The following is a 60,294-nucleotide window of genomic DNA, read 5'->3' as shown; positions in this document are numbered from 1 at the left end:
TTATCACCCAAATCCAAGAAACCCAGAGAGTCCCAAACAGGATAAACCCAAGGTGAAACACCCCAAGACACATATTAACCAAATTAACAAAGATCGAACACAAATAACAAATATTAAAAGCAGCAAGAGAAAAACAACAAATAACACACAAGCGCATTTCCTGTACGGATAACAGCTGATCTTTCAATAGAAACTCTTCAGGCCAGGAGGGAATGGCAAGACATACTTAAAGTGATGAAAGAAAATAACCCACAGCCCAGATTATTGTACCCAGCAAGGATCCACACACCTATGTACACCTTATCTTTGACAAAGGAGGCAAGAATATACAATGGAGAAAAGACAATCTCTTTAACAGTGGTGCTGGGAAAACTGGTCAACCACTTGTAAAAGAATGAAACTAGAACACTTTATAACACCATACACAAAAATAAACTCAAAATGGATTAAAGATCTAAACGTAAGACCAGAAACTATAAAACTCCTAGAGGAGAACATAGGCAAAACACTCTCTGACATAAATCACAGCAGGATCCTTTATGACCCACCTCCCAAAATATTGGAAATAAAAGCAAAAATAAACAAATGGGACCTAATTAAAATTAAAAGCTTCTGCACAACAAAGGAAACTCTAAGCAAGGTGAAAAGACAGCTTTCAGAATGGGAAAAAATAATAGCAAATGAAGCAACTGACAAAGAATTAATCTCAAAAATATACAAGCAACTTATGCAGCTCAATTCCAGAAAAAGAAACAACCCAATCAAAAAAATGGACCAAAGAACTAAACAGACATTTCTCCAAAGAAGACATACAGATGGCTAACAAACACATGAAAAGATGCTCAACATCACTCATTATCAGAGAAATGCAAATCAAAACCACAATGAGGTACCATCTCACGCCGGTCAGAATGGCTGCTATCCAAAAGTCTACAAGCAATAAATGCTGGAAAGGGTGCGGAGAAAAGGGAACCCTCTTACACTGTTGGTGGGAATGCAAACTAGTTCAGCCACTATGGAGAACAGTGTGGATATTCCTTAAAAAACTGGAAATAGAACTGCCATACAACCCAGCAATCCCATTTCTAAGCATACACACCGAGGAAACCATAATTGAAAGAGACACGTCTACTCCAATGTTCATCACAGCACTGTTTATGATAGCCAGGACATGGAAGCAACCTAGATGTCCATCAGCAGACGAATGGATAAGAAAGCTGTGGTACATATACACAATGGAGTATTCAGTTCAGTTCAGTTCAGTTCAGTCGCTCAGTCATGTCCGACTCTTTGCGACCCCATGAATTGCAGCACGCCAGGCCTCCCTGTCCATTACCAACTCCCGGAGTTCATTCAGACTCACGTCCATCGAGTCCATGATGCCATCCAGCCATCTCATCCTCGGTCATCCCCTTCTCCTCCTGCCCCCAATCCCTCCCAACATCAGAGTCTTTTCCAATGAGTCAACTCTTTGCATGAGGTGGCCAAAGTACTGGAGTTTCAGCTTTAGCATCATTCCTTCCAAAGAAATCCCAGGGCTGATCTCCTTCAGAATGGACTGGTTGGATCTCCTTGCAGTCCAAGGGACTCTCAAGAGTCTTCTCCAACACCACAGTTAATGCCAAAAATTGCAAATTTTTTTAAAAAGTGTGAAGCCTCAAAGAACTTTTGAGCTTGAGATGGGCAGCTGCAGTCTTAGGATGAGCAGCAGAGTAGCAGAATCAAGAACAGAGGGTTGGGGTTTGAGAGAGGAGGGTTTTAAGTCCCAGGCTCTGCCGCTTATTAGCTACATGTCCTTGGGCAAGTCATTTAACTTTTCCTAGCTTCTGTTTCCTCAGCAATTAAGTGATGACAATAAATAGCCTTCCTCAGAGTTGCAAGACTCAGTAAGCCAGTTAGGGGACTTCCCTGGTGGTCCAGTGGCTAAAATTCTGTCCTCCCAGTGCAGGGGGCCCAGGTTTGATCCCTGGTCAGGGAACTAGATCCCATATGGTGCAACTCAGCATCCCACGCAACAACTAAAGACCCCACATGCTGCGGCTAAGCCCCAATATAGCCAAATAAATAAATAAAAAAGCATGACAGAAGCTTAAATATGAAAGACAACATAAAGGGTACTGGTTATTGTTGCTGTGATTATAGCTATGCCTCCAGACTCTTGTCAGCTATTAAGGGTACTTTAGGGAGAAAAACTGGGATGCACCATCTCAGTGTGTCCCATCTCTACTCTGTGAACATGCCTGCCACAGCCACCTTCCTTTCCTGCTTCTGAGGCTGGCCAGCCCTTCTGATTGGTATGTTACACCCTTAAAAATGTTCTGAGTATCTCTAGGGCAGTTATGGCTAAATGTGGCTGGCCCAAGGTTCAGCTCTGTATACAGCTCTGTTCTTCCCTGCTTTGAGACCTCAGGAGACTACCGCATTTTCAGGTCCTCGGGCAGTATCTTGCTGTGGCCCAGGTGCACTGATTACACAGTATGTATATATGTCATGTTTGCATGTCATCTTGACCATTTTGACGGCTTAGCAATATTTGATGTTTCCTTGTTTTGTGATTGTATATGGCTACTGCTCAATAACTACTGATTAATGGATTGAAAGAAATAAAACTAAAATATATGCAGTGTTGTCACCACCTTCTATACGCTCACATCCGGCTCTTGTTATGTGAGAGAAGAGGAGGTAGGAGAAAGGTATATATACCTCCAAATCCCAAAGTCAAGAAGTAGTCCTTTCACTGTGGTGGCAAGCACTACAGTGTTTCTGTCCTGATTCTTTCCCAGCTAGTTAGGTAATGTGGGGGTTGGAAAGGTCAAGGTCTTTGGGATCAGGCTGACCTAGGGCAGTGACTCAGTTCACTCATTTGCTAGTGAGAGCACTGGAGTTTACTAGTAGGTGATCCCCTTCAACCTCTTTGAACTTTAATTTCCCAACCAACCCATCTCCCAGAATTGGCAAGGATTGAATGAGGCAAAAATCAAGAAGTTATTGGCCTGGATGGGACATGTTTAATAAATACTAGTTTCCTTTCCATGTAAAAATAATTTTGGTGCTGTGGAAAGGCAGATATTTGGCTCTGGGCTGGGCAATGTATTTTTGAATCTAAGGGAAATTTAGATTTTCCTTTTGTATTTTCTTCAGTTGTGGAACATGTAGAAAATAAAGTCTGGCTTGCAAGCTAGATAAGGAAAAGAGGAGAAAGAAAAAGGAAGTTAGTAATCATGGCCAGGTGATAAATCAGATTAAAACAGTAAACGTTTCTCTACATATATATGCATGCATGCATACATGCATATCTCTATTCTATTTCTATCATTCCCTCCTTTCTGTTCTCCTTTCCTTTATGTCATGTCATCTTTTTGGTTTTGTTCTACCAGCTTTATCTTCTATTTTATCTGTGGACTACATTATATATTCACATAGCTCAAAATTCAAAAGGTATAAAAGGGGATGCAATGAAAAGTCTCATTTCCACCCTGTTCTTCAGCCACCAATTTCTTCTCCTTAAAGGCAACCAATGTTACCAAATTCATGCATCTCTTCCTAAAATATTGTTTGCCCTCTTTTTATACCATTGATCTCATACTCTACTACTCTCTGAATCTTGCTTTTTCACTTAATCTTGAAGATTATCCCACATCTCACATCTATGCATGTAAAGCTCCCTTGCTCTCCCTTAATTTACTTTCAATGGCATTTTATTTTGTGTATGTACCATTGCTTATTTAATTAGTACCCTATTGAGGAACATTCAGGCTGTCTGTTTTTTGCTTTTAAGTAAACTCATTGGAAAAGACTCTGATGCTGGGAGGGATTGGGGGCAGGAGGAGAAGGGGACAACAGAGGATGAAATGGCTGGATGGCATCACGGACTCGATGGACGGAGTCTGAGTGAACTCTGGGAGTTGGTGATGGACAGGGAGGCCTGGCGTGCTGTGATACATGGGGTCGCAAAGAGTCAGACATGACTGAGCGACTGAACTGAACTGAATGTTGTAATAAATAATCTTGCGTATGTCATTTTACAGAAAGTATATCTGCAATTCCTGTAATTATAAATGTACCTAATTCAAATTCCCGAAATGGAATTTCTGGGTGAAAAAATAACATGCATCTGTAAATTAACTGATGCTGTCGAACTGCCCTTTGTAGAAGTTGTATGGATGCAAGCACTATGCTGCAGAGTATCAAAATCTGATTTTTCTGAAGTGCACATACAAAGAAACCAAAGAACATATACAGAAAGTAACAGAGACAACTTGCTACTGGGCTTTCCCGGTGGCTCAGTCAGTAAAGAATCTACCTGCAGTACTGGGTTAGATCCCTGGGCCAGAAAAATCCCCTGGAGAAGAAAATGACAACTCACTCCAGTATTCTTGCTTGGTAAAGCCCTTGGACAGAGAAGCCTGGCGGGCTACAGTCAGTGGGGTCCAAAGAATTGACGAGGACTCAGCAACTAAGCCACTGAAAGGTTGTTGTTGAATCACGCAAAGACTCCGGGATTCTTGGCCCCCAGAGGAGAAGAATTCAATCCGGGGCCAGATATGAGGCTTGATCACTCAGAGCTTTTGTGTAATAAAGTTTTATTAAAGTATAAAGGAGATAGAGAAAGCTTCTGACATAGGCATCAGAAGGGGGCAGAAAGAGTACCCCCCTGCTAGTCTTCAGCTGGATGTTATATAGTCACTAGCAGTCTGTTAATGAAAGAAAGGAATGTCTTAAAACTCAGCCTGGCACCAGGCCCCTCACCCATAAGATGCATTTTGGGATAATCTTGGCACCAAATGGTTCATCCTGGGCCATAAAATGATTAACTTGAATCTTGAAGAAGGGCAGATCACCATACAAACAGTTTCATTTATGTATATTAGAGGAACAATATCTGAGTATAACATACTGGTTTGTCAAGTAGCTTCTGAGCCAAGAGGCAGAACTGACTTGAAGACAGAGTTTGGGGTAAATGCACAGTATATTAGCATAGCTTAAGACAAACATTTCCATAAGAAAAATGCATTGGTTAACTTCAGGTGAAACCAGGTGTCATTATGGCAACACAATATTTTAAGAGAAACCTCCTTTTAAATTTGTATAGAGAAGGAAAAAATATCGCTGGTTTGTTTCCTCTTGCCGCTTAAGAGAGATAAATATGTCTGACACTTGCAGGCTATTTCCTCCATTTGGAGACCCCTGGCCTTCCTGCCTGTTACCCTCTCACCACCACCATCACTACCAATGACCATGGGCCAAAAAACTTTTGGTGCTGCACCCCTTTACTCTCTTAAACATCTCTGAGGACTCCAAAGAGCTTCTGGTTTATGTGGGAGATATATATATATATAAAACAATATTTAAAAGCAAAGCTAAAAAGTTTGAATTTATTTATTTAAAATAATTCCATTATATGTTAATATAAATAACATTTTGGCTTCCCTGATGGCTCAGTGGTAAAGAATCCATCTGCCAATGCAGGAGATATAGGTTAAGTCCTTGGGTTGGGAAGATCCCCTGGAGAAAGAAATGGCAACCCACTCCAGTATTTGTGCCTGGAAAATTCCATGGACAGCAGAGCATGGCGGGCTACAGTCCATGGGGTTGCAAAAGAGTTGAACATGACTTAGTGATTAAACAACAACATTCTTATGAAAAGTAACTATATTTTTAGTGATAAAAATAGCATGTTTCATATTTTTGCAAATCTGGCTCAATAGATGACAGCTAGCATAGCACCTAGTGGAACCCATTGGAACCTTTTCTTGTGGACTGGACTTCTATGGTATAACATTTTCTGCCTTACCTTGACAGCAAATATGTCTGCTCCTTACCCTCCTGCTATAAATCCTCCAATTTCCAGGAAATGATGGACAGTGCCAAGGTCCATGGGCTCTTTGTGAACTCATTTTCCAAGCCTGGTGATCAAATAGGCTAAAACTTGAATGGGTCTTTATGCATCACACAGGGTCCCTAATGGGGCATCTTGCAGAACTCTAAGTGAATACAGTAGCTGTATTAGATTTGATATAAGGGACCAAAGGATCATATAACAGTGTGCTTAGAGTAGTGCTCAGGCTGCCCAGCCTACACTGTAATTACCAAATCCCCATGTCCAGTACTGACCATGGTGCCATACACCTACACTGGAGGCCAGCATGTTATCAAAGAGATCTGGCTTTCTTCCCACTAAATTACCCTCAGTAGACTAATTATGCCTACTGGGTGAAAAGATAAGAGGCTAGAAGAGCCATGCTGAGTTTGACAAATACTGCATGTGAAACACACAGAAAATCAGGCTCAACAACACCCTTCCCAGCCCCAGTCAAAGCCAAGTGCAATATTCACAGAGCTAAAGTCAGAACTGGAAAGGTGGCAATACCTATGGGTAAGATTAAAAGGCTGGTGGCCCTTGGCAGCCCTTCCTGGGCATGTCACCAGGAAATTAGAGCTCTCCAACAGTAGAATTCTGCACCAGCAGGAGAGGACCAAATAAGGTTTGTGATCAAGAAGACTGTTCATACCATTCCTGGTGAGGCTGCTCAGCCTACACTATAATTACCAAATCCCATGTCCAGGACTGACCATGGTGCCATACACCTACACTGGAGGCCAGCATGTTATCAAAGAGATCTGGGCTAGGCATCATTTTGAATAGGAAGTGAATAGTCAACTCTGCTACAGTAACCACAGTTCAGTACTTCAGTGTTTTTGTCTTCCTTTGTGGCCTACATGGAAAGGGATGACACCACCCCCAGATCTTCAGACAGCTAATCCAGTGCTTCATCCACTCTTCCAAGATGGACGAGTATGAGTGGGAAAAGCTGGAGATGGTGGAAGAAACAATGGCTCAGGTGAGCCATTGGATGCTAAGAAGCTTTAGAAGGCAGAGAAAGCACGCAAAACACAGAGAAAGGAATCTCTTGGCAAATGTGGGAGTTGGTGGGGAGACTGACACGAGTATGGAATTTGTCTTGGGACATGGGAAATCAAGCTGGAGAAGTAGGAATAGGGTCAGATGAATAACTTGAATGTGATGTGATGTGTAAGAAAGCATTGTTATGCCTTGATGCAAACCAGAGTAACAGTGAAAGCAGGGCCTTAGGCAGATTAATCTGGCAGTGGAACAAGGATCTGAGTGGAATAAAGAATCTAGAAGCAGAGACCCAAGATACTGTTGTGGTAATTCAGGTGTGAGGTGATAAGTCTTTGACTAAGACAGCAGCAGTGCAAAGGATGAAGAATTCATGAGACAGTCAGAAGACAAGACACTCTAAGACTCAGTAACAGATTAGCTGTTGGAACAGAAACTGCTTCAAGATCTGAGGAGCTAGAACAATGAAAGCCTCACTGGAACATAAGATTATTTTTGAGACATTAGATTGGAAGTGACAGTATGAGAGAGAGAAATAGTTTGAAACTTGAGTCTAAATTACAACTGGCTAGAGGTCAGTCTCTTTAATAAATACATTTTGATGCACATGGATTAAAAAAAGAAACAAGTTATATTAACTAAGCATATGCTAGTCATTAAAACCAAAATATAGTTTTCTTTCATATTAATTTTATTAGTAATTATAAAATAGAAGCAGTTTATGAAAATAGTTTCCTTTTCAAGGTATAGGAATTGAAGCCTTTGCAAAATATACACACCCACAATTGTTACAATACATATCCTTGTATATAACTTGGACATTATAAAAGTGTTTAAGAATCACACCCTGTGAAAGTCAGGAGAAGAAACATTTTCTCCAACTTTGGTCATATATTGTGACATTCAAGCACTTAAACCACTTTGTTGAAATGTACAGGCCCAGAGGGATGTAACTTTCAAGGTCCCATAGGTTCTTTTATTGTGCAAGGTAGAGAACCAGGAGAGGCATCCCTGAGAGTTTATTAACCTTAGATATCTCAAGCAATGGTTTACTTTCCATACTTTACCTTGGAACTAAAGGAGGGATAAATAAGACCATGGAAACCCATCTTGGGCAGGTCCCCTCCCTAACCATGGAGTATGTCTCCTACAAGAAGATCTCTAACCTTTGAGCCCTAAAAAGCTCCAAGTCTATAATTATCTAACATACTTGCAAAATGATGGTTCTGCAACTCTAAACTTGAATACTGCCGAATAGGCTAAAGTTATAATAATAGTGTGACTCTCCTAAATAGACTTCATTTAGGATTTGTCTGGTGGGAAGCACTTGGGAAGATCACCAAGCCAAAAATTTCCTCTGGAAACTACTGGAAAAGATCGTTTCTCACCATGGCATAAACCTCGGAAGCCAAGTTCTTTCTTACTTTGGCAGATTTATGATGAAACAATGGGAAAGAGCCTGTAAGCATTCAAATCTGTAGGCTTAAGATAACAGATGCTAGGTCTGATACAGTAAGAGCTAAAGCCCCACCAATAAAAGGTTCACTGGGACAAAGAGCCATTAGTATGTACTCTCTATTTCCTGATTAACCTCTCAAGTTCTCCTAAATATTACATTCTCTCTTTAACTACAGAACACTGGCCTGATGAAATTCCAGACATAAAATGTGTTGTTTGAACTCATGAGGTTAGTATCATGGGTCAGCACTGACACTTAAGATCATACTGATATACTAGAATTTAATGGTGATTTTTTTTTCAAGAAATTACAAAAATCAGTTAATGTGGATTCACAGGTCTTTACATTTAATATATAACATGAAGCATTATTATATAAAATTCCATAAGGGAAAAAGACTATAAAAATAAGTTTACTAGGATTACTATATTTTAAAAAGTAATTTAAAAAATATACTCCAAAGTCCCTTAAGTATTTGGTTTAGAAGGTAAGAGAGGTATCTTAATAGGGTGAACCATAAGGAACTATGGTTTTTGTAAGTTGAAAAGGTAAAATCTCATCAGTTTCTTATGATTAAAGTGAATAAAACCCTGAGAAAATTTTATTTGGCATCACACCATAAATTCAAAGAAAATTTATAGAAAATCACATTTCTATTATAGGGAAAACACTTCAGAATGGAAATGTGCGTACTGGTCATGCCAAGATTTCTTTCTTATGATTTTTAAACACCCAAAATCTTTTAAGGTTAAGAAAAATTTAGGGGTGTTTTAAAAAAAAAAAACAACAGAGGACAATTAGAATTACAGAATGTAGCTACAGTTGCTAATGCCACTAAAACAGAAAACTATTAGCCAGATTTGGTGATGGGAAGATTTTTTTTTAAGTTTATACATAAAAGTTTTAGCATTAAAGTGAAAAGGCACAAATACGGGTTAAAAGAATGACAATTGTTTATAAAAGCCTTGAAAATAAGGCTAATTCATTTGTTTTATTAATACCATTAAGTAGGCACCGACTCCAAGTTTCAGCTTTGGCCTCCTAAATGGGATTACATTTCAAATGAATTCTCAGTATAACACTAACTATATAGCAGCATTATTATCAGTAAGTTTTTCAGCCTCTACACTGCTGAAAGAGAATCTAAAGTTTCCTCCCATCAATACCAAAAATACACTTCTAAAAATTACATAATTTATACTTGAGTCAAAAATTGTGCAGTTTTTCTCCAACGAATGATCTATCCTCTTACCAACACCTACCAATGCCACCCCAACAACAACAAAAAGCCAAAACCAAAAAATAACTGACCAAAAAAAATCACTGCTGCACCCAACTGACTGGCTTATTCTCAACTAATTAAAGATGATACTTTATGAAATATATTAAATATAATCAATGAAGTAAATGCAGATTTTCCAGGTGTGTGTGTGTCCACTGTGAGTCTGAACTGGGTGACCGTGTACTTTAAAAAAAAATACACAGTTCGGCAGTGATGCTTTATTTGGTACTCTGGCACCATTTACGAATGGCTGCTCCAGTGCTACTGGCTATTACGCATAGGGAGCCACCCACTGTCCACCATGATGGCATGTCATTAAAGAAAATAATCTGAAAGATAAAAGCAAAGACCACATCCATGGTCTTCATTAATGCTACTGGCCCTGCCTTTTCTATCTGAAGGGCTTTTGCCAGAAACATCTGACCTCCCAAACCAAACATCCCAATTAGTATGAGAAATAGCCTGTCCAACCCACAGTGCGGAAGACGCCATTCTCCTAAAATAGAAAGGACAATGACACACTCGATGAGGCCAACGATTACATAATACCAAATGCTCAACATGTAGTCCACAGATGTCCCTATTTTTCTGAGGATAACCAGAGTCATGGCAGCGAACACAGCGTGCGCAAGGGCCACCAAAGCGCCCTTCACGTGAACTGAATAGTCTTTATCCGTCTCCGCGACTTCGGAACCGAACAAAAATGGTGGCCTCACGATCAGTATCACTCCAGTGATGGTGAAGGCAGTGAAGAGGGCGTCCCAGGGGCTGTATTTTTCCTTGAGAAATACGCAAGCAATTATAGAGGTGAACACCGGGCAGCTAAAGGAGATAACTGTGGCATCTGCGAGAGACGTCAGCTGGTAGGCATAGTACAAAAGGATCATGGCGTTAGAACCAAGGACTCCTCTGAGGAGCAGGTAGATTCGTTGACCTTTGGGGCCTATAAACCCAGTTCTGTAAATTCAAAGGAACGAATGAATATTAAACGGATTTGGCATTTGTTTTCAAATTACATTCTTAAACATTATCTTAAAAGTCTTAACTTTCAAAAACAAGGAAATGGTATACTAATTATGTCTACAACTATTATAATATACCTTTTACAAAGTGTTTCCTAAGTATAACTAATGACATTAAAGTGTTCACAGTACAAGCAAAAATAAGACATAAATAGTATAATTATAATTCAGCAGATATAGTATTTTCCCTATGTATTGATATATGCTTGTAAAAAAAGACAAAAAGGAAAATATACTGAAATGTTCATGTGGCAATACCTTAAACAGGTAGACTCATAGGTAATTTTTCTTCTTTATATTTATTTTCTCCAAACTTTCTACAATGAAAAAGTGTTATTTTTATAATAGGTACAATTTCATGATTTAGCTGCCCTATATAAGAAAACTTGGGAATGCAAGTGTGCATTTGCGGTCTTAATGAGTTTTTTCTGTTAAAGCTGAAGCAATGCTAAAGTTTATTTTAGCTACTGAGTATGAGACAACTTTTCACTGTTCTCCTTAGGAAAAGAGTTGAAGTACACTGGAAAAGAAACTGTAGCATCTGGATAAGTATAGTAACTGCTGCTCAAATGCTTTTTAATTAAATATTTACAAAGCAGGGCACTGTGTAAGTTCCTGCCTAGGTGCGGCTCACTGGTCTGTTACAGAGCTGGCCTATTTAGAACAGCATCTAGGCTTGATATAGGGACCCCTGGGTCTCTGGAGTTAGAAATGGAAGTGTCATCACCTTCGGCCCATACTTTGAGAAGCTGAGTTTTTTTCCATGATAGTGAAACATAAAAGGGGTCAAAACAGATTAGTGCCAACAATGTAAGAAAATTTTTCCAAGTGCCTTCCTCCCAGTACTTTTATTCCAAAATGGAGAGAATGATTGTGTGCACATCAATGGTCTGTTGCCACCCTTCAACATTTCTTAAGTCGTACCCACCATCATTTCCTAAAATACAGTGACTTGTCCACATCGACACAGGAATTTCTGACAATATTTTTGCTCTTACTGGATTTTCACCTTTTTCACCAAAAACTTGGGATAAGGAGTGAAACAATTCTAAATAAATCTGTGCTGAGTTATAGATACAAGGAGACTTTGGTAGCAAGTGACTGAAGCTTTTAATTTGGAGTTGAAGCATCTTTACCCAAAGAGACAAAGAGCCACATTGCCACCAGGAACCCAACAGTCCCTCCTCCCAGGTGTCTAAGTACACAGGGGTGTGTAGAGGTTATACTGTGTGGGTGAGGCATAATTTTAACCTGGGGAGGGTGTGTGGATGGGGTCCACGTGGAAGGGGAAGAGAGGCTGGCCGGGGAGAAGACAGTAAGGATGCGGAATACAGTTTTCGTATAGGGTAGAGGACAAAGGGTATCACTCCCTCCAGTTTGCAGATGAGGACACTGAACAAGAAAGGAGTTAAAAAGGCCTTTCTCAAAGAGTCAGCTGATGTGGCAAACTTCACTTCTGTCTTACTTTAAGAAATTGCCACAGTCGCCTTAACCTTGAGCAACTACCACCCCGCACAGTCAGCAGTCATCAACATGAAGGAAGACCCTTCACTAGTGAAAAGATTAGGACTTGCTGAAGGCTCAGATGATGGTCAGCATTTTTTGGCAATAAAGTAATTATTTAAATTTTTTTACGAAAAGCCTTTCTTAAGCTCTCCTTACATCTTTCCCACGGCACCCTAGTGGGAAGATCGAAATATTATTACTGTTAAACTTTCTGCCTGCCCTGGTTGGAGAACAGCCTGTTATACTTAAAGAAACCTCTGACACCAGGAGACACTACTATTTCCTCTCGTTTACTTTTCTCTTCCAAATACTAGTTATGCCAAAGGAAAGAGGGAGGGTGGTACAAGATGGGGGGAATTGTACAAGGAAAGCGTTGTTCTCAAAATAGGGCCTGGTGAGTAACTGAATCTCTTTCCCCTCCTTTGTTGGGCATGTGGTTTGTGCTTAGGAGAGCAACTTCTATGGGTGGATCCTTGTGACTTTTCCTTAACCTGAGCCAAAGGGTGTAAGGACTAGTAAATCGATGAGAGAGATAAAGCAGATGCTGGAGAGTAGATGATTTAAGCAGGTCAAAAGATTTACAAACATTTATTAATACCTTCTACTTGGCAGGTAAGAAATACTTACTTTCTGTATATTAAGCAAGGGATAATGATTAGCATTTGGAACACACATCGGAATGCACTAATTTCCACAGCGTGGATGTCTTGCACTTTTTTAACAAATAAGGAGCCCACTGAGAAAAGGAACGCAGACAGTAACGTGTAAAACAAGCCAAGTCCAGGACAGGGTGCTTTCTTCTCAGCTTCTGAAAAAGATTAAATTCTGGTTAGTCCTTGCTTCCATGTTTTATCACTTTTACTTAGATACTGAGAAAAATGGAATGACATTGATGACTAACAGGGCACAAATACTACCTCCTAAATAATATCCATTCTCTGGGCCTGAACCATTTTCCCCACCAAGAATAGAGAACCACAGGCAAAGGGCAACAATTTAAGCCTACATTTTTAACTGCAGTTCACGCTATAAAATGGATTTCTCTGGCTCACTGAAGACTCTTCCCTCACTCGTAAGTCCAAAAAAATATTCTTATACAGCTTACCAAGATGGTGAAAGAAATCTTTAAGAAATGTTTATTAAGAAGGCGAGAGAAAAATGCTTCCAAGTGATATTTTATATCATCTCCTTGGTGAACTCAGCTTTAGACAGAATGTGTTCTTTTCTGGAAAATAGGTCTGAACTGTGTGATGTGGCTACTTGTTGATTATGTGGCTTCCCCCACAAGCCTGTGAGCTCCTCTAGGGCTGAGAGCTCAGCTGCGCTGTTCAGGCCTGGCCCCAGGAAGATGCTGAATAAATATTTGCTGAAGGAAATAATGTGAGAAAACCTGGTGGGTTTTTTAAATAATATAAGATGCACAGTCTAACACCACAGGCAAAAGCATAATCTGAGAAGGCTCTCTGTTTAGTTATTTTGAACAGCTGGCGCTAATGGTAAAGAATCTGCCTGCCAATGCAGGAGACATAAGAAACAAGAGTTCGATCCCTGGGTCAGGAAGATCTCTTGGAGGAGGGCATGGCAAGCCATTCCAGTACTGTTGCCTGGAGAATCCCATGGACAGAGGAGCCTGGTGGGCTCCAGTCCATAGGGTCATGGAGAGTCAGTCATGACTGAAGCGACTTAGCACACAGGCAAGCAGATATTTAAGTTTTCATGGTTTACAACTTATCTTCTATTTAGAACACAACTTTTTGATGGCAGGAGCTAGGTTATCTATCCCTCTGACCCCAAAGTGCTTAAAGTTTTAAAAAAAAAAAGAAGAAAAAGAACTGCCATCTAATTCTTGGCTTGATCTTAACCAGGAAAACTTCTGTTCTCTCTGGGGCATCAAGTATTCAATCCATTAATGAAGGTCCATAGGAGCAGCCACTGCCTCTGTCTTACACAGCTGTCTAAGAGAGGAGTAGAGTGTGCTTCCAATCTCATCCTGGTCATTCAGAGCAGAGCAAAATGCAACAGGGTAAGCAGAGAACTCCTTAAAAGATAGGCCACACACTGAATTATCATTTTTTAAAAAAACTAACACAAAAAAAACCAAGGAGAGAATAGGATGGAAATACAGTACAGCCCTTGTTAGTTATGAGCAAAGCAGAAGTGAAGGATGTGTAGGCACATGCAATTTGTAGTAAAGCAAGATGATCATTCCAATCTAGGAATTTACAGTGGGTTACTCAGCCATAAACCAGTATTGCACAATGTTTGTTTGTTTGTCTTAATGCCCTTTTCTGATAAACACAAACATCAGCTAATACATTTCAACATCCACATGTTAACTAGATACTTTTGCCCATAGTGATAAACAATTTGCAAAGTGGGACCAAGCTATGATGCTGCACAATCCGCCTGGGCGTACATTACAGGCTGACCTTTGTAGTAAAAGATGCCATTCTGGTCAGAGGCCTCCACCCTTTCCTGTTCAAGGTGTACAGCTGAAGGGAATGACCTGGGGCTAGCAGTCACCATGTAATAGGTTATCTGTTATAAGTACCAGAATCCTCCATTCTATTCTATATCTGTGTGCTCAGATACTGCAGGAACCAAACTGTACCTACCCACTCAGTCCATGAGAAGGAAGCTTTAGAAGGTTAAGCACCACAAAGTACATGTCTTGCTTGTGGTCAGCCTTACAGGTCAGCTTCTGAAATTTCAGAATTCAGGTCCAAACAAAATAGTTTTTCTTAGAAGAAACCTAATCCTTATGTAGAACCTATACCCTCAGACAGAACAGAACAGAGTAGGAAGATCAAGGACAGAAAACATCTTGGTCTGTATTTCAAGGATCTTCTCCAACCTAAACTTTTAAATTTTTCTCAAGAAATATTTTAACTTATGATATTTTAACTCTTTTAAAACTAAGTTTCAAGGTCTGGCTGAACTTGATTATTTGTTGTGAGGCTGAGGACTGGCAAATTTCAGTCTCTTACAGAACAATAATTTCAGTTCTGTCAAAGGAAATGAACAAGAGAGTAGCATAATCCAAAGAGGCATTTGCTTATGTATATGCTTCCACGATCATATTCCACGCAAGCATATCTAATAATCTGGTAACTCTAAATAATTCAACTTAAGTGGCAAGAGTGTAATTTCCTGAGTCAGAAGAAAACTGAAAAGTTGCTCAGTTTCTTTATCCTCTGCTTTAAACTGGTGATTCACTACCCAGCTGGGAATTAGAGTCAACTTAGGAACTTTTAAAACCTCCATCCCAGCCCTACCCTAGACCCACTGAAACAGGATCTTGGGCACTGTGAAAAGCTCTGCTGGTCTCAGAGCCACTGCTACCCTAAGGAACTCACTCCTTCCAGGAGAATGAGAGGCACAGACTTGAGACAACTTCTCCTTGCTTCAGTCTGAGACTCACACTGTCCCTCATGAAAATAAACAGATGTGTTAGGATAGCTATATGCTGTCTGTGAAGGTTATCCAAGAATGTAAAAAAAATGGGTAACAGTTTCAGCCTCAACTTGAAAATGAACTTTCTTGAGATAAGCAGTTGGGTTAAGAGGCAAAACGATACTGTCACAAAGTTCAGTGACCACATACGGAGGTTTAAAGTGTTTCTGTGGCACTCCCTTTTTTGGAATATTGCCTGGTTACCTTATAATAGGTATTTCTAAGTCTTATTATTAGCAACTTTCTTTGAAATTAAAAGACTCCCTCAAGATTCCTAGGTGCAATTGCTTACATAGGTTTTGCCACGTGCTGCCTGAAATATTCCTCTTTGATTCACAAACAGGGGAATCACTTAAAAGCTTGCAAGCACTAACTCAGCAGTCCATCAGAACACCATTCAGGCCTAACATTTTAAGGCAAGAATCTGACCTCTTCAAAGCTGCACCTCTGGTCCACTCAGCTGAAGGTAACCCCTACATAAATAATCAGACAGCTGATCGTTTCTCTTAGCATTTAGGATGAAAATGGAGTAAGAACCATCTCCCTGGGGTTTGTCTCTCCATAAAGTTTGTGAACTTTGTGACCCTTGAGAAAGTGCACATGGATAGGAGGGAACAGTGAGGCTGGCTAAGCAGCAGGGAGATCCCAGGTCACACTAGGGGGAGATGGCCTAGAGGATGAGGTGCTGCAGACTGTGTAACTTTGCCTGGAAAGGAGATTTGCCTGTTTCTCTTTTCTTGGAGGAAGCTGCTTCAGTTGGGTGGTGAAGTTCAAGGAGGAATGCGCCTGGGGCTGGGAGAAAGAGCCCTTGGCTGGGTCTCTAGCAAACTGGTATCCTATGCCTGGTGCTGCCCAGACCTGTGGAGTCTTTTCCAAACATGACAGATCTTCGGAGAAAAAAACAAACCAAACAAAATCTTGCCAAAGCCCTCACTTTCCAGGGCCTCAATTTCATCATTTGTGGAAGGAAGACATTGAACAAAGTGTCCCTGGCCTTGGAGGTGGGTCGTGAACCTCTTACCCATGTATGTGAGATTGTGCTTCTGTCTCATTTTGCCTCAGTTGCTAAAAATTCCTGGTAACTCAAAAAAGGTTAAGAACCAGTGGTCCCACTCAACTTTGCCTTCCCAAGAGTCTTAAGACTGAGACAAACATTTTTTCTAGACTCGATGCTTTTCAGCTTCCTCTTCGAGGAATACCGTTTACCATCGAGATCAGTTTTCTTGGTTAGCTTCCTCTCAACCTCAGCCCGCTTCGTGATGGCCTTTCTCACTGACCTCCAACCTCCGGCAGGGCGCACCGAACGGCAAACGGACTCCCCGATCCTGCCCGCAACACTTTAATTATAGGAACAGTTTCAGAACCCCAAATGGGTTCCAAACCAATCAGAAACTTTCTCCGGTCTTTCCGCTGACTGGGACGCAGGGGGCTTCTTCTTTCCAGCCCGCACCCCCCGCCCGCAGGTGACAGCGCGACGGTGTTTCGGAGCTTCCAGCAGGGTGGGAAGGAGAGGCGCGGTCCACCATGCGCAGCCCCCCGCCCGCGGCTGCGGGGATTCCCACCCACTGGCGCCCTCTTGGCTCCCCCACGGGCGAGACCCGAGCCAGGGTCCGCGCCCCGCACTCACCCTGCTGGGCACGCGAGCCGCACGGCGAGGAAGGGCACTGCCAGCACCCTCCGGGGCCGGGCGTCTCCACTACCTCTGCAGCCGCCGGCTCCTGCCTGGAGCCCGGGGACGGGATGTCCATCAGCGGCAGCCCGGACTCCTGCCGCTTAGCGGCCCCAGTGTCATCCAGGGGCCGCATCGCCGGCCGGCGCTCTCCCCGCGGCCACAGCGGCGTCTGGAGCCTGCCGCCGCGGCTCTGCTGTTCTGCTCTTCCGGCCCGCGGCAGTCCGGCTACTGCGCATGCGCGCGTGGGCCCCCACCCCGGAGCCGCGCTCGTCCTCCGCTGCCCTCTCACCTTCAGCTTCCCTTGCGCGAGGCCGGCCGCCTCCAGGTTAGGCTGCGGTGCCCGGGACAGAGCCGGGGGCGTCCACTCCTCTGCTGCGGTCCCGCTAGACTGGCCAGCGACTTGGAGTCATCCTTCCCACGGACGCTGGACCCCTTTCTGTCATTGCGAAGGGAGGCTAGGACCCCCGCGGGCCCTGTAACCTTCCCTTGGGGCGGCTGGTGGGGAGGTTAGAGCAGAGTGCATTTATTTTTCCGTGTGGCGCAGCATTCAGCATCTGCAGCACACCCTGAAGACCTTGCCAGGCACTGTGCCTGTCTTTGAAAGATCATGGGTTTTTCCTCTTTTGTGTATGGCTTTGCCACTTACCCAGGGAAAGTCGAATTTTACTGGATTGGGGTTTTAAAAAAAAATTAGCACGTAACTCTGGGGGAAATGTATCTGTAAGACTGGGGCAGAACCCATTTGTTTGTTGTTGGTTTTTGTAACTGTAGGCATTCATTGTTGATCTTCATTGTCTTTGTCTTTCCCTCTGTCCATTTCTCTTCCTTCTTCATTTCCTCCCTCCTCTCTCCTTTCTTTCCTTCCTATTGTTATTTGGTTAGGGGAAACAAATTCCAACAACCTGATGTAACTGCACCTGGTAAAATCAGAGATTTATGTCATTTGGCCCCAGGATTCACTAATAGCCTCTATATGTTTCCATAATTCTTTTTTCAACTCTTTGCTTGCTTCAGATGTGAAAAAGAGAGTCTCTGGGCAAGGATGGACCTGTCTAAACTGTTCTAGGTCCAAATGCAAGCAGGTTACTAAATAAGAGTATGAGGTTTGTCTTAGATGTTTGCACAAAGTGGTCCACAGCTGAACAATATTGGACTTGAAATCAGCAGGAGTCCTGATTCTGTCACTGAGTGTGTGACCTCGGACAGTCACTACTGTGCTACCTGGAGTCAGCCTCGGTTACTTCATTTAACAGAGATGAAATATTTCCCTTCCTACTTTACAGAGTTGTGCAACTGAAGTGCAGTGATGTGGGCAAGAGCACCCTGTCACCCGAAAAGCATTTTACTGGGAAAGCAAGGTGTATTTTTTAGTAAGGCAAACATATAATTTATCCTCCAAACTGGAACTTTTTTTTTTTTTTTTAGAGTAAAAACGGGAGCTCATTTAAAAATTTATGCAGGGCAGTAGGCGTAAACTGGTACTGCCCTAGGCAAACTGGGACAAATGACCATCTTAATTCTAAGTTAACATATACTTTTGCCCTGTTCTAAAGAATAACTCAGGACTGCTTACAACTGATTTATTGGTGGTGGTGGAAGATGCTTTGGTGGGGAAATTATAGGGAAGGGTGAGGAGAGTGGTAGCTCATGATTATGAAGGAAGAACCAAGAAGCTTCTCCAAATGTGCAGAAATCAAGCGCAGTGTCATAGTTGCGTTCTGAGATTTAAATGTGCAGAACATGTGACGAGCCCTTGAGATGTTGTGACTTAACGAGAAGTATGTATTTGGCCGCATTCAGATGACCAAAATGTATTTCTCACATATATATGATCTTCAACCTGAGTTCCTGGCTCATAGTTCTCAGAATCCTTGGAATTTCCTGAGCAGTAAGAGCCATAAAAGCATCTTTTTTATAGTTTTCGTTCGCTTGTCCTCACTTCTTAAAATGGCTTCTGTGCCTTCGAGGTGAAACAGATGCCTTGTTATTCAGAACAGGCTTCTTTCCACCACTACTGGGTTTGTGTTAATTTTTTTTTAAACGCACCTAAGGATGGGGGCTTGTTACCAAGGGAACCAACCCTGAGATTAAAGGATTGACACTTTTGGTCCTACCTCACCCTTCACTCTCCACCTCCAGGGAGGTGGGTAGGAAGTAGGGGCTGGAAATTGAGTTCAGTCATCGATGGCCAGTGATTTTCATCAATTAAGCCTATAATGAAGCCTTCATGAAAGCCCAAGAGGAGGGATTCAGAGAGCTTCTGGGTGGGTGAATAGGTGGAGATGCTGGGAGAGTGATGTGGCCAGAGAGGGCAAGGAAGCTCAGCATCCCTTCCCTGTACCTTGCCCTGCGCATCTGGTTGTTCCTAGTTAGATCTTTTTATAATAAACCGGTGATCCAGTAAGTAAAATGTTTCTCTTGGTTTTGTGAACTGCTCTAGCAAATTAATCAAACCTGAGAAGGGGGTCGTGGAAATCTCTGATTTATAGCCAGTTGGTCAGAGGAACAGGTAACAGTATGGACTTACAACTAGCATGTGAAGTCCAAGAAAGGGGGACTTTGGAACCTCTAGTTTATAGCAGGTTGGCCGGAAGCACAGGTGATCATGTGGGCTTGTGGTTGGCACCTGAAGGCATGGGGGCAGTCTTTTAGGACAATCTTTTACCTGTGAAATTACCCTGTGCTGCCTTCAGTTTTACAGTGTTGTGTTGTTGTTTTGTTGCTTCAGTTGTGTCTGACTCTACGACCCCACTGACTGCAGCCTGTCAGGCTCCTCTGTCCATAGGATTCTCCAGGCAAAACTACTGGAGTGGGCTGCCAATTCCTCCTCCAGGGGATCTTCCCAACCCAGGGATTAAACCCCTGTCTCTTGAGTCTCCTGCTTTGGCAGGTGGATTGTTTACCACGGAGCCAACTTAGAATTGAGTTAAATTCTAGGACACCCAGCTGGTGTCTAGAGAACTGTGAACCACTGTGGTGTTGGATCCAGGAGCCCATTTAGTCTTCCTCTGAAAATGGTGAAGATGGTGGTTAAGAAGTGGAAGGAAGAAAGAACTGGATGAGTTGAACAAGAAGTACCTTAACTACTTCACTTTGATCACCATCCTCACAAAGGGCGAAGAGAAAGGGCTTCCCTGGTGGTACAGTGGTTAAGAGTTCACCTGCCAATGCAGTGGATTCGATCCCTGGTCCAGGAAGATCTCAATGCCATGGGGCAACTAAACCCATGTACCACAACTACTGACCCCGTGCTCTAGAGCCCAGCAGCCACAGCTACTGAAGAGCTGTGAAGAGCCCTACAGCCTGGGCTCTGCAACAAGAGAAGCCACTGCAATGAGAAGCCGGTGCATTAGAAAAAAAAAAAAGAGTGAGGAGAAGAGAAAAAAAGAAAATACGTGCCACACCAGTGTTGACTAAGGTAACGAAAGGGTACTGGAATGATTTTGATCTTGACGTTTATTCATTTAACTTGCTTTCCTTCTGTTGCTGACCTTGATACATGTATGATATCAGTACAGTCATTCTTATTTGTTGAATAAACAAGAGCCATGCAAACTTAAAAAGCTACTGGTAAGAAAAGTATAGACCAGACTAGAAGTAAGAAGACATGGCTCTGTTGCAGTCCCACCCAACAGTGGCTTGGAGTGGTCAAGTTTTCTTTTGAACGTTGTTATTTCAAGGCTCTGTGACACTAATATTAAGCTGGGGAAAGATGGATTTCCTCTATAATGTGAAGGGTGGAGCAGAAATCCTGACTGTAGCGGAAACTAACTCAGCCCATAGCAGTGGTCTCGGTGAAATTTTTGACCTCAAAGCAGAGGAGGCAAGGAGGACGGATTGATTTTGAGTTAGCTAAAAGATGGAATGGACAGAATTAGTTGAACAGATGTGAAAGAGCATTGCTTCCGTTTGCAGAGTCATGTAGTGTTCCAACTGAAACTCCTCTGCTTCTGAAGAAATTCAGTCCTCTAGTGAAAACAGGAACTCTTGACGTGATACCAGCTAGCTAAAGTGACCGTGGCTCACATATAGTTCTGGTGTCAAGAAAAAGAAGGAAGATGAAAGCAGAAGAGAGCTGAGTTCTAGCTGTCCCATTATGAATAACAAGTTAGAATCCACAATCCTCATGATCCCAGTGGTGGCAAACAGAGACCTCCAGGGACTGCAGAAGATCAACTCCTGAATCCCACTATGTTTTACATGTCAGGGATGTTCTTAAGTGAGACATGTGTAAGTCAGGAGCTCTTTCCCGTATGTCTAGCTGATGTACACCAGACTGGTATCTTGGTACTGATTTGTATATACTCAGAAAAATTGAAAGCAAGGTATCGAACAGATGTTTGTACACCAGTGTTCATAACAGTATTATTCATAATAACCGAAGAGGGAAACAACCCACAGATCATCAGTGGATGAATGGATAAAGAAAAGGTGGTCTATACATAAAATGGAATATTATTCAGGCTTAAAAAAGGAAGGGAATTCTTTCCATGATACATGGATGAAACTTGAAAACATTATGCTAATTGAAATAAGTCAAACCTAAAAGGAAAACTACTGTATGATTCCACTTATATTCGGGACCTAGAACAGTCAAATTTATTGAGACATAAAATAGAATGGTAGTTGCCAGGAACTGAGGGGAGGAGGGAATGGGGAGTTGTGATTTAACGGGTACAGAGTATCAGTCTGAGATGATGAGAGTCCTGTGATGGATCACGGTCATTGTAGAGCAATGTGAGTTCACTTAATGCCACTGAACTGTATACTTAAAAATGGTTAAAATGATAAATTTTATATTATGTATATTTACCACTATTTTAGAAAGTTAAAAATATGACAGGAAAAACCCTTCTGAGGGTGTGCAGTAGACAGCTAAAAAAAAAACCAATGTAAATCCAAAGTTAAAGCGAATCTAGGTCTACCTACAAACTGAGGCATGCAAGATATTTTCCCCAACATGGCCATCCCCTCTCTTAAGTTCTGGCTCATAGTGATACAGAGGTAATAATGCATTTCAAAAAGGAAATCATAGGACTTCCCTGGTGGTCCAGTGGTTATCCACCTGCCAGTGCAGGGGACATCGGTCCCACCCCTGGTCTGGGCAGGTCCCCGCATGCTCGCTGAAGGGCAACTAAGCCCGTGCACCACAGCTGCTGAGGCGCCCGTGCTCTGCAGCGAGAAGCCGCCACAATGAGAAGTCTGTGCACGGCAACCAGAGAGTAGCCACAACTAGAGAAAGCCGGCACGTGGCAACGGAGACCCAGCATGGCCAAAAATAAGAAGTAAATAAATATTTTTTAAAGAAAGAAATAACAGGAGGAAGAGCAGCAGCACGCTATTGCATGTTCCAGGCTTCTGAAACTTTTCCATCTAAGCGTCCCTCACAGCTAAGAAGGGTGAGCTTTGAACTCTAATTTCTGGAGACAGAGTTTAAAGCCTTCATCAGAAATGGGAAGCTTAGTTTCTTTGAAGTTCGGCGTCCCAACTTCAAACTTTGTCAGTTTTCCATTCTATTCCCTAACATATTTATGTTGATGTTAGTATCATTCTGCCATGTAACTCATTCAGCTGATGCTGTTTGAGTGCATATGCCTGACCATTCACAATTCCTAGCAGGGGTAGAGTGGGGAACAAAAGAGATAAGGCTGCATCCTCATAGAAATGTGGTAGGGGATGGTGGAGAAAAAAAAAAAGGAGGCTAACATGACCTAGCATCATGCAAAACCTTTCCCAACCATGTGAGTTTTGTTTAGCTTCCTGCGCCTTCCCAGTTTGACACACTCGCCTGGGGGTTAGAACAGTGTTCTGTGTGGTTGTGCGAGTCTGAATGCATCCATTGGGTTCTCTTCATCTCCATTTCCTCAGCTCAGAAGTCACAGGACTGGGTCCCCAAGCAGTCATTGTTAGGCAGAGCAGAGCCCTGGGGGCCTTAGCATGGCTGGAACTTTCTCCAGCAACTCCTTGCTTTATTTTTTTTTTTAAAGAAAGAGCAATCTCCAGGCGTTTTTTGTTGTTTGACTAAGAAAACAAAACCAGGCAGAGAAGTCCCCGAGGAAAGTCATGCTTCATGACTGCTGTGTAGCCCTTCATCTTCTAAGTACTTACTGTATTTCATTTTAAAGATTTTAGACATTTATTTTGATCACAAATGCAATCCAAGTGTGAATAAATAAATGTATTATCTTTTAAGAACCGCTCCCCACCCCCCTCACCCCCCCGCCCCCCGGCCATGTTCCTTTAAACAGAAAAAGATTCTGAATGTTTCTTCATAGCCTATTTGGCCATAGTTATCCCACCTACAGTTCTGAAAACAGACTGAACTTGATCTTCTGAAATCCTTCCTAGAACTACAGCTCATTCAGTTGAAGAATTCCTGAGAGAGAAGTTCCCCTAGTATTGTCAATAGTCTCCAAAAGGTGAGGATGATAACTGGGCTGATGGCAACTAGAAGGGGTTTTCGGCGAAAGGAGAATCCTTGGGAGACTGGGCAGAGGCAAATCTTGTCAGCAAGATGCCAGTTCCTTGCATGAGAGCCCGGAGAACGCCACCATTGAGGCTTACCCAGCATGGCCTCTGGTCCCTTTCTTGCTCCCAGGCCGGCTCCTGTTAAGGCTTCACTCGTGATGGAGTTCTGGGTATCTTCTTTTGCTCTGGCTTGAACCATACTGCAGTCAGTCTCAGAAAATAGACCTCTTCAGGCTGCAAAGTTACCTCCCAACTGCGGAACCCTGGTTTTAATAGCTATCAAATTCCCTCGTTGTCTGTGGTTTACTCCTACCAGAGAATTGTGAAAACCTTTGATTACTTGAGACATCCCACTATTTGTGGTTCCCATCCTTAAGGCCCCCACCGCAGCCATCCATAATGCAGCAGGCGCAGGGCTGGCGTGCCTCCTGCCCCACCTGGACTCCGCTGCTTCTCGGTCAAGCCCTTGCTTTAGTACTCTCCTCTGTTCCCACTCAGCAACAGACAGCTCCTGTAAAAATGATTTCTGGTGCCCCCGGGAACCTATTTGCTCCTGTGGGAGCTTGCTTTCTGTTTGCAGATGATCTGAGAATGAGGATGTGTGAACTTTAGACTTGGCTTCATATGATAAAAGTACAGTGTAATCTACCTTACCCCCAAGTTTGTTATAATTTGGGATTTGGATTCTACCCAGCTCTCATTATAATAATTGCTCTTTATTAAATGCTCAAAATATGCCAAGTGCTATTAAATGCATCGTTTCATTTAATCCTCAGGTGAACTTTATCAGACAGTTTAGCATAATAGCTGAAAGCAGGGCTCTGGAGGCAGACTGCCTGGATACTCTCTTGTCTGCCTTACTTAACAGCTGTGTGACTTCAGACAAGTTACTTAGCCTCCCTCGGAGCCTCGGTTTACACGTCTATAGAAAGGGATAATAATAGTACCCAACTGCTGTGAGAATGACTTGAGTTAATAATATGTAGAACACCAGAGAGCAAGTTCTTTTTTAAAAAGATGTGCGTATTATTACCCTCATTTTCCAGATGAGAAAATTGAGACTTAGAGATGTTAAACAACTTGCCAGAGTCACACTGGTGGGGAGGACGGAGGTATGGTTAGAACCCAGTGCCGTCAGAAGCTGAAGTCCATGGTCCAGATGACTACTCGTCCAGAAGACTTAATTACCAGGATTGCTAGCTTCCAAAAAAACCTCATTAAAGAGGTTTCTTTCACTTTATATCCTGGCTTGCACCTTAAGGCTCTTACTCTGGCAGCATTCCACGACTACATTCTATACTACAATGATGCTGTGTGTCTTGTCTCTCTAGCTTATGGTGTCTCTGTAGCATCTTAACTTTCCCAATAATGAGATTTAATGGGCCAAGAGAAATAGATAAGATGAGCAAGAGAATGGAGGGAAAATAGTAGAGTGCCCAGACAAGCAGAGGATTCAGGAAGGGACTAAAATCAGATCTGTGTTCTTTGTGGGGATCTTTACATATTGCCTATGAACACCAGCTACTCCCTTCCTGAGGGTCCTAGCTAAGACCCCAGCTTTGGACAACAGAAGTAAGTTAGAAAGAAATCAGAGGTGTGGATACTGGAGTGTGATAATGAGGTTATCATTATAGAAGAGAAAATAGGCTGGCTTTAGTTAATATTATAAAAATTGCTTTTCTTTGCTTCTTAGCATTTTAATTTTTAATAGTATAAGTCCTAAAGGGAGGAAGAATTAGGCAAAGGGTTTAATCATAAAACATTATTTACTTTACAAACAGATGTATGGACACACACACAATTCTTGGCAACTACAATGTAACAGAGGCCAGCACTGGTTTTCTGGAGCAGCAGTAGTTTCCCCTTCCGTGGTGCAAAGATAGGACATTAAGAAGCTCCATTTTTACACAAATCCTGGTATATTTGTTTAACCTTTCTCCTTGCTCCATATGTACATTCTAAATTATAAAACTAGGTTTTGAAGTTTTATGCAGTATTTAATACAGGTTAAATTTTTAACAGTATAAAAGGATACTTTATGAAGAACAAAAACTTCTCTCTCTTCCCTCAATTGCACTTCTCAAAGGCAATCACTGTAAACACCTCTATTTCTAATTCATCTAGTGATCACCGTTATACTCATACATTCTTAGTTCCCTGTTACTGATTTATGAACTTTAGATGATTTCCTTTATCCTGCTTTGGAAGATGAAAATTTTCAGTGTATTTTACCACCTCCTACTTTCCCGTGTTCCATCATATCTTTTCGATCAACTGCTCTCTGACCAAGTTGGCATCTGGCACGGTGGGGATACTTTTGACTTTAGGATAATAATGGTTGCCCTTTGTCAAGTCTTTGTTCTTGCCAGGCAGGCAATATGCTAACAATTTATATATGGTAATTTAGTTAATCTTCGGACCCACACTATTCAAGAGGCAGTACCCACCTTTCACAGATAAGTAAATTTAGGTTTTGTCTTGTTACGTTTCTTGCTCAGAGTTCTATACTTACGACTGGTGGAGTTAGATTTGCCTTGACTCTCTAACACCCAAGTCCACTTAACCATTCAGTTCAGTTCAGTCGCGCAGTCGTGTCCGACTCTTTGCGACCCCATGAATCGCAGCATGCCAGGCCTCCCTGTCCATCACCAACTCCCGGAGTTCACCCAGATTCACGTCCATCGAGTGAGTGTTGCCATCCAGCCATCTCATCCTCAGTTGTCCCCTTCTCCTCCTGCCCCCAGTCCCTCCCAGCATCAAAGTCTTTTCCAATGAGTCAACTCTTCGCATGAGGTGGCCAAAGTACTGGAGTTTCAGCTTTAGCATCATTCCTTCCAAAGAAATCCCAGGGTTGATCTCCTTCAGAATGGACTGGTTGGATCTCCTTGCAGTCTAAGGGACTCTCAAGAGTCTTCTCCAACACCACAGTTCAAAAGCATCAATTCTTTGGTGCTCTGCCTTCTTCACAGTCCAACTCTGACATCTATGCATGACTACTGGAAAAACCATAGTCTTGACTAGACGGACCTTAGTTGGCAAAGTAATGTCTCTGCTTTTGAATATACTATGTAGGTTGGTCATAACTTTTCTTCCAAGGAGTAAGCGTCTTTTAATTTCATGGCTGCAGTCACCATCTGCAGTGATTTTGGAGCCCCCCAAAAAAAAAAGTCTGACACTGTTTCCACTGTTTCCCCATCTATTTCCCATGAAGTGATAGGACCAGATGCCATGATCTTCGTTTTCTGAATGTTGAGCTTTAAGCCAACTTTTTCACTCTCCTCTTTCACTTTCATCAAGAGGCTTTTGAGTTCCTCTTCACTTTCTGCCATAAGGGTGGTGTCATCTGCATATCTGACGTTATTGATATTTCTCCCGGCAATCTTGATTCCAGCTTGTGTTTCTTCCAGTCCAGCATTTCTCATGATGTACTCTGCATAGAAGTTAAATAAGCAAGGTAACAATATACAGCCTTGACATACTCCTTTTCCTATTTGGAACCAGTCTGTTGTTCCATGTCCAGTTCTAACTGTTGCTTCCTGACCTGTATACAGATGTCTCAAGAGGCAGGTCAGGTGGTCTGGTATTCTCATCTCTTTCAGAATTTTCCACAGTTTATTGCGATCCACACAGTCAAAGGCTTTGGCATAGTCAATAAAGCAGAAGTAGATGTTTTTCTGGAACTCTCTTGCTTTTTCGATGATCCAGCAAATGTTGGCAATTTGATCTCTGGTTCCTCTGCCTTTTCTAAAACCAGCTTGAACATCAGGGAGTTCAGTGTTCACGTATTGCTGAAGCCTGGCTTGTAGAATTTTGAACATTACTTTACCAGCATTACTGACCTAGAAAAACAAATGCTTTAAGGCTAGTCTAGTTCTGCCAAGCTGTATTCACCTTGTTCCTTTGTTCTGCAAGTTATATATGCATAAGTGTATGTGTGTGGGTGCATGTGTTCATGAGTATCCACATTTATAATGTAGAAATAAAATCTATGACATATATTTAAAAGGGTGGGGGAGGGAAAAATAGATGGTCATAAGTTTCTTCATATAGGGATACATTTATTATTATTTTGTGGGTGACAGTCAATTATCTTTCAAAGATAATAAAAGAAGGAAAAGATCTTTTATATATACTCAAATATTTACCATTTCTGACACCCTTCTTGCCTTTGTGATGATCTAAGTTTCTTTATGGTATCATTTTCCTTTAGCCTGAGGAGCTTTTAAAAAACATTTCTTGTGGAGAAGATTCTGGGAACAAGATAATAGAGTAGAAAGATCCAGAACTCACCTCCTATTGTGGGCACACCAAAATTACAACCACTTACGAGCAACTGTTGATGAGAAAGACTGGGATCGAACAGAAAAAGATTTTCTACAACTAAAGATATAGAGAAAGATATACCCGCATGAATGCAGAGTTCCAGAGAATAGCAAGGAGAGATGAGAAATCCTTCTTAAGTGAACAGTGAAAAGAAATAGAGGAAAGCAATAGAATGGGAAAGCCTAAAGATCTCTTCAAGAAAATTAAAGATACCAAGGGAAATTTTTCATGCAAAGATGGGCATGAAAAAGAACAGAAACCACAAAGACCCAACAGATGCAGAAGAGATTAGGAAGAGGGGGCAAGAATACACAGAACTGCATAAAAAAGGTCTTAATGACCTGGATAACCCAAATGATGTGGTCTCTCACCTAGAGCCAGACATCCTGGAGTGTGAAGTCAAGTGGGACTTAGGTGGTATTACTACAGGCAAAACCAGTGGAGGAGATGGAATTCCAGCTGAGCTGTTGCAAATCCTAAAAGATGATGCTGTTAAAGTGCTGCACTCAATATGTCAGCAAATTTGGGAAACTCTGAAGTGGCCACAGGACTGGAAAAGGCCAGTCAGTTTCCATTCCAATCTCAAAGAAAGGCAATGCTAAAGAATGTTCAAATTACCATACAATTGCACTCATTTCACATGCTAGCAAGATTATGCTCAAAATCCTTCAAGTTAGGCTTCAGCAGTATGTGAACAGAGAACTTTCAGATGTACAAAACTGGGTTTGGAAAAGGCAAAGGAACCAGAGATCAAATTGCCAACATCTGTTGGATCATGAAAAAGGAAGGGAGTTCCAAAAAATATATACTTCTGCTTCATTGACTTGACTAAAGCCTTTGACTGCGTGGATCACAACAAACTGTGGAAAATTCTTAAAGAGATGGGAATAGCAGACCACCTTACCTGTCTCCTCAGAAACCTGTATGCAGGACAACAAGCAACAGAACTAGACATGAAACAACTGACTTGTTCAAAACTGGAAAAAGTACATCAAGGTTGTATGTTGTTGAGAGAGTCATTTCCTAGGCAGGTTGATAAGAAGTCTAAGGGTCCCCAAGGAAAGAGGGGTCTGGAATTCTCAAGGAGGAGGAAAGGACAAACGTTTTTTCTCTACATTCCTTAGGATTATATAACAACAATGTATTCTGCCTGAGGATAGTCTCTGGATTAAACCTTCTGGCTAATTCCATTATCTTAAAATGTAAATTATGGGAGTAGGTCTGATGAGGTCTTTACAACCTCCAGACATTCTTTGGATTTATTGGAGAGTATATAACTCCATTGCTAACACTAGCAAGGGGGTACTCTTTTTGCCCCCTTCTGATGCCTATGTTAGAAACCTTCTCTATCTCCTTTATACTTTAATAAAACTTTATTATACAAAAGCTCTGCGCGATCAAGCCTCGTCTCTGGCCCCAGATTGAATTCTTCTCCTCCGGGGGCCAAGAATCATGGCGTCATGATTCAACAACAACCTTTCATCTTGGGGGCCCATCCGGGATCCTTCAGGACAAGGTAAGGATGCTTGGAGCTCTAGCTCTTTGTTCTCTTAGCGAACACGTTTTCTGCTGTGCTTTACTAACTCTAACGGTGTGCTTGTGTGAATGAATGACATGCCCTGCGTGAAGTAAGTAAGGAGCCCTGCTCTGCGATTCCACCGTGATCTTATACAGCTCATGGCAGAAACCTGTCAGGGGTTTATACCATTGTTGTGATTCAACAACAACCTTTCATTGTCACCCTGCTTATTTAACTTATATGCAGAGTACACCATGTGAAATGCTGGGCTGAATGACTCACAAGTTGGAATCAAGATTGCTGGGAGAAATATCAACAACTTCAGATAGGGAGATGATACCACTTTAATGGCAGAAAACAAAGAGGAACTAAAGAGCCTCTTGATGAAGGTGAAAGGGGAGAGTGAAAAAGCTGGCTTAAAACTCAACATTCAAAAAAAGAAGATCATGGCATCTGATCACAGCACTTCATGGCAAATAGATGGGGAAAAAGTAGAAACAGAGACAGATTTTCTTTTCTTGGGCTCCAAAATCACTGCAGATGGTGACTGCAGCCATGAAATTAAAAGATGCTTGCTCCTTGGGAAAAAAGCTATGACAAACATAAATAGCATATTAAAAAACAGAGACATCATTTTGTCCACAGAGGTCCATCTAGTCAAAGCTATGGTTTTTCCAGTAGTCATGTATGGATGTGAGTGTTGGCCCATAAAAGAAGGAAGAATGCTGAAGAATTGATGCTTTTGAACTATGGTGTTGGAGAAGACTCTTGAGAGTCACTTGGACAACAAGGAGATCAAACCAGTCAATCCTAAAGAAAATCAACCCTGAATATTCATTGGAAGAACTGATACTGAAGCTGAAGCTCCAATACTTTGACCACCTGATGTGAAGAGCTGACTCACTGGAAAAGACCCTGATGCTGGGAAAGATTGAGGGCAAGTGGCGAAGGGGGCGAAAGAGGATGAAATGTTGGATAGCACCACAGACTCAATGGACATGAGTTTGAACAAACTCTGGGAGATAGTGAAGAACAGGGAAGCCTCGCATGCTGGAGTCCATGGGGTTGCAAAGAATTGGACACGACTTAGGGACTGAACAACTGGACAACAACAAAAGATATAAAGAGGGAACCACAACAAACTGATAGGAGGGGCAAAGTCATCATATAGTCAAGACCCATACCCCAGGTGGCCACCCACACAGGGGAGGATAGTTACAGTTGCTTAGGGTCTCCTCAAGGATCAAGGGGTCTGAACCCCATGCTAGGTTCCTCAGCCCAGGGGTCTTATACTGGGAGGAAAAGCCCCTAGAAGGTTTGGCTTTGAAGACCAGCTAGGCTCACTTTTGGGAGACTCGGAGCGCTGTGGGAAGTAGACTCCACTCTTAAAGGGGGCACACAAAATCTCACATGCTCCAATATCTTGGACAGAAGTAGTAATTTGAAAGGAGCTGGGTGAGACCCACCTGTTGATCTCGGAGAGTCTCCCAGAGAGGCAGGAGGCAGCTGGAGCTCCCCCTGGGGACACAGACACTGGTGTCAGCAATTCTTGAGAACCCGTTCTACCGCTTGGACACTGGTGCTGATGGTAGCAAGAATAAACCTGCAAAAACCACAAATATGTGGAGGCTAAACAGTATACTACTAAACAACCAATGGATCACTGAAGAAATTACAGATGAAGTTTTAAAATACTTGGAGAAAATGAAAATGAAAACACAACAATCCAAAATCTGGGGGATGTTTTAAGAGGGAAGTTTGTAGTAATACAAGCCTACCTCAGGAAGAAAGAAAAATCTTAAACAACCTAACTTTACACCGAAAGGAACCAGAAAAAGAAAACAAACAAAACTCAGTTAGTAGAAGGAAATAATTCATAAAGATCAGAGCAGAAATAAATGAAATAGAGATTAAAAAGCAATAAAAAATGTCAATAAAACTAAAAACCAAAACATGATACCAAACCAGACAAATATATAACAAAAAAAGAAAACTACAAGTCAGTGTCACTGATGAACACAGATGCAAAAATCCTCAGCAAAATATTAGCAAATGGAATTCAAAAATGCATTAAAAGGATTATTCACCATAATCAAGTGGAATTTATCCCAAGGATTCCTGAATAGGTCAGTATGCCAGGAGAGGTCAATATCCACATGTTAATATCCACCCTGTCAACAAATTGAATAATAAAAATCATATGATCATGTTAATAAATACAGAAAAAAATCTTTTGACAAAATTCAACGTCTGTATATGATGTTGAATCAACGAAGTGGGTATGAAGGAAACATACTTCAGCATAATAGAGATCATATATGATAAGCCCACCCTCTTGGACATAAATCATAGCACTGTATTTTTGGATCTGTCTCCTAAGGCAATATAAATGAAAGCAAAAATATGGAGCCTAATTAAACTTAAATCTTTTGCACAGCAAAGGAAACCATCAACAAAACATGAAATAAAAATACCCTGCTGAATGGGAGAAAATATTTGCAAATGATGTGACCAGCAAGAGGTTAATATCCAAAGTACAAAACCAACTCATACAACTCAAAAACAAACAAACAAACAAAAAATGCAACCCAATTAAAAAATGGAGTGAACATCTGAATAGGCATTTCTCCAAAGAAGATGTAGAGATGGCCAACAGGCACATGACAAGATGTGCAGCATAGCTAATCATGAAAAATGCAAATCAGAACCACAATGAAGTATATCACCTCACACCTGTTGGAATGGCTGTCATCAAAAAGAACACGAATAACAAATGTTGGCAATATGTTTAGAAAAAGGAACCCTTGTACACTGTTGGTGGGAATGTCAATTGGTGCAGCCACTATGGAAAACAGTATGGAAGTTCCTGAAAAAACTAAAAACAGAGCTACTATACAATCTAACAATTCCATTCCTGGGTATCTATCAAAAGCAAATGAAAATACTAAGTCAAAGATATATATATATATATATATATATATACACACATACATACCCCAGTGTTCATAGTATTCTGATATATATATATAGTAATCCTATCTATCTATCTATCTATCTATGAAAGTGAAAAGTGAAAGTGAAGTCGCTCAGTCGTGTCCGACTCTTTGCGACCCCGTGGACTGTAGCCCACCAGGCTTCTCCATCCATGGGATTTTCCAGGCAAGAATACTGGAGTGGGTTGCCATTTCCTTCTCCAGAGGATCTTATATAGAGAGGTATAATACTCAGCCTTAAAAAAAAATGAAATTTTGCCATTTGCAACAACATAGATGGACATGAAGAGTATTGGAAATGATTGACATAATAGTGGATTGATTGAGTCAGACTTTATGAATCTCGTTGTTCAGTCACTCAGTTGTGTCTGACTCTTTGCAACCCCATGGACTACAGCACGCCAGGCTTTCCTGTCCTTCACTTACCCCCAGGAGTTTGTTCAAACTATGACCATTGAGTCGATGATGCCATCCAATGATCTCATCCTCTGTTGGTTAGTAAAATAAGTCAAGCAGAGAAGCATAAATATTGTATGATATCACTTATATGTGGAATTTTAAAAATAAAGCAAATGAAATGAATATAACAAAAGAGAAACAGACTCACAGATATAAAGAACTAGTGGTTACCAGTGGGGAGAGGGAAAGGGAAGGGGCAAGATAGAGGTAAATGATTAAGAGATACAGATTGCTAGCGTAGTGTAGTGTTAGTCTCCCAGTGGTGCCTGACTCTTTCTGACCCCATGGACTGTAGCTCGCTGGGCTCCTCTGTCCATGGAATTCTCCAGGCAGGAATACTGGAGTGGGTTGCCATTCCTTTCTCCAATATAAACTATTGTGTGTAAAATAAATAAGCTACAGCACAGAATATATATTTACAGCACAGAAATATAACCAAAGTTTTATAATAACCTTAAATGGAGTATAATCTATAATATTTTGAATCACTCTATTGTACACCTGAAACTAATATGATATTGTAAATCAACTATACTTCAATTTTTTAAAAATGAGCAACATATCTGCTGGCAACTAAGTCTCTTACTCTTTGTCTGAAACATGTCTTTTGAGGGATATTTTTGTTAAATATACAATTATATGTTGGCTGCTTTTTTTTCTCTTCACCCTTTAAAGATCTTATTCTATTCTCTTTTGGCTTGTATTTTCTTTGATGAGACATCAGTAATTTTCTTATCTCTGTGCCCTTGTTTTCCCTGTCAGCTTTTTATTATTGATTTTCGTCAGTATTCATTTGTGTAATTTGTAGTTTTCTCTGTGTTTATCCTGCTTGAAGATCATTGAGCTTCTTGGATCTTTAAGTTGATATTTCCGTCAAATATAGAAAAATTAGCAACCATTATTTCTTCAAATATTTTCTCAGTCCCTCCTCCCTACCACTACACTACCTCCCTAATACATTTATACAAATGTTAGACTGCCTCATTTTGTTTCACAAATCATTGATTCCCTATTCATTGTTTAAATTGAAGTATAGGCTATGGTTTTTCCAGTAGTCATGTATGGATGTGAGAGTTGGACTATAAAGAAAGCTGAGTGCCGAAGAATTGATGCTTTTGAACTGTGGTGTTGGAGAAGACTCTTGAGAGTCCCTTGAACTGCAAGGAGATCCAACCAGTCCATCCTAAAGGAAATCAGTCATGGGTGTTTGTTCATTGGAAGGACTGATGTTGAAGCTGAAACTCCAATATTTTGGCCACCTGATGCGAAGAGCTGACTCATTTGCAAAGACCCTGATGTTGGGAAAGATTGAAGGCAGGAGGAGAAGATGACAACAGAGAATGAGATGGTTAGATGGCATTACCAACTCAATGGACATGAGTTTGGGTAAACTCTGGGAGTTGGTGATGGACAGGGAGGCTTGGATTCTGCACTTCATGGGGTCGCAAAGAGTCAGACACAACTGAGCGACTGAACTGAACTGAACTGACTTACAATATTGTGTTAGATTTAGGTGTACAGCAAAGTGATCCAGTTATATATGTGTGTGTGTGTGTGTGTGTGTGTGTGTGTTCAGATTATTTTCTATTATAAATTGTTTTAAGTTATTGAATATAGTGCCCTGTGCTTTACAGTAAATCCTTGCTACTTATCTCTTTTGTGTATAGCGTTTTGTATCGGTTAATCTTGCAATGTATCTCCTCCTCCTTCCCTTTCCCCTTTGGTAACCATAAGTTTGTTTTCTACATCTGTAAGTCTGTTTCTGTTTTGGATTCTCCTCCTCTATGCCAGGATCTAAATGCCTTTGAAGCTGGGGCATTTGCAGGACTTACCTCATTTGTTTCCCTCTTTCAGAGATTACAGTCTTGAGAAGCTTGTTGTTCAGTATCTAAAAATAGGTGCTTTAAATATTTGTCTGTACAGCAAAAAAGACACAGATGTGTATAGCGGACTTTTGGACTCAGAGGGAGAGGGAGAGGGTGGGATGATTTGGGAGAATGGCATTGAAACATATATACTATCATGTAAGAATCAAATCACCAGTCTATGTCCGATGCAGGATACAGCATGCTTGGGGCTGGTGCACGGGGATGACCCAGAGGGATGTTGTGGGGAGGGAGGTGGGAGGGGGGTTCATGTTTGGGATTGCATGTACACCCGTGGTGGATTCATGTCAATGTATGGCAAAACCAATACAGTATTGTAAAGTAAAATAAAGTAAAAATAAAAATTTTTAAAATAAATATTTGTCTGTATTTATCAGTATTTTATTTATGGCAGGAGGTAGTATCAGTTAGCACATTACAGGCTGAAGTTGAAGTCCTCTATCCTTAGAGTTTTGAGTTAATAAAATGGAGGTCCATTTGGTGATAGTTATAGAGAAAGCTTAGAAATTGAGACAGTCTTATCAAACTGCAAGGCCACTTTGGGTTTTATTCCCATGCAGATATATAGTTAATAATCCCTTGCATCTTCAGCCAATATACCAACCAAGTCTATATACCTTCTGAAATCCATCATGTTTTTCCTTTCACTGTCCTTTCTTATTGGTTGATTAGTGTAGGTTCAGCTACTTTTTGAATGCCCTGTTCTTACTTGCGGAGATGATTTTTTTAATGTGCCATAATTATTTTTATAAAGTTATATTTTATTGAAGTATAACTATCATACAGGAAAAAATGCACAGATCATAAGTGTACAGCTCAAAGAATGATCACAAATTTAATGTGCCCATGAAAATAATACTTCAGGTCAAGAAATGTGAGACTTCCCTCATGGTTCAAAGGCTAAGACTCTGTGCTTCCACTTCAGAGGGTATGGATTTTACTGCTGGTCAGGGAACTAAGATCCCACATGCCATGCGGCACAGCCAAAATAAATAAATAATAAAAGGAAAAAGAAAAATGTACTTGACAAAATTAAAAAGCACATTTATTTTAAAAAAGAAAGAAATGTAACCAGTTCTTCAAAAGTCTCTCTTGAGCCTCCTCCCCATCAGTACACCTCTTCCAAAGATAGTCAATACCCAGACTTTTAAAGCTATGCATCAGTTTTGCTTGTTTTTAAACTTCATATGATGGGAATTATACAGTATGCATTTGTTTTTGTGTGGCTTCTCATTCAGTATAATGTTTGTGAAATTCATCCTTGTTAGTGTATGTAGTTTTATTGGCTCATTTTGTTCTTTGTATAACATTATATGAACATATGATGTATAATTATCAATATTGACTATTACAAGGGAACACTGCCACATTTAGAACTATAGTATCTTTTGCCCATTTAATATATTTCTATTGCAAAATCCTGGAGATATTATTAGCCTGGAGTTTCAAAAAATGTTATCATACTCTCTATATACTGAGCTTTAAAGCTCAAATTCAGATGAATTCACATGCATATATCAACTGTGTACTACGTGCCGGTACCAGGCTAGACACCAGGACACCTTTGAGAATTTCACCATCTAATAAGGAATAGATATAAAAGTAGATGTTTAGATTGTCTAAAAATGATGAGAGCAGCCTGGTTTGTGCAAATGGTGTTTGATCCCTGTGTTTTACCTCTTTGGGGCACTTTCTTCCAGGACAGAGAGCATGGAGAGCCAGCTGCTTGCCAGCCTGTGGGAAACAGGAAGAACGTCCAGAGCAGTGCACTTGCATTGGATTGCAAACCTTCATCAGCTCTGCTTTCTAATATCTGCATGTGTTTTTTATCACATAGAACGTGGAGGAATGGGGTGAGGAGTCAATAGAGTTCTTAATAATGTTAAAAATGATAGCTGTTAGTGTTTTGTCTTTCCTCTGTGCTGGGAGCTGTCCTAAGCATATTACAAGTGTTATTTATTCCTCCCAGCGACTTATAAGGTGAATGCTATCATCATCCCCATTGCCCAGATGATGTAGTTGATGGTGAGAGAGTAGCTTGCCTTGGAATCACACAGCAAGTGGTGAGTTTGGATGCAAGTGATAGACACAGGATGAGGGTCTATTTCCCCACCCTGCTGCTCTACTTCAAAGTCTCTTGCTACTGCCCTGACACTGTTGATTAGGGTTTGCAAATCTTTGAAGCTACTGGGGAAATGATACTGATGAAATCTCAAGTCTGGGAAGGAATTTGCATTTTGCTATCAAGTTTACATGCATTTTCCCCATTTGATGCCCATAGCCATTCTCTATGGTAGAGCCCAGGTATTCTTACTACCGTCTTTTACAAAAGGGAGAGACTAAACCAGGAGGGGTTAGATGACAGGAATCACACAGTTGATTTTTGACAGTCCACAGCTGGCTGTCCCCTGCCTCTGGTTTCCCTTCTAACCTGCAGATGGAGCTGTGTCATCTCAGGACTCCTGTTCCCACCCCCAGACACTTTGAGTTCCTCAAAGGACTTGGGGAGCATCTTTCCTCCCTCTATGCTGTTGCACAGCACTTGCCCCTGCCTTGAAGGCTGATTTGGCTCTTTCCTCCCCCTTTAGTCTGGAACCAAGCCGCTCTGATTTGAATCCAGCTCCACCATTTACTGTGAGCCTAAGTTTCCTCATCTGTAAAATGGAGAGAATAATGTTATCTACCTCATAGGGCGTCATAAGGACTAAATGAGGGTTCTCATGCAGGGCTGTCTGAACAGGGCTGGATGGATGTATACAGTATGTGCTCAATAAATGTTAGCTGTTGTGATCACTCCTTCAAGCCTCATCTTGGTGGTGAGTCCCTCGTCCAAGCCTCCTCCAACCCTTTGCGCCTCATATTAGCCTTCTGTGGATGTTTCTACTACCTTTGCACTCATATCTAAGGTGGCACTTGTCATACCTGTCCACATTCCTGCTTTCTGCATCACTTCCCAACCTTCCCCGACTGTAATTTCTTTATTCACTTTTGGCTCTGCAGTGTCAGGCACAGTGTTTAGCACATAATGGGTGCTCAATAAATATTTAGTAAGCAAACGAACATTATTTTAGTTGATGTTCATCCAAGTGTCAGTAGTCTCATTTCCAAGGGGCCCTCTGAGTTTGCAGGGGAGTCCTGCTGGTACACACAGCTCTTTTGTGCAGTATGTAAAGACATCCCTCTAAGTGAATACACAGATCCTCAGAGCTGATGTGACCCTATGCTAGCTAGGGTACCCAGTTTAGCCAATCCAGCTCCGGCTGAACTTCAGCCTCCCACCCCCCTTCCAGCCCAGGACCAAACTGGAGATTTCAGATGCCTCATAACACAACCTCATATTGCTGAACAGAACATCTGGTTGCAGAAATAGTGTCCTGCCAGCCTCATTTCACAGCAACCAACCTCATAGTCTGAGACAATGTGCTCTGGAAATGGAAGAAAAACAAGCACCACAGAGGTTGGTCCTGGATTGCTGCGGCCAGCAAAGCAGGTAGGGATCAAAAGTGGTCGACGCACAGTTTGGGAAAAGAAACAAGAGACAGAATTAAAGTTTTAAAGATGGGACCAGGGGACTCAAGACCTCTTGGGTCAGGAGCCCTGCTCCTCGGAGCCACATCACTTTTATTTAGTGTCTTGGCAAGCAGAATGTATCTGTTGTATTACGTTGAAGTCAGCCTCCTATGTCCCTGGTCACATCTCCCATTTTATTGATTACTTTAAACTATCTTTGTTATTTTCTTTTACAAGGGCTATCATCTAGCTGGAGGTCATAGACCCGCATATGCCTTGGGAAAACATGTTAGTGTGTGCAAAAGCAGTGTTCTGAATTTGCGCTGATCCGGCATTCCAAGGTCCACACGATGTTTTTCCTTAGCTTATCAGGGCATGACAACCCCAACTGATCAACTTGATGTACTTTTATTTGGGTTATGCTGCATTGCTATATTTTGCTTTTATTCTTTTCCCATGGTGATTTTCTTATGGCTTAGCCAGAGCAACAGGCAGCTGACTATTAACCCCTGCATATCTCCGTTTTTGTTTTTGTAGCAGAAGATATGTTGATCTTGCAACTTCTTTCTTCATTAGTTCTTGAACGGTTTTTCCTATGCATCTGAGGACTAAACAGAAGATTATAGTGAAACAGCAAAACATAGCTAGTGTTTTAGTGAGATCACCTCCAATGTATTTGATCCACTCGAGAGGACTCAATGAGTTAAGGCCCTCTGCTATTCCTTGAAGTCTGTCTGTACGTGGTAATGGTCTAAGAGAAGCATGCTGCATGCCAATGATTTTTGCTTGTAGCTTTTTAATATCTAGAGTAAGGTTGTCAGTTCTATGGCCCTGTAAGTGCTGTCTAACCTTTCCCCAGGAGTGTTTAGATTGGTTGTATTCCTAGGGGGTCACACAAAAAGTAGTAATGTTCCAGTCACACTTTAAATGTATTTGTAATTTAAGATTTTGTGCTTCTTCTCCTAAGAGTAGCACTGCATTTTCTAAATCCACCAACCTGTTGTTAATCTCCTCATCTATATGAGTTTGGGCTCCCCAGTATACTCTGAGATTTTTGTATATGTCTGGAGACAGTCTTTTTTGTACCTTGATGAGGCTGTTCAGAACCCAAATGTCTCCAATTTCTGAAGGGATGAGACAGAGAGAAAAGAAAAATATTTTAATTTTACCCACAGGTATAAATCACTAAATTATTTTAAACCATCAGTGACTTGAGAAGAGTTTTTTTTTAATATCTGAAAACAAAGATTAGAAGCTAGTAATATGTCAGACAAAAAGTCATGAAAATTATAGTCATATTTAGCTGTTCAATCTCATGTAACCAATCCTTTTGTTTTGTGGTCCTTGCCTGATGACAAAGGACGTCAGTGAACGTGATAGTCTCCAAGAAGCTCATGAAATTTTTGCCAGTGTCTGTACGACCTGTCCAGCAAAGTGGGGGCCCTGATCACTGGAAATTTAAGAAACTGTATTTTAACCATTTTTTTTCCATTGTGAGATATTAACCCTACAGCCAGGAAAGGCTTATCCTATCAAATAAAAGTGAGATTTGTCAGGGAGCCAGGAAAAGCCAAGTGGCTGTCTTGGATTTCCCATAGCCCCGACTGTTTGGTTTATAGCCATTTTTCCATTTTAAATTTCCTGTTGAGAAGTTAATTTTGTAGAAGTAGAATGTGCTTTGTCCATGTGTATCATAGTCTTCATAGATCATTGTGAAATAACACTCAGTCATTTTATGAAAGTAACAAAAGATTTTAAAAACAAGTATGCATCACTTAAAGACCAAGAAATTTACATAGTCTTGTTATCAGAAGTCACATTCCAAGAAGGCTTTGTCTTTTTTTAACAGGAAGAGAAACTCAAATTCCAGATTGGTACCAGCTTATATTTATTTTGAAACAATAGTTATTCGCTTAGTCAAAGTAACAATAAAAGATTTCAAAGGCAGTTTAACGTCTTAAGAAACTTACGTTTCTGTATTCATCACTCTATTTGCCCATTCAGAGAACAGCCACCTGTAAGTTCAGATAAACTTCCTTTTTCCTTAATAGAATGTAATTCCCTTCCTTATACCTTTTTATTAAAAACACATCTTACTTTCCTTTAGCAACTGTGAACTGTACTTTATAGCATCATTCTGTAGATTGGTAAATATAAATCACCCAAAGCTATGTCATTTACAAAAGTATCTTCACAAAGTCAATAAATAAACCTTCATACCAGGTATCACTTTAATAGTGAATATTTCCCAGTTCACACAAGCCTGAAATTCATTTTAATTTTTTTGAATTTAGAATTATTTGATTCATAAGCACTTACTTCTCTTTAGGCCAATTAAATAGAGCTCATTGACAATTAGCCTTTAGCAATTTTGTCCAAGGACAAAGACACACTGAGACACACATAAATTTAGACAGACATATAGACAGAGATCTCATAGTTTTCTGCGTGATATTTAAAATGTCTCTTTTTTTCTGCTTGATATTTAAAATGTCTCTTTGCCCCTTCTTTTTTCTTGGTTTGAGTTCTACCGATTTGTTCATGGCTTGAGTCCCAGATAGAGTGGGCTGTGTATCCCAAAGACATGATAAGAGTTAACTTTAGGTTTTTTCCCCGGCCTGTTTTTGTTTCTCAGACAGAATTGGAGCTCCAAAAAAGTATTTTAACAAGCCAGCTTTTTCTTAACTGCACGTGCAAAAAGAACCGGTTTTGCAATTTCTAAAAGACTTCATTTTAACCAGTTTTCTCTGGAGTCTAAAGAATATCATGGCCATTTAGTACAAAAAATGTCATCTCTGTTTTTGTAGTCATAGTTTCATAGTTAAAAATTAAACCAGTGAGTGTTCAAATTGGCTCTGATGACAGGGATGGACAGACTGATAAGAAATTGTCCCAGCAGAGACTGTCTCTCTGGGCAGGTGAGGTCTTCTCTTAAAGAAAACCTGTCCTTTAACCTCTATTTTCTCCCAGGTTCTTATGCAGTATCGCCTCACCTGTTCTATAGGTGACCTTCCATAAGCACTTGATTTGAGTTCTCCCCCAATTTCCACTGCCTATCAATTGATCTAAAGAGATGGGGATCTGTCTGTCTTGGTCATGAGCCACCATAATCAAATGGGAACCCTCAGCTAGTCCCTGCACTATTTCTAAGGTAAAAGGAGATTTTACTCCATAACGTTGAACAGCTTGCTTAAATTTCTTTAGTATTTTGAAGCGAATCTATTTGTGTACAGCCTCATACACCCCATTAGGATTATTAGGATCTTTCCCAGGAGCTACTGGTTCATGTATTGTCCTTGGAAATGTCATAGTCATAGCCTCCAAGTCACCCTCCTGTCGAGTCTGACAAATACCTTTCTGGAGGCATGACAGAACTGCTATCCATGACAAGGAAGAAAAAACTTGAGTCACTCCAGCTGTTAAGACAGGAGCCGGAGGAAGAGGAGGTAAAGGAAATTCGTCCTCCCCAAACAAAGGTGCAGAAGGTAGCTTTAAGAGTCTCCTGCATTTTTTGTTCTATGCCCTCGGGCTTTGCATATTCAGGTTCTCCCTTTGACCGGGTTTCACCTTCATCCTCACTCCCTTCTGAGCTTTCTGGGGTCTGAAGAGGTTCTAAAATAGATTTTATCAGTGTCCAAAATTGACCAGATAGATATAGGCAAGGGCAATCCCTTGCAAAGAAGTTTCTCTAATTTACCATCTACCTTCTTCCATGTTCCTAAATCTAACGTACTAAGAGAAGGGAACCATGAGCAATGTTTCTCAATGGTTTGTAAAAGCTACAATAGCCGGCCCTCTTGGTTTTTTTTTTTTTTTTCGTTCCCTCTTCTTCCCCCCCCACCCCCCACCCCACCCACCCAGACCCCCCCACCCCCCACCCATATTCCCTGGAGAAGGAAATAAAAACCCATTCCAGTGTTCTTGCCAGGAAAATTCCATGGACAGAGGTGTAGTCCTACCATGTTCAAGAAATGGGAGCACTGAGATGTTTGTGAATATCCCTGATGATGTCACAGAGTTAATACCAAGGGAAATGAGTGATTAGCTCAAAACAGACCTATCATTTCTCTGAAAGTTCATATGTACAAATCAGGCCAGTATCTGTTACTTAAATATTATAAAGTTTCCAGAAGGAAGATGATCTGAAAATTGCTGAGAGTGGTATGGTGTTGATTTAGTTGCTCAGCCGTGTCTGACTCTTTGTGACCCCATGGACTGTAGCCCACCAGGCTCCTCTGTCCGTGGAATTTTCCAGGCAAGAATACTGGAATGGGTTACCATTTCCTTCTCCAGGGGATCTTCCCCACCCAGGGATCAAACCTGTGTCTCCTGCATTGCAGGCAGATTCTTTACCAACTGGGCCACCAGGGAAGCCCAAGAGTGGTGTAGAATGAGCTCAAAGAAGAGGAGGGGAGAATAAAAGCCAGAAGGAAAGAAGAACAGAAACAAATAAAAGAATTTCCAAAGAATTCTTAGTTTTGTTAATTAATTATAAACACATTTTGTATCTTTGAAAAAAATAAACCTCTTCCTTTCAATATAATATAGTATAGCTAGAAGGCACTCGAACTATGGCAATTTCACTTTCATACTGGAGCTGGTTCAGCCCTCAGCAGCTTCACCAGTAACTGCTGCAGTACGTTTTGTTAGATAAAATAACAGAACATTCATTTTCTGATGAAGCTGCAAAATCAAATGAAAGAATGTAGAAATAAAAATCCGCATGGAAGGATTTTCCCTAAAAGGAGCACTGCATGTCAACCAGCTTCTTCTGTCACCCAGCAACTGCCCTTTAGAGTTCCCTCCAGTGGGGTGATTTCAACTGGCAGCTGGTACAACCTTGAAACAATCCAGTTTGTTTTCCTGCTCCCTGATATGTAGAGGTCACTGCTGGTTACAATGTGGTTGCTATTCAGTATTATCTGGAGTGTGATAATGAGGCAGAATTGCCTCGAAATGCTCTTTTTAAAAAAATCTTGACATTGACTCTGCATATACAGTTGGGTCACACTAGATGCACATTTCAAAGCCTAAGGGTATTTCAGTTCAGTTCAGTTCAGTTCAGTCGCTCAGTTGTGTCCAGCTCTTTGCGACCCCGTGAATCACAGAACGCCAGGCCTCCCTGTCCATCACCAACTCCCGGAGTTCACTCAGACTCACGCCCATCGAGTCAGTGATGCCATCCAGCCATCTCATCCTCGGTCGTCCCCTTCTCCTCCTGCCCCCAATCCCTCCCAGCATCAGAGTCTTTTCCAATGAGTCAACTCTTCGCATGAGGTGGCCAAAGTACTGGAGTTTCACTTTTAGCATCATTCCTCCCAAAGAAATCCCAGGACTGATCTCCTTCAGAATGGACTGGTTGGATCTCCTTGCAGTCCAAGGGACTCTCAAGAGTCTTCTCCAACACCACAATTCAAAAGCATCAATTCTTTGGTGCTCAGCCTTCTTCACAGTCCAACTCTCACATCCATACATGACTACTGGAAAAACCATAGCCTTGACCTTGACTAGACGGATTTTAGTCAGCAAAGTAATGTCTCTGCTTTTGAATATGCTATCTAGGTTGGTCATAACTTTTCTTCCAAGGTGTAAGTGTCTTTTAATTTCATGGCTGCAGTCACCATCTGCAGTGATTTTGGAGCCCAAAAAAATAAAGTCTGACCCTGTTTCCACTGTTTCCCCATCTGTTTCCCATGAAGTGACGGGACCGGATGCCATGATCTTCGTTTTCTGAATGTTGAGCTTTAAGCCAACTTTTTCGCTCTCCTCTTTTACTTTCATCAAGAGGCTTTTGAGTTCCTCTTCGCTTTCTGCAATAAGGGTGGTGTCATCTGCATCTCTGAGGTTATTGATATTTCTCTCGGAAATCTTGATTCCAGCTTGTGTTTCTTCCAGTCTAGCATTTCTCATGATATACTCTGCATATAAGTTAAATAAGCAGGGTGACAATATACAGCCTTGACGTACTCCTTTTCCTATTTGGAACCAGTCTGTTGTTCCATGTCCAGTTCTATTTTAAAAATAGAAATGACCAACAGGAGTGGTAATGGAGGGGATGGGGGTGATAAGCATTATACTTTGTCTAATTTGTAGCTGTTCAATCAATAAATTAGCATTCATTATTCAAACTGCCTGGGTTTGAATCTTGACTCCACCACGAAATGTGTGTACTTAGGCGTGCTTACTAATCTCTCTATGGTGTATTTGAATCATCTATAAAATGGGCCTAATAATAATATTTACCACATAGACTTGTGATGAATAGAGCTTGAGCTCATACATGTAAAGTGCTTAGAAAAATGTCTGGTACGCAGTAGCCCTGTGACATAGACTTGTGATGATTAAATGAGCTCATACACGTAAAAGTATTTAGGAAGACGTGTGGTACACAGTAGCCCAGTGTAAGCAAAACCTTTTGTTAGGTAGGTAGAATAGGGAAAACGAGTCCAAAATGGCGGTGGCTAGAAGACAAGGAAGGGAAAAGCCCGCGAAAATAGAACAAAAGAAGGTCTGAGGACCAGAGTGAGGACCTCAGGTAAAATAAACAACACTCCTGGCTGGCCCAATTTACATAGGACAGGCCCAGGGAGAGATAAACGTATAAAAAGAGGAGCCAAGCTAGCTCTCTCTCTCTCTCCTGTGCGCTGGGGCGCTCTTCTCTTTGCGTCTTTGGATCGACGTGCCCTCACGCCTCGAAGATGGATTTTCCTGCTATCTTCTAAATAAAATAGAGCTGTAACACTGAGCTGTAACACTGATTTGTCTAAGAGCTATAACACAGTCTATCCAAGACCTGAGAGCTGTGATTCGCCGAGGGGGCTTTAATGTCCGTCACTCCAAATCTTTGTTGTGACGAGACAAAGAACCCAGGAACATACACTCGCGTGACACTTTGCTTGTTTTGGAATCATGTTCTCTCTTGACAGATCACTTTTCTTCCACCCCTCCCTGACTGCATTAGGTACCCCTGTTGTACGTCTCTCTGGCATGCTGTACTTTTCAATGGCTACGCAGCACTTAATTGGAATTACAGTTTAATTTTGTGTTGAATTACCTGTGTCCCCCAGTAGCTGTAAATTTCCCTGATGGCTCAAGTGGTAAAGAATCTGCCTGCAATATGGGAGACATAGGAGATGCAGATTCAGTCTGGGGGTCAGGAAGATCCCATGGAGGAGGAAATGGCAACTCACTCCAGTATTCTTGCCTGGAAAATCCTACAGACAGAGGAGTCTGGTGAGCTACAGTACACAGCATTGCAAAGAGTCGGACATGGCTGAGCATTGCAGGTGTGGATGCCCAATAGCTGAACGCTCTAGGCAGGTAGAGACCTGGTCCATATTGTGCACCACTGCGCCCACGTGTGTTGGAGGCCTTCCTTACCTGCTGTGCTTTGAGCAGGATAGTATGAGGATGCAAAAGTTGCTGACCTAACCTACTGGGGAACAAGGAGCAGGCAGATGTTGACTGAGATTTATCAGGACTTTACAGAGACTCAGAAGAAAGCTTGCCAAGTCATAAGCATGCAAGCATGCATTTTGAGCAGGGAATAATCTTAATTTGAGGTCTTGTAACATTGCTGCTTGAGCATGATGTAGCTACCAACTGACCCACTAGGGAACAAAGGCACACAGATTCATTATCTTGTCTTTGAACCCTTTTTTTTTTTTTGTAATGTAATGAGATTCATTTGAATTCACTTCAGAAAGGTCTGGTGGGAGAGCAGAGAATATATAAGGATAGCCTTGGTTATGTCTCAGAACCCAGGGGTGGGAACACAGCTGAGTCCCTTGCTGGGCTTCTTGACAAGCGTGGTTTGTGCTGTGCAGGACCGAAGGGGCCAGTGGGAACTTGATCTTGGACTTGGGAAGCTGCTTGACTACCGGTCAGTGCCACTTTCAGGAGCTAAGGCACCCTTTGACCTCTCTTTCTCTCTGGAGCTAGATGCTTCCTTGACCCTGGATCTCCTTGCAACCTCTGCTTCTTCTTCTCTTTCTTCACTTCTCTGTTTAGTGCAAGAAAAGTCTCTCAGCTTCTATGGTTAAGTGTCCCTCTGTTCCAGCTGTACCCTGAGAATAATGAGCAGCTCCTTAGCTGCCAACCTTAATTTTCAGGAGAGATTCTGATTGGTTCAAATTGAGGCAGGTGTCTCACTGGATCTGGTTTATAGTTGCCCAGGATCATCTATCACAAACCAGGTTGCCAGCAGTCTACTTTCATGGTTGAGCAATTCACTGTGAAGGGGTTCACTGAGAAATGGGCGGGTACTCCATTAGGCTTCTGTTAAAACAGTATCATTCAAAGTGGTCTGCAGTATTCTGCAAGACTGGGTAAGGCAATAATATTACAGAGAGCAGAAAACATCTTAACGAACCAGAAACCACTGCCTTTGTGTAACTTTTGAAAACTGTCCTTTTAATGGCATTGAAGAACATGTAAATAAAACTTCTTTTGGATGAGACATCATTCAAAATGAACTACACAGTTCTCTGAAAACAAGAGAACACATGTTCCCCGCTTTGCCTGGAACTTTCATCATGCCTCCTTATACATTCAACTAGTTCCTACCTACCTTTCAGATCTCTCTTTTACATATTCCCCAGGTGAAGAGGAAGTTTTGTTTTTTTCCCCTCAAGGAATTTATTTGGCCCGATCAGGGATGGGGAGGGCCTTGCATCTAAAAGGAGGTGTTGGGCCTCTTGACAAGCGTGGTTTGTGCTGTGCAGGACCCAAGGGGCCAGTGGGAACTTGATCTTGGACTTGGGAAGCTGCTTGACTACCGGTCAGTGCCACTTTGCTGGCTGTGAGCTCTTCCACCTTCATGATCTGAATCAACTGGGCCATGCCAAGTGCCCATGTCATGGTAGCATTGGATGATGGCACCTGCAGTGGTCAGATCTGAATACCGGCAGTGTACCTGCAAACTATTTTACCAAAATCCTGGAGAATATGTTTGATTAACAAACTCAGGTATGCAAGATATGAGCACTTAGCTTTCCACAAATGAACTTGATTTCTATTATAAGCCCTTGTCTGGATTTGAGTGATTGCCAGACCACTTTCCCAGTGTTACACCAAACACTGGTATTGAGTGTTTAACTACTGAAGAGAATGGTGGGGATGGGGCCAAGTCAAATGCCTGGTTTCTGGTTGCTGGCATGTGCTAGGAAGTCCTCATTTTCACCTGGTCTTTAGCTGTTAATCCACAAAAGTCCTAGTCATCATCCCCACCTTGGCTCACTGGATACCTTCTCAGAGCACTGAGCTCCTGGTTTCCAACATCATACCAGGCCCACATGAACCCCATGGCATTGTTGCTGCCCTTTACTATCCCTACATTGAATTTAGGGGGATCATTTCTGTCCCCATACATACATGGGTGTTGAAGTCCTCAGGAAACATTTCTTGGGCCCACTTGCCCACACCGCTACAGCCATTTTTAGTCTGAGATCTTGCCTCCAGTCCTCTCCCCACTAAGCTCAGAACCCCAATCTTATTTACAGTGTCTGCTGTTTTGTCCCATTGGGACTCTACTGGAGAGAGGCAGTTTAGGTCCCCTCCACGAGTCGGACATGACTGAAGCGACTTAGCAGCAGCAGCAGCAGCAGCCACATTTAAAACTTCAAAACCTATCCAGGATCTCAGTCCTGGAAGGGAAACCCTTCCATGCCCAGGCAGCCCATGGGAGAAGCACCAGTAAATGTTCTTCTCTTAGAGCCAAGTAGAACCGGTCTAAGCCAGAGAAACTTTGTCTAACCTGGAGATGGCAGGTAGAGGAGGAGGTGGGATAGGAGAAAGAAGGGAAGAGAAATAAACAAGAAACAAATGTAGGAATAGACAAAACTGAGTTTTAAATGGCTTTTGGTGCCTTTCTTTATCGGTGGCAAGATTATAGAATCTTAATGAATTATAAGATTATAGAAACTTAATGAATCCTTTACACACTTAGGAAAGCAGTGATCACTGGGAGTCAATAAGAATTTACTAATTAAGTTAACCTTATTTTATTTCATTTTATTTGATCATTTCCAAAGCTTCAAAATCAAGGCTATGCTGGAGGCGGTGATCCCAGATTTCTGCAAGGCAGCTGGGAAAGCAGTGGTCACTGGGAGTTGGCAAGAATCTTAGCATTAATAGGTACTTTTTATATATGATATTTCATTTAATCCTAAGACTGACTTAATGAGTGGAAGAAAAGCATATATCAAGTGTCAGTTGTCTAGTGCTATGTAATATACTACACCATAACTTAGTAGCTTAAAACAACAACCATTTTATTTATTCGCAGTGTGGACAGGGCTCAGGGGGAAAGCTTATCAGTTGAGGGTGGAACCTCCGCTTCCACAATGGCTCATTCACGTGGTCCGCAAGTCTGTGCTGGCTGTCAGTTGGGAGCCTCAGTTCTTGCTCTCAGCTGGAAGGACGGTTAGTTTTCTGTGACAGCATGACTGGGCTAAGGCATGCTCTCAGATATCTGGTAAAACATTATTTCTGGGTGTGTCTTTGAGGGTGTGCCTGGAAGAGATTAGCATTCGAATTGGTAGACTGAGTAAAGATCAACCTCACCGGTGTGGGTACGCTTCCTGCAATCCCCTGAAGGCCTGAACAGAACAAAAAGGCAGAGGAAAGGTAGGTTTGCTCTTTATGTTTGAATTGTGATATCCATCTGCTTTCCTTGGATATTGACACTGCTGGTTCTTGGGGCGCTAGACTCTGGCTGGAACCTACGACATTGGCTTTGCTAACTGTAGAATTGGCTCAATCCCTGGTAGGTCAGACGGTAAAGCATCCGCCTACAATGCCGGAGACCTGGGTTCGATCCCTGGATCAGGAAGATCCCCTGGAGAAGGAAATGGCAACCCACTGCAGTATTCTTGCCTGGAAAATCCCATGGACTGAGGAACCTGGTAGGCTACAGTCCATGGGGTCGCAAAGAGTCGGACATGACTGAGCGACTTCGTTTCTCTTGCTTGTTCTCAAGCCTTTGGGCTTGAGCTGGAACAAAACATCAGCTTTCCTGGGCCTCCAGCTCATAGATGGCAAATCATGGGACATCTGAGCCTCCATAGTCATGTGAGCCAATCCCTTATAATAAATCTCTAGGGATGCCCCTCATGGTCCAGAGATTAGGATTCCATGCTCCCAATGCAGGGACACTGGGTTTGACCCCCAGTTAGGGAACTAGATCCCACATGCCACAGCTAAGACATGACACAGCCAGATAAACAGATAAATAAATACTTTTAAAATCTATACATATACTTGTTTATCCTGTTGGTTCTGTTTCTCTGGAGAACCCTGGCTAATTAATACAGCTAGGTTCCTCAGTTCTATCCCATATGACTCTTCCTCAAGATTAGCTTAGGCTTCTTCACAGCACAGGGTACTTAGACTTGTTTTACAGTGGCCGGTTTTCAAGAGTATAATAGCTGTAATCTTAAGGCTTTAGGGCCAGAACTTATACAGTGTCACTTTTACCATAGTTTATTGGTTAAAGTAAGGCAGAAGGCTGGCACAGATTCAAGGTGAGAGACTATACAAGGCATGAATACTGGGAAACACCGTTCATTGCGGTTACTAAAGGAACACACTGGGCTTGGGATTTACTGGCTCACATTAACGTCAGGTCCGAGAAGTGTAGCTGGCTCAGGAATGTCAGTAACAAAGCGTTCAGATGAGGTTGACATGAATATGCTTCTCTTTGCCTCTCACCTCTTTTCCCTCTGTGTTGGCACCAGTCTCAGGCAGACTCCTTGCTGCCGGTGGGAAGATAGCCACAGTATTTCCGACTTGCAAGGATCCACGGAGAATCGCGGATCCAAACATCCAAGCACCTGTCCTGTGACCGGAAGGATGGAATGTGCTGGTTGGCTAGCCTGGGTCGTGTGCTTACCTGTGGCACCTGCTGTTGATTAACTGCTTCCCCAGCAGCATTTCCCAGCCCTCTTCTCCATTGAGTGAGAGTCTGAAAAAGCCAAATACTCAATTTCTCTGCTTCCCTTCCAGCTAAGGATGTTCATGTGATTGAGTCTGGGCATTGAGGTGATCTTTCAGACTTCCAGGGAAAATTTTTACTGAGAGTTTAGCCTCCCCATGGTGCTGCTGCCTCGGCATCCCCTTCGTTTGGCAAAGTGACCTGTGGGAGACTTAAACTAACACTAGCCCCATCGTGCAAGCTCATACCCTAAATCATAAATAGCCTGCAGGGTCACAAGTAAATGTCAATAACTGATGTGACTTCCCCAATAGCCTCTGTGATAAATAGTCCCTCCTATCCTGCAGGGTCTTCCCACTGTGCCCCTCCCCCCTTAGATAAGACCCCTGTTGGTACTTTCCAAAGCCCTGATCTTTCTATTTTTTATTTTTTTGACTTTTTATTTTGTACCGGGGTATAGTCAGTTAACAATATTGTGTGATAGTTTCAGTTGAATAGCGAAAAGGACTCAGCCATACATATACATGTATCCGATATTCTCTCCCAAACTCCCATCCCATCCAGGCTGCCACATAACATTGAACAGAGTTCCGTATGCTATACAGTAGGCCCTTGTTGGTTTTCCATTTTAAAAATAAACCCTGCTCTTCTGAATGGACCATTTCAGCCTTAGCCTGAGTACGCCATAGCACTCCACCCGCAGAGCCTGATAGATGCATATACCCCAGGTCCTATCTCTCTGCTTGCACCCTGCCTTAACATCCCCATGTGGCCCATCAAAGAGTCCAGTGCACTTCCTCTAGTACTTGTGGAGGGACTAAACCTCTCTTTATTTATATATGAAATTAATCTCTATTTCAATTCCTCTTGTGCTCTTTTGTCTAGCATCCCTGGGATCTACTTAATAAATATCAATTTAACAAAGTCATAACAATCTTCTTCCCTGATTAAATGAGAAACTAGTCTTCCTTTGTGTATAAACCACATCCCACCCAGCAACTTCCTACTTTGGCATTAATTTGTGATGATGAAAAGACTGGAGCATGACAATGAGGGGAAGGCCAAGAGAACCTCAGAGATGCAGACCTGGAGTCTGACATTGTTCAACTGATCAGAAACTTTGTTTTGTTTTTGTTCAGTCGCTCAGTCGTGTCCCAACTCTTTGCGACCCCATGGACTGCAGCACGCCAGGCTTCCCTGTCCTTCAGCATCTCCTGGAGCTTGCTCAAACTCATATCCATTGAATCAGTGATGCCATCCAACCATCTCATCCTCTGTCGTCCCCTTCTTCTCCTGCCTTCAATCTTTCCCAGCATCAGGGTTTTTTTCCAGTGAGTCGTCTCTTCACATCAGGTGGCCAAAGAATTGGACCTTCAGTTTCAGCATCAGTCCTTCCAATGAATGTTCAGGGTTGGTTTCCTTTAGGACTGACTGGTTGGATCTCCTTGCAGTCCAAAGGACTCAAGCGTCTTCTCCAACACCACAGTTGGAAAGCATGAATTCTTCGGCACTCAGTCTTCTTTATCGTCCAACTCTCACATCCATATGTGACTACTAGAAAAACCATAGCTTTGACTATACCCACCTTTGTAGGCAAACTGATGTCTCTGCTTTTTAATACGCTGTCTAGACTTCCCTGGTGGCTCAGACGGTAAAAGCATCTGCCTACAATGCTGGAGACTCGAGTTCGATCCCTGGGTGGGGAAGATCCCTGGAGAAGGAAATGGCAACCCACTCCAGTACTCTTGCCTGGAAAATCTCATGGACGGAGGAGCCTGATAGGCTACAGTCCATGGGGTCGCAAAGAGTCGGACATGACTGAGCGACTTCACTCAGTCATGCTATGAACATTTCTATAGTTGAAAGTCACTTGTACTTGAGTTTTCCCTTGCATCATAATTAAACACCATTCCTAGGGCTGGGGAGGTGGTATCAAGCTTGCTAAACCATATGGACTGAGAGTGTGGGGGGGTGATTCCCCCAGAAATTCTAGTACTGTTTCCAGAAGAAAGGGACAAGGTTTGAGTAAATGCTTGACAGTGAAAAATGTCCATTTTAGCTCATAAGTCCTAGATCTAGGAACAGATCTGAGGTTTGTCCTCAGAGGCCCATGAAATCAGCATGCTTTAAATATATATGTATGTATGCATTTAAGGTGTAATGATTTATAGTATTATACAATTTTCAGATGTTTAGCATACTGATTCACAATTTTTAAAGATTATGCTCCACTTGTAGTTATTATAAAATATCGGCTGTATTCCATGTGCTGTACAATATATCCTATTTATTTTATACCTAGTAGCTTGTACCTCTTAACTTCTTACCCCTGTCTTGCCCTCCTCACTTCCATCTCCTGAAACCAGCATTGCTATACTCACTTTGCACATGAAGAAACTGAGGCTGAAGGACACTGGGAGATTTTCTCCTTGTCACTCAAGTGCCTAGTTGCAAATCTGGGCCTACTACCTGGTTCTTGGAGTTTGATATTATTGTTCTGCTCCTTCCATGAAGTGGCACAAGCAGTAGGGATAATTTGTCATCCTGAAAGAAAATTAAACTCCCAGAGGATTTTGACAGGCTAGAACTATGTGCTAAGTCAGCAGAATGTGAAAGAAAATATAACAGAAATATTATATGACTGTAAAATCAACGTGAATCAACAGGGTAATGTGACAGTCAAAATGGTCAGTGTGAGATTATCAATGAAAAATACATCAGTTGATCTAAGAAATAAATGGAGAGTTTTATTCAAGTCAAATTTGAAGGTTATAACCTGGGAAGAGCATCTCAGAAAGCTCTGAAAACTAATTCACCCTCTAGATGTCAAGGCACAGCTGTATAAGGTTTTTTGAGACAAAGGGCTGTACATCAAGTGATATATTATTGACAGTTTACATAATCCAGATCTAAGGGTCATCCTAGTAGGTCATGTGACCCCTTACAAGATCAAGAAGGATCTTCCATGCCCTCCTCCATGGGATCGTCCCAGCCCAGGGACTGAACCCTGGTCTCCCACATTGCAGGCAGATTCTTTACCATCTGAGCCACTAGGGAAGCCCTATGCTAGGAGAACGGTGCTCTTTATGGCTGAGCAGGTATTCCTGCCGATGGGAGAGTTTTGGTGGATGCATAACGCACAGTGTGGAGAGAGGGGAGGCCAAAGGGCAGAGAAATTTTAATGTTTAAGTTTTTCCTGTCTTTCCATAAAATACGAGTTTTATTTCATGGGGAGGATGTACAGTTGTTACACTTTGATTATATTAATGGTCTGTAGTGGGGCATAATCAATTATGCTCTAGAAGTAACAGCTTCAGTTCAGTTCAGTTCAGTTCAGTTCAGTCATTCAGTCGTGCCCGACTCTTTGCGACCCCATGGACTGCAGCACGCTAGGCCTCCCTATCCAACACCAACTCCCAGAATTTACTCAAACTCATGTCTGTTGAGTCAGTGATGCCATCCAACCATCTCATCCTCTGTCGTCCCCTTCTCCTCCCACCTTCAATCTTTCCGAGAATCAAGGTCTTTTCAAATGAGTCAATTCTTTGCATCAGGTGGCCAGAGTATTGGAGTTTCAGCTTTAGCATCAGTCCTTCCAATGAATACTCGGGACTGATCTCGTTTAGGATGGACTGGTTGGATCTCCTTGCAGTCCAAGGGACTCTCAAGAGTCTTCTCCAACACCACAGTTCAAAACATCAATTCTTTGGCACTCAGCTTTCTTTATAGTCCAACTCTCACGTCCATACATGACTAATTGAGAAACCATAGCTTTGACTAGGTGGATGTTTGTTGGCAAAGTAATGTCTCTGCTTTTGAATATGCTGTCTAGATTGGTCATAACTTTTCTTCCAAAGAGTAAGCATATTTTAATTTCATGGCTGCAGTCACCATCTGCAGTGATTTTGGAGCCCCAAAAAATAAAGTCTGTCACTGTTTCCATTGTTTCCCCATCTATTTCCCATGAAGTGATGAGACTAGAGGCCATGATCTTAGTTTCTTGAACGCTGAATTTTAAGCCAACTTTTTCACTCTCCTCTTTCACTTTCATCAAGAAACTCTTTAGTTCTTCTTCACTCTCTGCCACAAGGGTGGTATCTGCATATCTGAGGTGATTGATATTTCTCCCGGCAATCTTGATTCCAGCATGTGCTTCTTCCAGCCCAGCGTTTCTCATGATGTACTCTGCATAGAAGTTAAATAAGCAGGGTGACAAAATACAGCCTTGACGTACTCCTTTTCCTATTTGGAACCAGTCTGTGGTTCCATGTCCAGTTCTAACTGGTGCCTCTTGACCTGCATATAGATTTCTCAAGAGGCAGGTCAGGTGGTCTGGTATTCCCATCTCTTTCAGAATTTTCCACACTTTGTTGTGATCCACACAGTCAAAGGCTTTGGCATAGTCAGTAAAGCAGAAAGAGATGTTTTTCTGGAACTCTTTTTGCTCTTTGCATGATCCAGCGGATGTTGGCAATTTGATCTCTGGTTCCTCTGCCTTTTCTAAATCGAACTTAAACTTCTGGAAGTTCTCAGTTCACGTACTGTTGAAGCCTGACTTGGAGAATTTTGAGCATTACATTACTAGTGTGTGAGATGAGTGCAATTGTGCGGTAGTTTGAGCATTCTTTGGCATTGCCTTTCTTTGGGATTGGAGTGAAAACTGACTTTTTCCGGTCCTTTGGCCACTGCTGAGTTTTCCAAATTTGCTGGCATATTGAGTGCAATACTTTCACAGCATCATCTTTTAGGATTTTGAAATAGCTCAACTGGAATTCCATCACCTCCACTAGCTTTGCTCATAGTGATGCTTCCTAAGGCCCACTACACTTCACATTCCAGAATGTCTGGCTCTAGGTGAGTGATCACACCATCGTGATTATCGGGGTCGTGAATATCTTTTTTGTACAGTTCCTCTGTGTATTCTTGCCACTTCTTAATATCTTCTGCTTCTGTTAAGTCCATCCCATTTCTGTCCTTTATTATGCCCATCTTTGCATGAAATGTTCCCTTGGTATCTCTAATTTTCTTGAAGGGATCTCTAGTCTTTCCCATTCTATTGTTTTCCTCTATTTCTTTGCACTGATCACTGAGGAAGGCTTTCTTGTCTCTCCTTGCTATTCTTTGAACTCTGCATTCAAATGGGTATATCTTCCCTTTTCTCCTTTTGTTTTTGCTTCTCTTCTTTTCTCAGCTATTTGTAGGGCCTCCTCAGACAAACATTTTGCCTTTTTACATTTCTCCTTCTTGGGGATGGTTTTGATCACCACCTCCTGTATAATGTCATGAACCTCCATCCATAGTTCTTCAGGCACTCTGTCCAGAAGTAGCAGCTTAAAACAAGTATTTGTTATCTCAGTTTCTATGGGTCAGCAATTTAGGACTGGTTTGCTGGGTGTTTCTGGTTCAGTTTCTCTCACAAGGTTGCAATGAAACTTTTGGCTGGGCTGTGGTTATTTGAATGCTTGTCTGAGCCTGGAGGAACCCTTTTATGATTGCACACTTGGCTGTTGTCTGGAGGCCTCAGTTCCTCACCACACATTTTTTATTAGGGCTTTTTGGGTTTTCTCAAGACCTAGAAGCTGGCTTTCCCCAGAGAGAGTGATCCAAAAAAAAAAAAAGCAACCAGAAAACTACAATGCCTTTTATAAGCTAATCTCTGGAGTGGCATTCTGTCACTTCTGCTTTTTTTCTATTCATTAAAAGCAAGTCACAAGTTCAGCTCATACTCAAGGCACCTTTTTAAAGACAGTGGCAAAGAATTTGTGGATATATTTAATCCACTACCTATCACGACTGGCAAGATCATACATGAAGCATTTTGTATGATTCTGAGCACTGAAACTTAAGAAAAACATATGATAGTTTTTCTTTATAATACTTTTTATTGTTGTCACTTTTTTGTATGACTATATACACAATATTTTTCTCTCCTTCTAGACTGTAAATCTCCTTAGAAGAAGAATGTAATGTTTTTCTCATCACCTTGTTCGCAAGGCCTAGTTTACTGCTTGACACAAAGCAAGTGCATGATTAATCATTTGTTGAATGTTGAAAGGGTTCACTGAACAAAGGTCCAAAGGGACTTACTCTTCATGCCACATGAGAAATAATTGGAGTAAATTGATACTTAGCCTGGGAAGAAAAGACTCATTAGGGAAAATGAGAGCTCTCTTCAAACCTGCACAACAGAAGTGATTCATTATGGTTACCACCAAGGGAAGGAGTTGCCATTGACTCGCAGGTAGAGCAATAGATAATAAAGTAATAGATTTTCATCTGACTATAAGGAACAGCTTTGTAACAACCAGAAACATTTTACAATGGCCAGAGGGCTTAAGGAGGGGGGAATTGTTTGAGTGCCTGCTGGAAGATCAACTGTTGAGAAAATTACCAAAACGATGAATACTTTAGAGAGGATGTGGGATCAGATGACTTTTATGGGACCCTGAGATTATGTGACTCTGTGATCTAGGGATTTTTGCTAGTTTACCTAATTTTAAATGTCAAAAGAAGCAAACACTATCTGCCCGTCCCCTATGGTAAACACCAGTTGCTTTATTTATCTAGCATATACTCCCATTTCTTTTTGCAAATGTTTCCTCCCTTTGTTTTGAGGGACTGCTCTACCCACCAGTCTTGTGATTTTAGTGGGCACTGCTAACTGAGCAGAGTGCTCTGCCTCTTCCCTCCAACTAAAGTAGGCATGTGACCCCACGGATCCATCAGAGTGTTCCAGGGGTTGTTCTATTGGAATTGTCATCCCTGGTGTGAGGGTGGGGAGAATGTGAGCCTGGGAAATGCTGGCAGATGTATTCCAGCTCCACGAATGACCTGAACCCAGATGGGAGAAACAGAGATGCAGATGGAGAATGGGATAAACTTCTGGTTCCTGCTGCCAAATGTTTTTGAGACTCCGTGTCACACCTGCTTTTTCTGCAGTTTGGTTTCATGAACCAATAAAGTCTCCATTTTTGTCCCTAGAAGTTCAAATTGCATTTCTGTCACTTGCAATCAAAATCCTGAGCAGCTGCTTCCTCTCTCCTGACTTCTCCATTTCTGTTAATGATACTGTTGATTATCAAGCTGTGAAACCTCCAAGACTTCTTTTCCTTGCCTCTGAGAGTCTTGCCAGTACCACATGTTATGAATTTATCCTTCATTAAGTCATAAAGTTGAATGTCTGAAAACACTGCTTTGGACTGTTAACTTTCTCCAAAACCTCCAAGAATATATGTCTTATTCATATTCTACTCAAACCATGGAGTGATAGAGTGAACGTTTTTATAAAACATCATCAAACTCTTTGCTAGTTTTTTTTTTAATGCACATGCTGTGTGCTGAGTCGCTTCAGTTGTGTCCACCTCTGCGACCCCATGGACTGTATCCTGCCAGACTCCATCTGTCCATGGGATTCTCCAGGCAAGAATACTGGAGTGGGTTGCCATGCCCTTCTCCAGGGGATCTTCCCAACCCAGGGATCAAACCCAGGTCTCCTGCATTTTAGGAGGATTCTTTAACAGCTGAACCACCAGGGAAGATCTGCAAATGCCTGACAAACAATGGGATACTAGACCTGGGAAAGTGGGTTTTTAGTGGTACCTTGTTCCACATGTAAGCCAGGAAAACAGGGAAAGAAGCTTGGACTAGAGACAGGAGAAAAGAGGAAGAGGTGAAATGGCTAAGAATGGGAGATGCTATGGGACTCATTGGAAAAAACCCTGATTCTGGGAAAGCTTGAAGGCAGGAGGAGAAGGGGATGGTGGAGGACGTGATGGTTGGATGGCATCACTGACTCAATGGACATGAGTTTGAGCAAACTCCAGAAGATGGTGAAGGACAGGGAAGCATGGTGTGCTAGAGTCCATGGGATCACAAAGAGTCAGAAGTGACTGAGCAACTGAACTGAACTGAACTGAACTGAACTGAGGGGAGTTTAGCGCAGACAGAGAAACAAAGAGTTATACTGGGGTAAAATTCTTAGATGCAAAGGATGCAAGATAAAGGGATAGCATAGAGAAGCTGGATTCCTTAAGAAGACAGGACAAGGGCTAGGACTCAGGTTAAGCAGGACAAGATTGGATAGATACAGCCATGAAAGTTGCAGCCGTGTTTGGTTGGATTACCAGTGAAAGAAGCCTGTAACTCGGATTCTTTCCTGTGTGCCTCGTGGAACCAAGACGTTCTCATTCTACAGCAAAGCTGCTGTGCACATGCTGATGGAGCGCACCACTATGGGCACCTGGGGTACCATAAGGGTGTATGGGGACAAAGCGATAGGTAGAAATCTCCACAGAATAAGACCTCTTAATACTTTGGCCACCTGATATGAAGAGCTGACTCATTTGAAAAGACCCTATTGCCGGGAAAGATTGAAGGCAGGAGGAGAAGGGAATGACAGAGGATGAGACGGTTGGATGGCATCACCGACTCAATGGAGATGAGTTTGAGTAGACTCCAGAGTTGGTGATGGACAGGGAGGCCTGGCATGCTATGGTCCATGGGGTCGTGAAGAGTTGGCTACAATTGAGTGAATAAACTGAACTGAAGCTATACATAAAACAATATTATGGGAGACTATGTAAATATAAGGTGTTTGTCAGGACTCGGGCAAGTAACAGATGGAATATAATAATTTGTTATGCCAGGGTTAAGAAAATCAAGAAGGGACTCTTGGTAGTAGAAAGCCACTACTACTCTTAAGCCTGAAGATGGGAGGGAAGGAATGATGTTTGCAGTTTTCAGTAGGAGAGGGGCTGAAAGCATTTCCAACTCATACAACTAAGCCTCAGTTTTCTAATTTTCTACTTTTTTTTAAACTGGAGTACTGTTGCTTTACAATGTGGTGTCAGTTTCTGCAGCACAACAAAGTGAGTCAGCTATATTGTTGTTGTTCAGCTGCCCAGTGGTTTTCCGATTCTTTATGACCCCATGGACTGCAGCAGGCCAGGCCTCCCTGTCCGTCACCATCTCCTGAAGTTTGCCCAAGTTCATGTCCATTGCATCAGTGATACCGTCTAGCCATCTCATCCGGTGATGCCCTCTTCTCCTGCCCTCAATCTTTCCCAGCATCAGGGACTTTTCCAATGAGTTGGCTGAATTCTCATCAGAAGACCAAAATACTGGAGCTTCAGCTTCAGCATCAGTCCTTCCAACCTTCAGGGTTGGTTTTCCCTTAAGATTGACTGGTTTGAATCAGCTGTATGCTTACTTATATCCCCTCCCTATCGAGCCTCTTTACACCATCACCCCCAAAAAATTTTCTGAATTTTGAAAAAAACAGTGTTTATTTCAGACTGTTACTGTAAAGAAAAAGCCAAGTAACAATAATTAACATTTGTATAGCACTTGGGACATACCAGGCACTGTTTTGAGCACTTTACATATGTAAACCCTTTAAAACCTCACAAGCACTGTATGCTGTAGGCTCTGATGTTATCTCCATTTTAGAGACAAGGAGAGAGAGATTAAGTCCCCTGACTAAAGTCACAGAACTTGTAAAGAGCAGAACGGGTACTGGACTCCTGCTAGCCTAACTCCAGGGTCTGTCTACTTATAAAGCAGTTAGTACGGTGGCACAGGGTAGGCATCCAGAATGTCTTGGCAATAGTGTTGCTGCTGCTGATCAGGTGCCATGGGGATATGCAGAAAAGGATCCAGGGGCATGTCTATTTGGTGGCTCTTTTCCAAAGTCTAGTTTAAAAATGAAACTGTGCACTTGGAACCTCAAGTGAAAAACTCAGGGATAAAAAGGGTTTACGACAGGGGGTCAGGAGTTGTGGCGTCAACCGGATGACATTTCAGAAGCCACCCCAAGATTCTGTTCCTTCATTCTTTTCCCATTCTTGGGTTTCTGTTTCCCAGTGGTTGTACTTCCAACTCTCTGGAGCCACGGTTTTTTTCCCCTTCTGTAAGGGAGCAGGACCCTTTTCGGTTTTCCCAAGACAGACC

At 41.9% G+C, this 60,294-nt stretch overlaps 1 protein-coding gene and 1 pseudogene across 3 annotated transcripts; both read right to left on the bottom strand.

Annotated features, from left to right (window-relative positions):
- Positions 1-7,593: 7,593 nt before the first annotated feature.
- Positions 7,594-17,394, bottom strand: SLC35G1 (solute carrier family 35 member G1). Of its 3 annotated transcripts, XM_068961548.1 has the most exons (4): positions 17,269-17,389; positions 14,068-14,073; positions 12,759-12,939; positions 7,594-10,560 (listed from the first exon to the last, which is right to left on the bottom strand). In XM_068961548.1, exons 1-4 carry the CDS (start codon positions 17,387-17,389, stop codon positions 9,822-9,824), a joined length of 1,047 nt encoding a protein of 348 aa, XP_068817649.1. In that variant the 3' UTR covers positions 7,594-9,821. The 3 variants fall into 3 exon arrangements, with proteins under 3 accessions (XP_068817649.1, XP_068817647.1, XP_068817648.1); XM_068961546.1 differs by lacking the exon at positions 14,068-14,073 and having other exon boundaries at positions 17,212-17,394; XM_068961547.1 differs by lacking the exon at positions 14,068-14,073 and having other exon boundaries at positions 12,759-12,936; positions 17,212-17,394.
- A 6,255-nt stretch (positions 17,395-23,649) lies between these two features.
- Positions 23,650-47,273, bottom strand: LOC138070536 (mitochondrial import inner membrane translocase subunit Tim17-A-like; annotated as a pseudogene).
- Between the last annotated feature and the right edge of the window lie 13,021 nt (positions 47,274-60,294).

This window comes from Capricornis sumatraensis, chromosome 23 (assembly GCF_032405125.1).
Source record: "Capricornis sumatraensis isolate serow.1 chromosome 23, serow.2, whole genome shotgun sequence".
NCBI classification, from domain to species: Eukaryota; Metazoa; Chordata; class Mammalia; order Artiodactyla; family Bovidae; genus Capricornis; species Capricornis sumatraensis.
Note: the sequence above shows the minus strand (reverse complement) of the source record. Positions and strands in the feature narration are given on the sequence as shown.

Bases quoted from the DNA above. Each gene is read 5' to 3' on its own strand.
- SLC35G1 (XM_068961546.1), bottom strand. From the start codon at position 17,389: ATGCGGCCCCTGGATGACACTGGGGCCGCTAAGCGGCAGGAGTCCGGG. The intron at 12,940-17,211 runs GTGAGTGCGGGG...AATCTTTTTCAG, and splicing joins CGGCTCGCGTGCCCAGCAGG to AAGCTGAGAAGAAAGCACCC. The intron at 10,561-12,758 runs GTAAGTATTTCT...TTGAATTTACAG, and splicing joins CCTTGCTTAATATACAGAAA to AACTGGGTTTATAGGCCCCA.